We start from the raw sequence: 72,089 nt of genomic DNA, 5'->3' as shown, positions 1-72,089 counted from the left end.
TGAAGCATCGAAATGTATAACTAGTGTCACACTAATGGTTCAAAACAAAGTCAGTAGGAATAGTCAGTCTTCTTGTACTTAAGTCGGCATTGTACCTTTTGTATTTAATTCCGATGCAATTTCTGTGTTTCTTCGTCAATAAGAAGGTCCAAAGAATACAGTAAACCTGAAGTAAAACATCGTAATCTATAACGAGTGCCACAGAAATGGTTCAAAACATAGACAGTAGGATAAATCAGTCTTCTTGTACTTAAGTCGGCATTGTGACTTTTGTATTTAATTCCGATTCAATTTCTGTGTTTCATCGTCAATAACAAGGTCCAAGGGATACAGTAAACCTGGAGTGTAGCATCGGAATCCATAACTAGTGTCACAGGAATGGTTCAAATCATAGACAGTAAGAAGAGCCAATCTTAGTGTACTTAAGTCAGCATTTTGCCTTTTGTATTTAATTCCGATGCAATTTCTGTGTTTCATCGTCAATAAGAAGGTCCAAGGGATACAGTAAACCTGAAGTGAAGCATCGTAATCTATAACGAGTGTCACAGGAATGGTTCAAAACATAGACAGTAGAAGAGTCAGTCTTCGTGTACTTAATTCGGCATTGTGCCTTTTGTATTTAATTCCGATGCAATTTCTGTGTTTCATCGTCAATAAGAAGGTCCAAGTGATACAGTAAACCTGAAGTGAGGCATCGTAATCTATAACGAGTGTCACAGGAATGGTTCAAAACATAGACAGTAGGAAGAGTCAGTCTTCTTGTACTTAAGTCGGCATTGTGCCTTTTGTATTTAATTCCGATTCAATTTCTGTGTTTCAGCGTCAATAAGAAGGTCCAAGGGGTACTTTAAACCTGAAGTGAAGCATCGGAATCTATAACTAGTGTCACAGGAATGGTTCAAAACAAAGTCAGTAAGAAGACTCAATCTTCTTGTCCTTAAGTAGGCGTTGTGCCTTTTGTATTTAATTCCGATGCAATTTCTGTGTTTCATCGTCAATAAGAAGGTCCAAGGGATACAGTAAACCTGCAGTGAAGCATCGTAATCTATAACGAGTGTCACAGGAATGGTTCAATACATGGACAGTAGGAAGAGTCAGTCTTCGTGTACTTAAGTCGGCATTTTGCCTTTTGTATTTCATTCCGTTGCAATTTCTGTGTTTCATCGTCAAGAAGAAGGTCCAAGGGATACAGTAAACCTGAAGTGAAGCATCGTAATCTATAACGAGTGTCACAGGAAGGGTTCAAAACATAGACAGTGGGAAGAGTCAGTCTTCTTGTACTTAAGTCGGCATTGTGCCTTTTGTATTTAATTCCGATTACATTTCTGTGTTTCGGCGTCAATAAGAAGGTCCAAGGGATACGGTAAACCTGAAGTGAAGCATCGGAATCTATAACGAGTGTCACAGGAATGGATCAAAACATAGACAGTTGGAAGAGTCGGTCTTCATGTCCTTAAGTCGGCATTGTGCCTTTTGTATTTAGTTCCGACGCAATTTCTGTGTTTAATCGTCAATAAGAAGGTCCAAAGGATACAGTAAACCTGGAGTGTAGCATCGGAATCTATAACTAGTGTCATTGGAATGGTTCAAAACATAGACAGTAAGAAGAGTCAATCTTCTTGTACTTAAGTCGGCATTGTGCATTTTGTATTTAATTCCGATGCAATTTCTGTGTTTCAGCGTCAATAAGAAGGTCCAAGAGGTACTTTAAACCTGAAGTGAAGCATCGGAATCTATAACTAGTGTCACAGGAATGGTTCAAAACAAAGTCAGTAAGAAGACTCAATCTTCTTGTCCTTAAGTAGACATTGTGCCTTTTGTATTTAGTTCCGATGCAATTTCTGTGTTTCGTCGTCAATAAGAAGGTCCAAGGGATACTGTAAACCTGGAGTGTAGCATCGGAATCTATAACTAGTGTCACAGGAATGGTTCAAATCATAGACAGTAAGAAGAGTCAGTTTTCGTGTACTTAAGTCGGCATTTTGCCTTTTGTATTTAATATCGATGCAATTTCTTTGTTTCATCGTCAATAAGAAGGTCCAAGGGATGCAGTAAACCTGAAGTGAAGCATCGGAATCTATAACTAGTGTCACAGGAATGGTACAAAACATAGTCAGTAAGAAGAGTCAGTCTTCTTGTACTTAAGTCGGCATTGTGCCTTTTCTATTTAATTCCGATGCAATTTCTGTGTTTCATCGTCAATAAATAGGTCCAAGGGAAACAGTAAACCTGGAGTGAAGCATCGGAATCTATAACTAGTGTCAATGGAATGGTTCAAAACATAGACAGTAAGAAGAGACAGTCTTCTTGTACTTAAGTTAGCATTGTGCCTTTTGCATTTAATTCCGATGCAATTTCTGTGTTTCATCGTCAATAAGAAGTTCCAAGGGATACAGTAAGCCTCAAGTGAAGCATCGGAATCTATAACTAGTGTCACAGGAATGGTTCAAAACATATTCAGTAGGAAGAGTCAGTCTTCATGTACTTAAGTCGGCATTGTGCATTTTGTATTTAATTCCGATGCAATTTCTGTGTTTCATCGTCAACAAGAAGGTCCAAGGGATCCAGTAAACATGAAGTGAAGCATCGGAATCTATAACTAGTGTCACAGGAATGGTACAAAGCATAGTCAGTAAGAAGAGTCAGTCTTCTTGTACTTAATTCGGCATTGTGCCTTTTCTATTTAATTCCGATGCAATTTCTGTGTTTCATCGACAATAACAAGGTCCAAGGGATCCAGTAAACCTGTAGTGAAGCATCGGAATCAATAACTAGTATCACAGGAATGGTTCAAAACATAGACAGTAGGAAGAGTCTGCCTTCTTGTACTTAAGTCGGCATTGTGCCTTTTGTATTTAATTCCGATTCAATTTCTGTGTTTCTTCGTCAATAAGAAGGTCCAAGGGATATAGTGAACCTGAAGTGAAGCATCGAAATGTATAACTAGTGTCACACTAATGGTTCAAAACAAAGTCAGTAGGAATAGTCAGTCTTCTTGTACTTAAGTCGGCATTGTACCTTTTGTATTTAATTCCGATGCAATTTCTGTGTTTCTTCGTCAATAAGAAGGTCCAAAGAATACAGTAAACCTGAAGTAAAACATCGTAATCTATAACGAGTGCCACAGAAATGGTTCAAAACATAGACAGTAGGATAAATCAGTCTTCTTGTACTTAAGTCGGCATTGTGACTTTTGTATTTAATTCCGATTCAATTTCTGTGTTTCATCGTCAATAACAAGGTCCAAGGGATACAGTAAACCTGGAGTGTAGCATCGGAATCCATAACTAGTGTCACAGGAATGGTTCAAATCATAGACAGTAAGAAGAGCCAATCTTAGTGTACTTAAGTCAGCATTTTGCCTTTTGTATTTAATTCCGATGCAATTTCTGTGTTTCATCGTCAATAAGAAGGTCCAAGGGATACAGTAAACCTGAAGTGAAGCATCGTAATCTATAACGAGTGTCACAGGAATGGTTCAAAACATAGACAGTAGAAGAGTCAGTCTTCGTGTACTTAATTCGGCATTGTGCCTTTTGTATTTAATTCCGATGCAATTTCTGTGTTTCATCGTCAATAAGAAGGTCCAAGTGATACAGTAAACCTGAAGTGAGGCATCGTAATCTATAACGAGTGTCACAGGAATGGTTCAAAACATAGACAGTAGGAAGAGTCAGTCTTCTTGTACTTAAGTCGGCATTGTGCCTTTTGTATTTAATTCCAATTCAATTTCTGTGTTTCAGCGTCAATAAGAAGGTCCAAGGGGTACTTTAAACCTGAAGTGAAGCATCGGAATCTATAACTAGTGTCACAGGAATGGTTCAAAACAAAGTCAGTAAGAAGACTCAATCTTCTTGTCCTTAAGTAGGCGTTGTGCCTTTTGTATTTAATTCCGATGCAATTTCTGTGTTTCATCGTCAATAAGAAGGTCCAAGGGATACAGTAAACCTGCAGTGAAGCATCGTAATCTATAACGAGTGTCACAGGAATGGTTCAATACATGGACAGTAGGAAGAGTCAGTCTTCGTGTACTTAAGTCGGCATTTTGCCTTTTGTATTTCATTCCGTTGCAATTTCTGTGTTTCATCGTCAAGAAGAAGGTCCAAGGGATACAGTAAACCTGAAGTGAAGCATCGTAATCTATAACGAGTGTCACAGGAAGGGTTCAAAACATAGACAGTGGGAAGAGTCAGTCTTCTTGTACTTAAGTCGGCATTGTGCCTTTTGTATTCAATTCCGATTACATTTCTGTGTTTCGGCGTCAATAAGAAGGTCCAAGGGATACAGTAAACCTGAAGTGAAGCATCGGAATCTATAACGAGTGTCACAGGAATGGATCAAAACATAGACAGTTGGAAGAGTCGGTCTTCATGTCCTTAAGTCGGCATTGTGCCTTTTGTATTTAGTTCCGACGCAATTTCTGTGTTTAATCGTCAATAAGAAGGTCCAAAGGATACAGTAAACCTGGAGTGTAGCATCGGAATCTCCAACTAGTGTCATTGGAATGGTTCAAAACATAGACAGTAAGAAGAGTCAATCTTCTTGTACTTAAGTCGGCATTGTGCATTTTGTATTTAATTCCGATGCAATTTCTGTGTTTCAGCGTCAATAAGAAGGTCCAAGAGGTACTTTAAACCTGAAGTGAAGCATCGGAATCTATAACTAGTGTCACAGGAATGGTTCAAAACAAAGTCAGTAAGAAGACTCAATCTTCTTGTCCTTAAGTAGGCATTGTGCCTTTTGTATTTAGTTCCGATGCAATTTCTGTGTTTCGTCGTCAATAAGAAGGTCCAAGGGATACTGTAAACCTGGAGTGTAGCATCGGAATCTATAACTAGTGTCACAGGAATGGTTCAAATCATAGACAGTAAGAAGAGTCAGTTTTCGTGTACTTAAGTCGGCATTTTGCCTTTTGTATTTAATATCGATGCAATTTCTTTGTTTCATCGTCAATAAGAAGGTCCAAGGGATGCAGTAAACCTGAAGTGAAGCATCGGAATCTATAACTAGTGTCACAGGAATGGTACAAAACATAGTCAGTAAGAAGAGTCAGTCTTCTTGTACTTAAGTCGGCATTGTGCCTTTTCTATTTAATTCCGATGCAATTTCTGTGTTTCATCGTCAATAAATAGGTCCAAGGGAAACAGTAAACCTGGAGTGAAGCATCGGAATCTATAACTAGTGTCAATGGAATGGTTCAAAACATAGACAGTAAGAGGAGTCAGTCTTCTTGTACTTAAGTCGGCATTGTGCCTTTTGCATTTAATTCCGATGCAATTTCTGTGTTTCATCGTCAATAAGAAGTTCCAAGGGATACAGTAAGCCTCAAGTGAAGCATCGGAATCTATAACTAGTGTCACAGGAATGGTTCAAAACATATTCAGTAGGAAGAGTCAGTCTTCATGTACTTAAGTCGGCATTGTGCCTTTTGTATTTAATTCCGATGCAATTTCTGTGTTTCATCGTCAACAAGAAGGTCCAAGGGATCCAGTAAACATGAAGTGAAGCATCGGAATCTATAACTAGTGTCACAGGAATGGTACAAAGCATAGTCAGTAAGAAGAGTCAGTCTTCTTGTACTTAATTCGGCATTGTGCCTTTTCTATTTAATTCCGATGCAATTTCTGTGTTTCATCGACAATAACAAGGTCCAAGGGATCCAGTAAACCTGTAGTGAAGCATCGGAATCAATAACTAGTGTCACAGGAATGGTTCAAAGCATAGACAGTAGGAAGAGTCTGCCTTCTTGTACTTAAGTCGGCATTGTGCCTTTTGTATTTAATTCCGATTCAATTTCTGTGTTTCTTCGTCAATAAGAAGGTCCAAGGGATATAGTGAACCTGAAGTGAAGCATCGAAATGTATAACTAGTGTCACACTAATGGTTCAAAACAAAGTCAGTAGGAATAGTCAGTCTTCTTGTACTTAAGTCGGCATTGTACCTTTTGTATTTAATTCCGATGCAATTTCTGTTTTTCTTCGTCAATAAGAAGGTCCAAGGAATACAGTAAACCTGAAGTAAAACATCGTAATCTATAACGAGTGTCACAGAAATGGTTCAAAACATAGACAGTAGGATAAATCAGTCTTCTTGTACTTAAGTCGGCATTGTGACTTTTGTATTTAATTCCGATTCAATTTCTGTGTTTCATCGTCAATAACAAGGTCCAAGGGATACAGTAAACCTGGAGTGTAGCATCGGAATCTATAACTAGTGTCACAGGAATGGTTCAAATCATAGACAGTAAGAAGAGCCAATCTTAGTGTACTTAAGTCAGCATTTTGCCTTTTGTATTTAATTCCGATGCAATTTCTGTGTTTCATCGTCAATAAGAAGGTCCAAGGGATACAGTAAACCTGAAGTGAAGCATCGTAATCTATAACGAGTGTCACAGGAATGGTTCAAAACATAGACAGTTGGAAGAGTCGGTCTTCTTGTCCTTAAGTCGGCATTGTGCCTTTTGTATTTAGTTCCGATGCAATTTCTGTGTTTAATCGTCAATAAGAAGGTCCAAAGGATACAGTAAACCTGGAGTGTAGCATCGGAATCTATAACTAGTGTCATTGGAATGGTTCAAAACATAGACAGTAAGAAGAGTCAATCATCTTGTACTTAAGTCGGCATTGTGCATTTTGTATTTAATTCCGATGCAATTTCTGTGTTACAGCGTCAATAAGAAGGTCCAAGAGGTACTTTAAACCTGAAGTGAAGCATCGGAATCTATAACTAGTGTCACAGGAATGGTTCAAAACAAAGTCAGTAAGAAGACTCAATCTTCTTGCCCTTAAGTAGGCATTGTGCCTTTTGTATTTAATTCCGATGCAATTTCTGTGTTTCATCGTCAACAAGAAGGTCCAAGGGAAGCAGTAAACCTGAAGTGAAGCATCGGAATCAATAACTAGTGTCACAGGAATGGTACATAGCGTAGTCAGTAAGAAGAGTCAGTCTCCTTGTACTTAAGTCGGCATTGTGCCTTTTCTATTTAATTCCGATGCAATTTCTGTGTTTCATCGCCTATAACAAGGTCCAAGGGATCCAGTAATCTGAAGTGAAGCATCGGAATCTAAAACTAGTGTCAATGGAATGGTTCAAAACATAGACAGTAAGCAGAGTCTGTCTTCTTGTACTTAAGTCGGCATTGTGCCTTTTGTATTTAATTCCGATGCAGTTTCTGTGTTTCGTCGTCAATAAGAAGGTCCAAGGATACAGTAAACCTGAAGTGAAGCATCGTAATCTATATCGAGTGTCACAGGAATGGTTGAAAACATAGACAGTAGGAAGAGTCAGTCTTCGTGTACTTAAGTCGGCATTTTGCCTTTTGTATTTAATTCCGATGCAATTTCTGTGTCTCATCGTCAATAAGAAGATCCAAGGGATACAGTAAACCTGAAGTGAAGCATCGTAATCTATAACTAGTGTCACAGGAATGGTTCAAAACATAGACAGTAGGAAGAGTCAGTCCTCTTGTACTTAAGTCGGCATTGTGCCTTTTGTATTTAATTCCGATTCAATTTCTGTGTTTCAGCGTCAATAAGATGGTCCAAGGGATACTTTAAACCTGAAGTGAAGCATCGGAATCTATAACTAGTGTCACAGGAATGGTTCAAAACAAAGTCAGTAAGAAGACTCAATCTTCTTGTCCTTAAGTCGGCATTGTGCCTTTTGTATTTAATTCCGATGCAATTTCTGTGTTTCATCGTCAATAAGAAGGTCCAAGGGATACAGTAAACCTGGAGTGTAGCATCGGAATCAATAACAGGTGTCACAGGAATGGTTCAAATCATAGACAGTAAGAAGAGTCAGTCTTCGTGTACTTAAGTCGGCATTTTGCCTTTTGTATTTAATTCCGATGCAATTTCTGTGTTTCATCGTCAATAAGAAGGTCCAAGGGATACAGTAAACCTGAAGTGAAGCAACGTAATCTATAACGAGTGTCACAGGAATGATTCAAAACATAGACAGTAAGAAAAGTCAGTCTTCGTGTACTTAAGTCGGCATTTTGCCTTTTGTATTTAATTCCGATGCAATTTCTGTGTTTCATCGTCAATAAGAAGGTCCAAGGGATACAGTAAACCTGAAGTGAAGCATCGTAATCTATAACGAGTGTCACAGGAATGGTTCAAAGCATAGACAGTAGGAAGAGTCAGTCTTCATGTACTTAAGTCGGCATTGTGCCTTTTGTATTTAATTCCGATTAAATGTCTTAGTTTCAGCGTCAATAAGAAGGTCCAAGGGATACAGTAAACCTGGAGTGTAGCATCGGAATCTGTAACTAGTGTCACAGGAATGGTTCAAATCATAGACAGTAAGAAGAGTCAGTCTTCGTGTACTTAAGTCGGCATTTTGCCTTTTGTATTTAATTCCGATTAAACTTCTGTGTTTCATCGTCAATAAGAAGGGTCAAGGGATACAGTAAACCTGAAGTGAAGCATCGGAATCTATAACTAGTGTCACAGGAATGGTACAAAAATTAGTCAGTAAGAAGAGTCAGTCTTCTTGTACTTAAGTCGGCATTGTGCCTTTTCTATTTAATTCAGATTCAATTTCTGTGTTTCATCGTCAATAACAAGGCCCAAGGGGAACAGTAAACCTGGAGTGAAGCATCGGAATGTATAGCTAGTGTCAATGTAATGGTTCAAAACATAGACAGTAAGAAGAGTCAGTCTTCTTGTACTTAAGTCGGCATTGTGCCTTTTGTATTTAATGCCGATGCAATTTCTGTGTTTCATCGTCAATAAGAAGTTCCAAGGGATACAATAAGCCTCAAGTGAAGCATCGGAATCTATAACTAGTGTCACAGGAATGGTTCAAAACATAGTCAGTAGGAAGAGTCGGTCTTCATGTACTTAAGTCGGCATTGTGCCTTTTGTATTGAATACCGATACAATTTCTGTGTTTCATCTTCAATAAGAAGGTCCAAGGGATACAGTAAACCTGAAGTGAACCATAGGTATCAATAACTAGTGTCACAGGAATGGTTCAAAACATAGTCAGTAGGAAGAGTCAGTCATCATGTACTTAATTCGGCATTGTGCCTTTTGTATTTAATTCCGATGCAATTTCTGTGTTTCATCGTCAATAAGAAGGACCAAGGGATACAGTAAACCTCAAGTGAAGCATCGGAATCTATAACTAGTGTCACAGGAATGGTTCAAAACATAGACAGTAAGAAGAGTCAGTCCTCTTGTACTTAAGTTGGCATTGTGCCTTTTGTTTTTAATTCCGAAGCCATTTCTGTGTTTCATCGTCAATAAGAAAGTTAGAGGGATACACTAAACCTGAAGTGAGGCTTCGGAATCTTTAACTAGTGTCACAGGAATGGTTCAAAACATAGTCAGTAGGAAGAGTCGGTCTTTATGTAGTTAAGTCGGCATTGTGCCTTTTGTATTTAATTCCGATGCAATTTCTGTGTTTCTTCGTCAATAAGAAGGTCCAAGGGATACAGTAAACCTGAAGTAAAGCATCGTAATCTATAACGAGTGTCACAGGAATGGTTCTAATCATAGACAGTAGGAAGAGTCAGTCTTCTTGTCCTTAAGTCGGCATTGTGCCTTTTGTATTTAGTTCCGATGCAATTTCTGTGTTTCGTCGTCAATAAGAAGGTCCAAGGGATACAGTAAACCTGGAGTGTAGCATCGGAATCTATAACTAGTGTCACAGGAATGGTTCAAATCATAGACAGTAAGAAGAGTCAGTCTTCGTGTACTTAAGTCGGCATTTTGCCTTTTGTATTTAATATCGATGCAATTTCTATGTTTAATCGTCAATAAGAAGGTCCAAGGGATGCAGTAAACCTGAAGTGAAGCATCGGAATCTATAACTAGTGTCACAGGAATGGTACAAAACATAGTCAGTAAGAAGAGTCAGTCTTCTTGTACTTAAGTCGGCATTGTGCCTTTTCTATTTAATTCCGATGCAATTTCTGTGTTTCATCGTCAATAAATAGGTCCAAGGGAATCAGTAAACCTGGAGTGAAGCATCGGAATCTATAAGTAGTGTCAATGGAATGGTTCAAAACATAGACAGTAAGAAGAGTCAGTCTTCTTGTACTTAAGTCGGCATTCTGCCTTTTGCATTTAATTCCGATGCAATTTCTGTGTTTCATCGTCAATATGAAGTTCCAAGGGATACAGTAAGCCTCAAGTGAAGCATCGGAATCTATAACTAGTGTCACAGGAATGGTTCAAAACATATTCAGTAGGAAGAGTCAGTCTTCATGTACTTAAGTCGGCATTGTGCCTTTTGTATTTAATTCCGATGCAATTTCTGTGTTTCAGCGTCAATGAGAAGGCCCAAGGGATACAGTAAACCTGAAGTGAAGCATCGTAATCTATAACGCGTGTCACAGGAAGGGTTCAAAACATAGACAGTAGGAAGAGTCAGTCTTCTTGTACTTAAGTCGGCATTGTGCCTTTTGTATTTAATCTCGATTACATTTCTGTGTTTCAGCGTCAATATGAAAGTCCAAGGGATACAGTAAACCTGAAGTGAAGCATCGGAATCTATAACGAGTGTCACAGGAATGGTTCAAAACATAGACATTTGGAAGAGTCGGTCATCATGTCCTTAAGTCGGCATTGTGCCTTTTGTATTTAGTTCCGATGCAATTTCTGTGTTTAATCGTCAATAAGAAGGTCCAAAGGATACAGTAAACCTGGAGTGTAGCATCGGAATCTATAACTAGTGTCATTGGAATGGTTCAAAACATAGACAGTAAGAAGAGTCAATCTTCTTGTACTTAAGTCGGCATTGTGCATTTTGTATTTAATTCCGATGCAATTTCTGTGTTTCAGCGTCAATAAGAAGGTCCAAGAGGTACTTTAAACCTGAAGTGAAGCATCGGAATCTATAACTAGTGTCACAGGAATGGTTCAAAACAAAGTCAGTAAGAAGACTCAATCTTCTTGTCCTTAAGTAGGCATTGTGCCTTTTGTATTTAATTCCGATGCAATTTCTGTGTTTCATCGTCAACAAGAAGGTCCAAGGGAAGCAGTAAACCTGAAGTGAAGCATCGGAATCAATAACTAGTGTCACAGGAATGGTACATAGCGTAGTCAGTAAGAAGAGTCAGTCTTCTTGTACTTAAGTCGGCATTGTGCCTTTTCTATTTAATTCCGATGCAATTTCTGTGTTTCATCGCCTATAACAAGGTCCAAGGGATCCAGTAACCTGAAGTGAAGCATCGGAATCTAAAACTAGTGTCAATGGAATGGTTCAAAACATAGACCGTAAGCAGAGTCTGTCTTCTTGTACTTAAGTCGGCATTGTGCCTTTTGTATTTAATTCCGATGCAGTTTCTGTGTTTCTTCGTCAATACGAAGGTCCAAGGGATACAGTAAACCTGAAGTAAAGCATCGTAATCTATAACGAGTGTCACAGGAATGGTTCAAAACATAGACAGTAGGAAGAGTCAGTCTTCTTGTACTTAAGTCGGCATTGTGACTTTTGTATTTAATTCCGATTCAATTTCGGTGTTTCATCGTCAATAAGAAGGTCCAAGGGATACAGTAAACCTGGAGTGTAGCATCGGAATCTATAACTAGTGTCACAGGAATGGTTCAAATCATAGACTGTAAGAAGAGTCAGTCTTCGTGTACTTAAGTCGGCTTTTTGCCTTTTGTATTTAATTCCGATGCAATTTCTGTGTTTCGTCGTCAATAAGAAGGTCCAAGGATACAGTAAACCTGAAGTGAAGCATCGTAATCTATATCGAGTGTCACAGGAATGGTTGAAAACATAGACAGTAGGAAGAGTCAGTCTTCGTGTACTTAAGTCGGCATTTTGCCTTTTGTATTTAATTCCGATGCAATTTCTGTGTCTCATCGTCAATAAGAAGATCCAAGGGATACAGTAAACCTGAAGTGAAGCATCGGAATCTGTAACTAGTGTCACAGGAGTGGTTCAAAACATAGACAGTAGGAAGAGTCAGTCCTCTTGTACTTAAGTCGGCATTGTGCCTTTTGTATTTAATTCCGATTCAATTTCTGTGTTTCAGCGTCAATAAGATGGTCCAAGGGATACTTTAAACCTGAAGTGAAGCATCGGAATCTATAACCAGTGTCACAGGAATGGTTCAAAACAAAGTCAGTAAGAAGACTCTATCTTCTTGTCCTTAAGTCGGCATTGTGCATTTTGTATTTAATTCCGATGCAATTTCTGTGTTTCATCGTCAATAAGAAGGTCCAAGGGATACAGTAAACCTGGAGTGTAGCATCGGAATCAATAACTAATGTCACAGGAATGGTTCAAATCATAGACAGTAAGAAGAGTCAGTCTTCGTGTACTTAAGTCGGCATTTTGCCTTTTGTATTTAATTCCGATGCAATTTCTGTGTTTCATCGTCAATAAGAAGGTCCAAGGGATACAGTAAAATTGAAGTGAAGCAACGTAATCTATAACGAGTGTCACAGGAATGGTTCAAAACATAGACAGTAAGAAAAGTCAGTCTTCGTGTACTTAAGTCGGCATTTTGCCTTTTGTATTTAATTCCGATGCAATTTCTGTGTTTCATCGTCAATAAGAAGGTCCAAGGGATACAGTAAACCTGAAGTGAAGCATCGTAATCTATAACGAGTGTCACAGGAGTGGTTCAAAACATAGACAGTAGGAAGAGTCAGTCTTCTTGTACTTAAGTCGGCATTGTGCCTTTTGTATTTAATTCCGATTAAATTTCTTAGTTTCAGCGTCAATAAGAAGGTCCAAGGGATACAGTAAACCTGAAGTGAAGCATCGGAATCTATAACGAGTGTCACAGGAATGGTTCAAAACATAGACAGTAGGAAGAGTCAGTCTTCTTGTCCTTAAGTCGGCATTGTGCCTTTTGTATTTAGTTTCGATGCAATTTCTGTGTTTCATCGGCAATAAGAAGGTCCAAGGGATACAGTAAACCTGGAGTGTAGCATCGGAATCTATAACTAGTGTCACAGGAATGGTTCAAAACATAGACAGTGTGAAGAGTCAGTCTTCGTGTATTTAAGTCGGCATTTTGCCTTTTATATTTAATATCGATGCAATTTCTGTGTTTCATCGTCAATTAGAAGGTCCAAGGGATGCAGTAAACCTGAAGTGAAGCATCGGAATCTATAACTAGTGTCACAGGAGTGGTACAAAACATAGTCAGTAAGAAGAGTCAGTCTTCTTGTACTTAAGTCGGCATTGTGCATTTCTATTTAATTCCAATGCAATTTCTGTGTTTCATCGTCAATAACAAGGTCCAAGGGAAACAGTAAACCTAGAGTGAAGCATCGGAATCTATAACTAGTGTCAATGGAATGGTTCAAAACATAGACAGTAAGAAGAGTCGGTCTTCTTGTACTTAAGTCGGCATTGTGCCTTTTGCATTTATTTCCGATGCAATTTCTGTGTTTCATCGTCAAAAAGAAGTTCCAAGGGATACAGTAAGCCTCAACTGAAACATCGGAATCTATAACTAGTGTCACAGGAATGGTTCAAAACATAGTCAGTAGGAAGAGTCGGTCTTCATGTACTTAAGTCGGCATTGTGCCTATTGTATTTAATTCCGATGCAATTTCTGTGTTTCATCGTCAACAAGAAGGTCCAAGGGATCCAGTAAACCTGAAGTGAAGCATCGGAATCTATAACTAGTGTCACAGGAATGGTACAAAGCATAGTCAGTAAGAAGAGTCAGTCTTCTTGTACTTAAGTCGGCATTGTGCCTTTTCTATTTAATTCCGATGCAATTTCTGTGTTTCATCGTCAATAAGAAGGTCCAAGGGATACAGTAAACCTGAAGTGAAGCATCGTAATCTATAACGAGTGTCACAGGAATGGTTCAAAACATAGACAGTAGGAAGAGTCAGTCTTCGTGTACTTAAGTCGGCATTTTGCCTTTTGTATTTAATTCCGATGCCATTTCTGTGTTTCTTCGTCAATAAGAAGGTCCAAGGGATACAGTAAACCTGAAGTGAAGCATCGTAATCTATAACGAGTGTCACAGGAATGGTAAAAAACATAGACAGTAGGAAGAGTCAGTCTTCTTGTACATAAGTCGACATTGTGTCTTTTGTATTTAATTCCGATTCAATTTCTGTGTTTCAGCGTCAATAGGAAGGTCCAAGGGATACAGTAAACCTGGAGTGTAGCATCGGAATCTATAACTAGTGTCACAGGAATGGTTCAAATCAAAGACAGTAAGAAGAGTCAGTCTTCGTGTACTTAAGTCGGCATTTTGCCTTTTGTATTTAATTCCGATGCAATTTCTGTGTTTCAATGTCAATAAGAAAGTACAAGAGATACAGTAAACCTGAAGGGAAGCATCGAAATCTATAACTAGTGTCACAGGAATGGTACAAAACATAGTCAGTAAGAAGAGTCAGTCTTCTTGTACTTATGTCGGCATTGTGCCTTTTCTATTTAATTCCGATGCAATTTCTGTGCTTCATCATCAATAACAAGGTCCAAGGGGAACAGTAAACCTGGAGTGAATCATCGGAATCCTCAACTAGTGTCAATGCAATGGTTCAAAACATAGACAGTAAGAAAAGTCAGTCTTCTTGTACTTAAGTCGGCATTGTGCCTTTTCTATTTAATTCCGATGCAATTTCTGTGTTTCATCCTCAATAAGAAGATACAAGGGATACAATAAGCCTCAAGTGAAGCATCGGAATCTATTACTAGTGTCACAGGAATGGTTCAAAACATAGTCAGTAGGAAGAGTCGGCCTTCATGTACTTAAGTCGGCATTGTGTCTTTTGTATTTAATACCGATACAATTTCTGTGTTTCATCTTCAATTAGAAGGTCCAAGGGATACAGTAAACCTCAAGTGAAGCATCGGTATCAACAACTAGTGTCACAGGAATGGTTCAAAACATAGTCAGTAGGAAGAGTCAGTCATCATGTAGTTAAGTCGATATTGTGCCTTTTGCATTTAATTCCGATGCAATTTCTGTGTTTCATCGTCAATAAGAAGGACCAAGGGATACAGTAAACCTCAAGTGAAGCATCGGAATCTATAACTAGTGTCTTAGGAATGGTTCAAAACATAGACAGTAAGAAGAGTCAGTCCTCTTGTACTTTAGCCGGCATTCTGCCTTTGGTTTTTAATTCCGAAGCCATTTCTGTGTTTCATCGTCAATAAGAAAGACAGAGGGATACACTAAAGCTGAAGTGAGGCTTCGGAATCTATAACTAGTGTCACAGGAATGGTACAACTCATAGTCAGTAGGAAGAGTCAGTCATCATGTAGTTAAGTCAACATTGTGCCTTTTGTATTTAATTCCGATGCAATTTCTGTGTTTCATCGTCAATGAGAAGGCCCAAGGGATACAGTAAACCTCAAGTGAAGCATCGGAATCTATAACTAGTGTCACAGCAATGGTTCAAAACATAGACAGTAAGAAGAGTCAGTCCTCTTGTACTTAGGTCGGCATTGTGCCTTTTGTTTTTAATTCCGAAGCCATTTCTGTGTTTCATCGTCAATACGAAAGTCAGAGGGATACACTAAACCTGAAGTGAGGCTTCGGAATCTATAACTAGTGTCACAGGAATGGTTCAAAGCATAGTCAGTAGGAAGAGTCGGTCTTTATGTAGTTAAGTCGGCATTGTGCCTTTTGTATTTAATTCCGATGCAATTTCTGTGTTTCAGCGTCAATAAGAAGGTCCAAGAGGTACTTTAAACCTGAAGTGAAGCATCGGAATCTATAACTAGTGTCACAGGAATGGTTCAAAACAAAGTCAGTAAGAAGACTCAATCTTCTTGTCCTTAAGTAGGCATTGTGCCTTTTGTATTTAATTCCGATGCAATTTCTGTGTTTCATCGTCAACAAGAAGGTCCAAGGGAAGCAGTAAACCTGAAGTGAAGCATCGGAATCAATAACTAGTGTCACAGGAATGGTACATAGCGTAGTCAGTAAGAAGAGTCAGTCTTCTTGTACTTAAGTCGGCATTGTGCCTTTTGTATTTAATTCCGATGCAGTTTCTGTGTTTCTTCGTCAATACGAAGGTCCAAGGGATACAGTAAACCTGAAGTAAAGCATCGTAATCTATAACGAGTGTCACAGGAATGGTTCAAAACATAGACAGTAGGAAGAGTCAGTCTTCTTGTACTTAAGTCGGCATTGTGACTTTTGTATTTAATTCCGATTCAATTTCGGTGTTTCATCGTCAATAAGAAGGTCCAAGGGATACAGTAAACCTGGAGTGTAGCATCGGAATCTATAACTAGTGTCACAGGAATGGTTCAAATCATAGACTGTAAGAAGAGTCAGTCTTCGTGTACTTAAGTCGGCTTTTTGCCTTTTGTATTTAATTCCGATGCAATTTCTGTGTTTCGTCGTCAATAAGAAGGTCCAAGGATACAGTAAACCTGAAGTGAAGCATCGTAATCTATATCGAGTGTCACAGGAATGGTTGAAAACATAGACAGTAGGAAGAGTCAGTCTTCGTGTACTTAAGTCGGCATTTTGCCTTTTGTATTTAATTCCGATGCAATTTCTGTGTCTCATCGTCAATAAGAAGATCCAAGGGATACAGTAAACCTGAAGTGAAGCATCGTAATCTATAACTAGTGTCACAGGAATGGTTCAAAACATAGACAGTAGGAAGAGTCAGTCCTCTTGTACTTAAGTCGGCATTGTGCCTTTTGTATTTAATTCCGATTCAATTTCTGTGTTTCAGCGTCAATAAGATGGTCCAAGGGATACTTTAAACCTGAAGTGAAGCATCGGAATCTATGACCAGTGTCACAGGAATGGTTCAAAACAAAGTCAGTAAGAAGACTCTATCTTCTTGTCCTTAAGTCGGCATTGTGCCTTTTGTATTTAATTCCGATGCAATTTCTGTGTTTCATCGTCAATAAGAAGGTCCAAGGGATACAGTAAACCTGGAGTGTAGCATCGGAATCAATAACTAGTGTCACAGGAATGGTTCAAATCATAGACAGTAAGAAGAGTCAGTCTTCGTGTACTTAAGTCGGCATTTTGCCTTTTGTATTTAATTCCGATGCAATTTCTGTGTTTCATCGTCAATAAGAAGGTCCAAGGGATACAGTAAAATTGAAGTGAAGCAACGTAATCTATAACGAGTGTCACAGGAATGGTTCAAAACATAGACAGTAAGAAAAGTCAGTCTTCGTGTACTTAAGTCGGCATTTTGCCTTTTGTATTTAATTCCGATGCAATTTCTGTAATTCATCGTCAATAAGAAGGTCCAAGGGATACAGTAAACCTGAAGTGAAGCATCGTAATCTATAACGAGTGTCACAGGAATGGTTCAAAACATAGACAGTAGGAAGAGTCAGTCTTCTTGTACTTAAGTCGGCATTGTGCCTTTTGTATTTAATTCCGATTAAATTTCTTAGTTTCAGCGTCAATAAGAAGGTCCAAGGGATACAGTAAACCTGAAGTGAAGCATCGGAATCTATAACGAGTGTCACAGGAATGGTTCAAAACATAGACAGTAGGAAGAGTCAGTCTTCTTGTCCTTAAGTCGGCATTGTGCCTTTTGTATTTAGTTTCGATGCAATTTCTGTGTTTCATCGGCAATAAGAAGGTCCAAGGGATACAGTAAACCTGGAGTGTAGCATCGGAATCTATAACTAGTGTCACAGGAATGGTTCAAAACATAGACAGTGTGAAGAGTCAGTCTTCGTGTATTTAAGTCGGCATTTTGCCTTTTATATTTAATATCGATGCAATTTCTGTGTTTCATCGTCAATAAGAAGGTCCAAGGGATGCAGTAAACCTGAAGTGAAGCATCGGAATCTATAACTAGTGTCACAGGAGTGGTACAAAACATAGTCAGTAAGAAGAGTCAGTCTTCTTGTACTTAAGTCGGCATTGTGCATTTCTATTTATTTCCAATGCAATTTCTGTGTTTCATCGTCAATAACAAGGTCCAAGGGAAACAGTAAACCTAGAGTGAAGCATCGGAATCTATAACTAGTGTCAATGGAATGGTTCAAAACATAGACAGTAAGAAGAGTCGGTCTTCTTGTACTTAAGTCGGCATTGTGCCTTTTGCATTTATTTCCGATGCAATTTCTGTGTTTCATCGTCAAAAAGAAGTTCCAAGGGATACAGTAAGCCTCAACTGAAGCATCGGAATCTATAACTAGTGTCACAGGAATGGTTCAAAACATAGTCAGTAGGAAGAGTCGGTCTTCATGTACTTAAGTCGGCATTGTGCCTATTGTATTTAATTCCGATGCAATTTCTGTGTTTCATCGTCAACAAGAAGGTCCAAGGGATCCAGTAAACCTGAAGTGAAGCATCGGAATCTATAACTAGTGTCACAGGAATGGTACAAAGCATAGTCAGTAAGAAGAGTCAGTCTTCTTGTACTTAAGTCGGCATTGTGCCTTTTCTATTTAATTCCGATGCAATTTCTGTGTTTCATCGTCAATAAGAAGGTCCAAGGGATACAGTAAACCTGAAGTGAAGCATCGTAATCTATAACGAGTGTCACAGGAATGGTTCAAAACATAGACAGTAGGAAGAGTCAGTCTTCGTGTACTTAAGTCGGCATTTTGCCTTTTGTATTTAATTCCGATGCCATTTCTGTGTTTCTTCGTCAATAAGAAGGTCCAAGGGATACAGTAAACCTGAAGTGAAGCATCGTAATCTATAACGAGTGTCACAGGAATGGTAAAAAACATAGACAGTAGGAAGAGTCAGTCTTCTTGTACATAAGTCGACATTGTGTCTTTTGTATTTAATTCCGATTCAATTTCTGTGTTTCAGCGTCAATAGGAAGGTCCAAGGGATACAGTAAACCTGGAGTGTAGCATCGGAATCTATAACTAGTGTCACAGGAATGGTTCAAATCAAAGACAGTAAGAAGAGTCAGTCTTCGTGTACTTAAGTCGTCATTTTGCCTTTTGTATTTAATTCCGATGCAATTTCTGTGTTTCAATGTCAATAAGAAGGTACAAGAGATACAGTAAACCTGAAGGGAAGCATCGAAATCTATAACTAGTGTCACAGGAATGGTACAAAACATAGTCAGTAAGAAGAGTCAGTCTTCTTGTACTTATGTCGGCATTGTGCCTTTTCTATTTAATTCCGATGCAATTTCTGTGCTTCATCATCAATAACAAGGTCCAAGGGGAACAGTAAACCTGGAGTGAATCATCGGAATCCTCAACTAGTGTCAATGCAATGGTTCAAAACATAGACAGTAAGAAAAGTCAGTCTTCTTGTACTTAAGTCGGCATTGTGCCTTTTCTATTTAATTCCGATGCAATTTCTGTGTTTCATCCTCAATAAGAAGATACAAGGGATACAATAAGCCTCAAGTGAAGCATCGGAATCTATTACTAGTGTCACAGGAATGGTTCAAAACATAGTCAGTAGGAAGAGTCGGCCTTCATGTACTTAAGTCGGCATTGTGTCTTTTGTATTTAATACCGATACAATTTCTGTGTTTCATCTTCAATTAGAAGGTCCAAGGGATACAGTAAACCTCAAGTGAAGCATCGGTATCAACAACTAGTGTCACAGGAATGGTTCAAAACATAGTCAGTAGGAAGAGTCAGTCATCATGTAGTTAAGTCGATATTGTGCCTTTTGCATTTAATTCCGATGCAATTTCTGTGTTTCATCGTCAATAAGAAGGACCAAGGGATACAGTAAACCTCAAGTGAAGCATCGGAATCTATAACTAGTGTCTTAGGAATGGTTCAAAACATAGACAGTAAGAAGAGTCAGTCCTCTTGTACTTTAGCCGGCATTCTGCCTTTGGTTTTTAATTCCGAAGCCATTTCTGTGTTTCATCGTCAATAAGAAAGACAGAGGGATACACTAAAGCTGAAGTGAGGCTTCGGAATCTATAACTAGTGTCACAGGAATGGTACAACTCATAGTCAGTAGGAAGAGTCAGTCATCATGTAGTTAAGTCAACATTGTGCCTTCTGTATTTAATTCCGATGCAATTTCTGTGTTTCATCGTCAATGAGAAGGCCCAAGGGATACAGTAAACCTCAAGTGAAGCATCGGAATCTATAACTAGTGTCACAGCAATGGTTCAAAACATAGACAGTAAGAAGAGTCAGTCCTCTTGTACTTAGGTCGGCATTGTGCCTTTTGTTTTTAATTCCGAAGCCATTTCTGTGTTTCATCGTCAATACGAAAGTCAGAGGGATACACTAAACCTGAAGTGAGGCTTCGGAATCTATAACTAGTGTCACAGGAATGGTTCAAAGCATAGTCAGTAGGAAGAGTCGGTCTTTATGTAGTTAAGTCGGCATTGTGCCTTTTGTATTTAATTCCGATGCAATTTCTGTGTTTCAGCGTCAATAAGAAGGTCCAAGAGGTACTTTAAACCTGAAGTGAAGCATCGGAATCTATAACTAGTGTCACGGGAATGGTTCAAAACAAAGTCAGTAAGAAGACTCAATCTTCTTGTCCTTAAGTAGGCATTGTGCCTTTTGTATTTAATTCCGATGCAATTTCTGTGTTTCATCGTCAACAAGAAGGTCCAAGGGAAGCAGTAAACCTGAAGTGAAGCATCGGAATCAATAACTAGTGTCACAGGAATGGTACATAGCGTAGTCAGTAAGAAGAGTCAGTCTTCTTGTACTTAAGTCGGCATTGTGCCTTTTGTATTTAATTCCGATGCAGTTTCTGTGTTTCTTCGTCAATACGAAGGTCCAAGGGATACAGTAAACCTGAAGTAAAGCATCGTAATCTATAACGAGTGTCACAGGAATGGTTCAAAACATAGACAGTAGGAAGAGTCAGTCTTCTTGTACTTAAGTCGGCATTGTGACTTTTGTATTTAATTCCGATTCAATTTCGGTGTTTCATCGTCAATAAGAAGGTCCAAGGGATACAGTAAACCTGGAGTGTAGCATCGGAATCTATAACTAGTGTCACAGGAATGGTTCAAATCATAGGCTGTAAGAAGAGTCAGTCTTCGTGTACTTAAGTCGGCTTTTTGCCTTTTGTATTTAATTCCGATGCAATTTCTGTGTTTCGTCGTCAATAAGAAGGTCCAAGGATACAGTAAACCTGAAGTGAAGCATCGTAATCTATATCGAGTGTCACAGGAATGGTTGAAAACATAGACAGTAGGAAGAGTCAGTCTTCGTGTACTTAAGTCGGCATTTTGCCTTTTGTATTTAATTCCGATGCAATTTCTGTGTCTCATCGTCAATAAGAAGATCCAAGGGATACAGTAAACCTGAAGTGAAGCATCGTAATCTATAACTAGTGTCACAGGAATGGTTCAAAACATAGACAGTAGGAAGAGTCAGTCCTCTTGTACTTAAGTCGGCATTGTGCCTTTTGTATTTAATTCCGATTCAATTTCTGTGTTTCAGCGTCAATAAGATGGTCCAAGGGATACTTTAAACCTGAAGTGAAGCATCGGAATCTATAACCAGTGTCACAGGAATGGTTCAAAACAAAGTCAGTAAGAAGACTCTATCTTCTTGTCCTTAAGTCGGCATTGTGCCTTTTGTATTTAATTCCGATGCAATTTCTGTGTTTCATCGTCAATAAGAAGGTCCAAGGGATACAGTAAACCTGGAGTGTAGCATCGGAATCAATAACTAGTGTCACAGGAATGGTTCAAATCATAGACAGTAAGAAGAGTCAGTCTTCGTGTACTTAAGTCGGCATTTTGCCTTTTGTATTTAATTCCGATGCAATTTCTGTGTTTCATTGTCAATAAGAAGGTCCAAGGGATACAGTAAAATTGAAGTGAAGCAACGTAATCTATAACGAGTGTCACAGGAATGGTTCAAAACATAGACAGTAAGAAAAGTCAGTCTTCGTGTACTTAAGTCGGCATTTTGCCTTTTGTATTTAATTCCGATGCAATTTCTGTGTTTCATCGTCAATAAGAAGGTCCAAGGGATACAGTAAACCTGAAGTGAAGCATCGTAATCTATAACGAGTGTCACAGGAATGGTTCAAAACATAGACAGTAGGAAGAGTCAGTCTTCTTGTACTTAAGTCGGCATTGTGCCTTTTGTATTTAATTCCGATTAAATTTCTTAGTTTCAGCGTCAATAAGAAGGTCCAAGGGATACAGTAAACCTGAAGTGAAGCATCGGAATCTATAACGAGTGTCACAGGAATGGTTCAAAACATAGACAGTAGGAAGAGTCAGTCTTCTTGTCCTTAAGTCGGCATTGTGCCTTTTGTATTTAGTTTCGATGCAATTTCTGTGTTTCATCGGCAATAAGAAGGTCCAAGGGATACAGTAAACCTGGAGTGTAGCATCGGAATCTATAACTAGTGTCACAGGAATGGTTCAAAACATAGACAGTGTGAAGAGTCAGTCTTCGTGTATTTAAGTCGGCATTTTGCCTTTTATATTTAATATCGATGCAATTTCTGTGTTTCATCGTCAATAAGAAGGTCCAAGGGATGCAGTAAACCTGAAGTGAAGCATCGGAATCTATAACTAGTGTCACAGGAGTGGTACAAAACATAGTCAGTAAGAAGAGTCAGTCTTCTTGTACTTAAGTCGGCATTGTGCATTTCTATTTAATTCCAATGCAATTTCTGTGTTTCATCGTCAATAACAAGGTCCAAGGGAAACAGTAAACCTAGAGTGAAGCATCGGAATCTATAACTAGTGTCAATGGAATGGTTCAAAACATAGACAGTAAGAAGAGTCGGTCTTCTTGTACTTAAGTCGGCATTGTGCCTTTTGCATTTATTTCCGATGCAATTTCTGTGTTTCATCGTCAAAAAGAAGTTCCAAGGGATACAGTAAGCCTCAACTGAAGCATCGGAATCTATAACTAGTGTCACAGGAATGGTTCAAAACATAGTCAGTAGGAAGAGTCGGTCTTCATGTACTTAAGTCGGCATTGTGCCTATTGTATTTAATTCCGATGCAATTTCTGTGTTTCATCGTCAACAAGAAGGTCCAAGGGATCCAGTAAACCTGAAGTGAAGCATCGGAATCTATAACTAGTGTCACAGGAATGGTACAAAGCATAGTCAGTAAGAAGAGTCAGTCTTCTTGTACTTAAGTCGGCATTGTGCCTTTTCTATTTAATTCCGATGCAATTTCTGTGTTTCATCGTCAATAAGAAGGTCCAAGGGATACAGTAAACCTGAAGTGAAGCATCGTAATCTATAACGAGTGTCACAGGAATGGTTCAAAACATAGACAGTAGGAAGAGTCAGTCTTCGTGTACTTAAGTCGGCATTTTGCCTTTTGTATTTAATTCCGATGCCATTTCTGTGTTTCTTCGTCAATAAGAAGGTCCAAGGGATACAGTAAACCTGAAGTGAAGCATCGTAATCTATAACGAGTGTCACAGGAATGGTAAAAAACATAGACAGTAGGAAGAGTCAGTCTTCTTGTACATAAGTCGACATTGTGTCTTTTGTATTTAATTCCGATTCAATTTCTGTGTTTCAGCGTCAATAGGAAGGTCCAAGGGATACAGTAAACCTGGAGTGTAGCATCGGAATCTATAACTAGTGTCACAGGAATGGTTCAAATCAAAGACAGTAAGAAGAGTCAGTCTTCGTGTACTTAAGTCGGCATTTTGCCTTTTGTATTTAATTCCGATGCCATTTCTGTGTTTCTTCGTCAATAAGAAGGTCCAAGGGATACAGTAAACCTGAAGTGAAGCATCGTAATCTATAACGAGTGTCACAGGAATGGTAAAAAACATAGACAGTAGGAAGAGTCAGTCTTCTTGTACTTAAGTCGGCATTGTGCCTTTTCTATTTAATTCCGATGCAATTTCTGTGTTTCATCCTCAATAAGAAGATACAAGGGATACAATAAGCCTCAAGTGAAGCATCGGAATCTATTACTAGTGTCACAGGAATGGTTCAAAACATAGTCAGTAGGAAGAGTCGGCCTTCATGTACTTAAGTCGGCATTGTGTCTTTTGTATTTAATACCGATACAATTTCTGTGTTTCATCTTCAATTAGAAGGTCCAAGGGATACAGTAAACCTCAAGTGAAGCATCGGTATCAACAACTAGTGTCACAGGAATGGTTCAAAACATAGTCAGTAGGAAGAGTCAGTCATCATGTAGTTAAGTCGATATTGTGCCTTTTGCATTTAATTCCGATGCAATTTCTGTGTTTCATCGTCAATAAGAAGGACCAAGGGATACAGTAAACCTCAAGTGAAGCATCGGAATCTATAACTAGTGTCTTAGGAATGGTTCAAAACATAGACAGTAAGAAGAGTCAGTCCTCTTGTACTTTAGCCGGCATTCTGCCTTTGGTTTTTAATTCCGAAGCCATTTCTGTGTTTCATCGTCAATAAGAAAGACAGAGGGATACACTAAAGCTGAAGTGAGGCTTCGGAATCTATAACTAGTGTCACAGGAATGGTACAACTCATAGTCAGTAGGAAGAGTCAGTCATCATGTAGTTAAGTCAACATTGTGCCTTTTGTATTTAATTCCGATGCAATTTCTGTGTTTCATCGTCAATGAGAAGGCCCAAGGGATACAGTAAACCTCAAGTGAAGCATCGGAATCTATAACTAGTGTCACAGCAATGGTTCAAAACATAGACAGTAAGAAGAGTCAGTCCTCTTGTACTTAGGTCGGCATTGTGCCTTTTGTTTTTAATTCCGAAGCCATTTCTGTGTTTCATCGTCAATACGAAAGTCAGAGGGATACACTAAACCTGAAGTGAGGCTTCGGAATCTATAACTAGTGTCACCGGAATGGTTCAAAGCATAGTCAGTAGGAAGAGTCGGTCTTTATGTAGTTAAGTCGGCATTGTGCCTTTTGTATTTAATTCCGATGCAATTTCTGTGTTGCTTCGTCAATAGGAAGGTCCAAGGGATACAGTAAACCTGAAGTTAAGCATCGTAATCTATAACGAGTGTCACAGGAATGGTTCTAAACATAGACAGTAGGAAGAGTCAGTCTTCTTGTACTTAAGTCGGCATTGTGCCTTTTGTATTTAATTCCGATTCAATTTCTGTGTTTCAGCGTCAATAAGAAGGTCCAAGGGATACATTAAACCTGAAGTGAAGCATCGGAATCTATAACTAGTGTCACACAAATGGTTCAAAACAAAGTCAGTAAGAAGACTCAATCTTCTTGTCCTTAAGTCGGCATTGTGCCTTTTGTATTCAATGCCGATGCAATTTCTGTGTTTCATCGTCAATAAGAAGGTCCAAGGGATACAGTAAACCTGGAGTGTAGCATCGGAATCTATAACTAGTGTCACAGGAATGGTTCAAATCATTGACAGTAAGAAGAGTCAGTCTTCGTGTACTTAAGTCGGCATTTTGCCTTTTTATTTAATTCCGATGAATTTCTGTGTTTCACGTCAATAAGAAGGTCCAAGGGATGCAGTAAACCTGAAGTGAAGCATCGGAATCTATAACTAGTGTCACAGGAATGGTACAAAACATAGTCAGTAAGAAGAGTCAGTCTTCTTGTACTTAAGTCGGCATTGTGCCTTTTGTATTTAATTCCGATGCAATTTCTGTGTTTCATCGTCAATAAGAAGTTCCAAGGGATACAGTAAGCCTCAAGTGAAGCATCGGAATCTATAACTAGTGTCACAGGAATGGTTCAAAACATAGTCAGTAGGAAGAGTCGGTCTTCATGTACTTAAGTCGGCATTGTGCCTTTTGTATTTAAATCCGATGCAATTTCTGTGTTTCATCGTCAACAAGACGGTCCAAGGGATCCAGTAAACCTGAAGTGAAGCATCGGAATCTATAACTAGTGTCACAGGAATGGTTCAAAACATAGACAATAGGAAAAGTCAGCCTTCTTGTACTTAAGTCGGCATTGTGCCTTTTGTATTTAATTCCGATGCAATTTCTGTGTTTCATCGTCAATGAGAAGGTCCAAGGGATACAGTAAACGTGAAGTGAAGCATCGGAATCTATAACTAGTGTCACACTAATGGTTCAAAGCAAAGTCAGTAGGAATAGTCAGTCTTCTTGTCCTTAAGACGGCATTGTGCCTTTTGTATTTAATTCCGATGCAATTTCTGTGTTTCATCGTAAATAAGAAGGTCCAATGGATACAGTAAACCTGGAGTGTAGCATCGGAATCTGTAACTAGAGTCACAGGAGTGGTTCAAAACATAGACAGTAAGAAGAGTCAGTCTTCGTGTACTTAAGTCGGCATTTTGCCTTTTGTATTTAATTCCGACGCAATTTCTGTGTTTCATCGTCAATAAGAAGGTCCAAGGGATGCAGTAAACCTGAAGTGAAGCATCGGAATCTATAACTAGTGTCACAGGAATGGTACAAAACATAGTCAGTAAGAAGAGTCAGTCTTCTTGTACTTAAGTCGGCATTGTGCCTTTTCTATTTAATTCCGATCCAATTTCTGTGTTTCATCGTCAATAACAAGGTCCAAGGGAAACAGTAAACCTGGAGTGAAGCATAGGAATCTATAACTAGTGTCAATGGAATGGTTCAAAACATAGACAGTACGAAGAGTCAGTCTTCTTGTACTTAAGTCGGCATTGTGCCTTTTGTATTTAATTCCGATGCAATTTCTGTGTTTCATCGTCAATAAGAAGGTCCAAGGGATACAGTAAACCTGAAGTGAAGCATCGTAATCTATAACGAGTGTCACAGGAATGGTTCAAAACATAGACAGTAGGAAGAGTCAGTCTTCTTGTATTTAAGCTGGCATTGTGCCTTTTGTATTTAATTCCGATTGAATTTCTGTGTTTCAGCGTCAATAAGAAGGTCGAAGGGATACAGTAAACCTGAAGTGAAGCATCGGAATCTATAACGAGTGTCTCAGGAATGGTTCAAAACATAGACAGTAGGAAGAGTCAGTCTTCTTGTCCTTAAGTCGGCATTGTGCCTTTTGTATTTAGTTCCGATGCAATTTTTGTGTTTCATCGTTAATAAGAAGGTCCAAGGTATACAGTAAACCGGGAGTGTAGCATCGGAATCTATAACTAGTGTCACAGGAATGGTTCAAATCATAGACAGTAAGAAGAGTCAGTCTTCGTGTACTTAAGTCGGCATGTTGCCTTTTGTATTTAATTCCGATGCAATTTCTGTGTTTCATCGTCAATAAGAAGGTCCAAGGGACACAGTAAACCTGAAGTGAAGCATCGGAATCTTATAACTAGTGTCACAAAAATGGTACAACACATAGTCAGTAGGAAGAGTCAGTCATCATGTAGTTAAGTCAACATTGTGCCTTTTGTATTTAATTCCGATGCAATTTCTGTGTTTCATCGTCAATGAGAAGGCCCAAGGGATACAGTAAACCTCAAGTGAAGCATCGGAATCTATAACTAGTGTCACACAAATGGTTCAAAACAAAGTCAGTAAGAAGACTCAATCTTCTTGTCCTTAAGTCGGCATTGTGCCTTTTGTATTCAATGCCGATGCAATTTCTGTGTTTCATCGTCAATAAGAAGGTCCAAGGGATACAGTAAACCTGGAGTGTAGCATCGGAATCTATAACTACTGTCACAGGAATGGTTCAAATCATTGACAGTAAGAAGAGTCAGTCTTCGTGTACTTAAGTCGGCATTTTGCCTTTTGTATTTAATTCCGATGAATTTCTGTGTTTCACGTCAATAAGAAGGTCCAAGGAATGCAGTAAACCTGAAGTGAAGCATCGGAATCTATAACTAGTGTCACAGGAATGGTACAAAACATAGTCAGTAAGAAGAGTCAGTCTTCTTGTACTTAAGTCGGCATTGTGCCTTTTGTATTTAATTCCGATGCAATTTCTGTGTTTCATCGTCAATAACAAGGTCCAAGGGAAACACAAAAACCTGGAGTGAAGCATCGGAATCTATAACTAGTGTCAATGGAATGAGTCAAAACATAGACAGTAAGAAGAGTCAGTCTTCTTGTACTTAAGTCGGCATTGTGCCTTTTGTATTTAATTCCGATGCAATTTCTGTGTTTCATCGTCAATAAGAAGTTCCAAGGGACACAGTAAGCCTCAAGTGAAGCATCGGAATCTATAACTAGTGTCACAGGAATGGTTCAAAACATAGTCAGTAGGAAGAGTCGGTCTTCATGTACTTAAGTCGGCATTGTGCCTTTTGTATTTAAATCCGATGCAATTTCTGTGTTTCATCGTCAACAAGACGGTCCAAGGGATCCAGTAAACCTGAAGTGAAGCATCGGAATCTATAACTAGTGTCACAGGAATGGTTCAAAACATAGACAATAGGAAGAGTCAGCCTTCTTGTACTTAAGTCGGCATTGTGCCTTTTGTATTTAATTCCGATGCAATTTCTGTGTTTCATCGTCAATAAGAAGGTCCAAGGGATACAGTAAACGTGAAGTGAAGCATCGGAATCTATAACTAGTGTCACACTAATGGTTCAAAGCAAAGTCAGTAGGAATAGTCAGTCTTCTTGTCCTTAAGTCGGCATTGTGCCTTTTGTATTTAATTCCGATGCAATTTCTGTGTTTCATCGTAAATAAGAAGGTCCAATGGATACAGTAAACCTGGAGTGTAGCATCGGAATCTGTAACTAGTGTCACAGGAGTGGTTCAAAACATGGACAGTAAGAGGAGTCAGTCTTCGTGTACTTAAGTCGGCATTTTGCCTTTTGTATTTAATTCCGATGCAATTTCTATGATTCATCATCAATAAGAAGGTCCTAGGGGTACAGTAAACCTGAAGTGAAGCATCGGAATCTATAACTAGTGTCACAGGAATGGTTCAAAACATAGTCAGTAAGAAGAGTCAGTCTTCTTGTACTTAAGTCGGCATTGTGCCTTTTCTATTTAATTCCAATGCAATTTCTGTGTTTCATCGTCAATAACAAGGTCCAAGGGATACAGTAAACCTGGAGTGAAGCATCGGAATCAATAACTAGTGTCAATGGAATGGTTCAAAACATAGACAGTAAGAAGAGTCAGTCTTCTTGTACTTAAGTCGGCATTGTGCCTTTTGTATTTAATTCCGATGCAATTTCTGTGTTTCATCGTCACTAAGAAGGTCCAAGGGATACAGTAAACCTCAAGTGAAGCATCGGAATCTATAAGTAGTGTCACAGGAATGGTTCAAAACATAGACAGTAAGAATAGGCAGTCCTCTTGTACTTAAGTCGGCATTGTGCCTTTTGTTTTTAATTCCGAAGCCATTTCTGTGTTTCATCGTCAATAAGAAAGTCAGAGGGATACACTAAACCTGAAGTGAGGCTTCGGAATCTATAACTAGTGTCACAGGAATGGTTCAAAACATAGTCAGTAGGAAGAGTCGGTCTTTATTTAGTTAAGTCGGCATTGTGCCTTTTGTATTTAATTCCGATGCAATTTCTGTGTTTCTTCGTCAATAAGAAGGTCCATGGGATACAGTAAACCAAAATAAAGCATCGTAATCTATAACGAGTGTCACAGGAATGCTTCTAAACATAGACAGTAGGAAGAGTCAGTCTTCTTGTACTAAAGTAGGCATTGTGCCTTTTGTATTTAATTCCGATTCAATTTCTGTGTTTCAGCGTCAATAAGAAGGTCCAAGGGATACATTAAACCTGAAGTGAAGCATCGGAATCTATAACTAGTGTCACAGGAATGGTTCAAAACAAAGTCAGTAAGACGACTCAATCCTCTTGTCCTTAAGTCGGCATTGTGCCTTTTGTATTTAATTCCGATGCAATTTCTGTGTTTCATCGTCAATAAGAAGGTCCAAGGGATACAGTAAACCTGGAATGTAGCATCGGAATCTATAACTAGTGTGACAGGAATGGTTCAAATCATAGACAGTCAGAAGAGTCAGTCTTCGTGTACTTAATTCGGCATTTTGCCTTTTGTATTTAATTCCGATGCAATTTCTGTGTTTCATCGTCAATAAGAAGGTCCAAGGGATGCAGTAAACCTGAAGTGAAGCATCGGAATCTATAACTAGTGTCACAGGAATGGTACAAAACATAGTCAGTAAGATGAGTCAGTCTTCTTGTACTTAAGTCGTCATTGTGCCTTTTCTATTTAATTCCGATCCAATTTCTGTGTTTCATCGTCAATAACAAGGTCCAGGGGAAATAGTAAACCTGGAGTGAAGCATCGGAATCTATAACTAGTGTCAATGGAATGGTTCAAAACATAGACAGTAAGAAGAGACAGTCTTCTTGTACTTAAGTCGGCATTGTGCCTTTTGTATTTAATTCCGATGCAATTTCTGTGTTTCATCGTCAATAAGAAGGTCCAAGGGATACAGTAAACCTGAAGTGAAGCATCGTAATCTATAATGAGTGTCACAGGAATGGTTCAAAACATAGACAGTAGGAAGAGTCAGTCTTCTTGTACTTAAGTCGGCATTGTGCCTTTTGTATTTAATTCCGATTGAATTTCTGTGTTTCAGCGTCAATAAGAAGGTCCAAGGGATACAGTAAACCTGAAGTGAAGCATCGGAATCTATAACGCGTGTCTCAGGAATGGTTCAAAACATAGACAGTAGGAAGAGTCAGTCTTCTTGTCCTTAAGTCGGCATTGTGCCTTTTGTATTTAGTTCCGATGCAATTTTTGTGTTTCATCGTTAATAAGAAGGTCCAAGGGATACAGTAAACCTGGAGTGTAGCATCGGAATCTATAACTAGTGTCACAGGAATGGTTCAAATCATAGACAGTAAGAAGAGTCAGTCTTCGTGTAATTAAGTCGGCAAGTTGCCTTTTGTATTTAATTCCGATGCAATTTCTGTGTTTCATCGTCAATAAGAAGGTCCAAGGGATACAGTAAACCTCAAGTGAAGCATCGGAATCTTATAACTAGTGTCACAGGAATGGTACAAAACATAGTCAGTGGGAAGAGTCAGTCATCATGTAGATAAGTCAACATTGTGCCTTTTGTATTTAATTCCGATGCAATTTCTGTGTTTCATCGTCAATGAGAAGGTCCAAGGGATACAGTAAACCTCAAGTGAAGCATCGGAATCTATAACTAGTGTCACAGGAATGGTTCAAAACATAGTCAGTAAGAAGAGTCAGTCCTCTTGTACTTAAGTCGGCATTGTGCCTTTTATTTTTAATTCCGAAGCCATTTCTGTGTTTCATCGTCAATAAGAAAGTCAGAGGGATACACTAAACCGGAAGTGAGGCTTCGGAATCTATAACTAGTGTCACAGGAATGGTTCAAAACATAGTCAGTAGGAAGAGTCGGTCTTTATGTAGTTATGTCGGCATTGTGCCTTTTGTATTTAATTCCGATGCAATTTCTGTGTTTCATCGTCAATAAGAAGGTCCAAGGGATACAGTAAACCTGAAGTGAAGCATCGGAATCTATAACTAGTGTCACACTAATGGTTCAAAGCAAAGTCAGTAGGAATAGTCAGTCTTCTTGTCCTTAAGTCGGCATTGTGCCTTTTGTATTTAATTCCGATGCAATTTCTGTGTTTCATCGTAAATAAGAAGGTCCAAGGGATACAGTAAACCTGGAGTGAAGCATCGGAATCTATAACTAGTGTCAATGGAATGGTTCAAAACATAGACAGTAAGAAGAGTCAGTCATCTTGTACTTAAGTCGGCATTGTGCCTTTTGTATTTAATTCCGATGCAATTTCTATGTTTCATCATCAATAAGAAGGTCCAAGGGGTACAGTAAACCTGAAGTGAAGCATCGGAATCTATAACTAGTGTCACAGGAATGGTTCAAAACATAGTCAGTAAGAAGAGTCAGTCTTCTTGTACTTAAGTCGGCATTGTGCCTTTTCTATTTCATTCCGATCCAATTTCTGTGTTTCATCGTCAATAACAAGGTCCAAGGGAAACAGTAAACCTGGAGTGAAGCATCGGAATCTATAACTAGTGTCAATGGAATGGTTCAAAACATAGACAGTAAGAAGAGTCAGTCTTCTTGTACTTAAGTCGGCATTGTGCCTTTTGTTTTAATTCCGATGCCATTTCTGTGTTTCATCGTCAATAAGAAGGTCCAAGGGATACAGTAAACCTGGAGTGTAGCATCGGAATCTATAACTAGTGTCACAGGAATGGTTCAAAACATAGTCAGTAGGAAGAGTCGGTCTTTATGTAGTTAAGTCGGCATTGTGCCTTTTGTATTTAATTCCGATGCAATTTCTGTGTTTCTTCGTCAATAGGAAGGTCCAAGGGATACAGTAAACCTGAAGTTTAGCATCGTAATCTATAACGGGTGTCACAGGAATGGTTCAAATCATTGACAGTAAGAAGAGTCAGCCTTCGTGTACTTAAGTCGGCATTTTGCCTTTTGTATATAATTCCGATGAATTTCTGTGTTTCACCGTCAATAAGAAGGTCCAAGGGATGCAGTAAACCTGAAGTGAAGCATCGGAATCTATAACTAGTGTCACAGGAATGGTACAAAACATAGTCAGTAAGAAGAGTCAGTCTTCTTGTACTTAAGTCGGCATTGTGCCTTTTCTATTTAATTCCGATGCAATTTCTGTGTTTCATCGTCAATATCAAGGTCCAAGGGAAACAGTAAACCTGGAGTGAAGTATCGGAATCTATAACTAGTGTCAATGGAATGGTTCAAAACATAGACAGTAAGAAGAGTCAGTCTTCTTGTACTTAAGTCGGCATTGTGCCTTTTGTATTTAATTCCGATGCAATTTCTGTGTTTTATCGTCAATAAGAACATCCAAGGGATACGGTAAACCTGGAGTGAAGCATCGGAATCTATAACTGGTGTCACAGGAATGGTTCAAAACGTAGACAGTAAGAAGAGTCAGTCTTGTTGTACTTAAGTCGGCATTGTGCCTTTTGTATTTAATTCCGATGCAATTTCTGTGTTTCATCGTCAATAAGAAGTTCCAAGGGATACAGTAAGCCTTAAGTGAAGCATCGGAATCTATAACTAGTGTCACAGGAATGGTTCAAAACATAGTCAGTGGAAGAGTCGGTCTTCATGTACTTAAGTCGGCATTGTGCCTTTTGTATTTAATTCCGATGCAATTTCTGTGTTTCATCGTCAAAAAGGCGGTCCAAGGGATCCAGTAAACCTGAAACGAAGCATCGGAATCTATAACTAGTGTCACAGGAATGGTTCAAAACATAGACAGTAGGAAGAGTCAGCCTTCTTATACTTAAGTCGGCATTGTGCCTTTTGTATTTAATTCCGATGCAATTTCTGTGTTTCATCGTCAATAAGAAGGTCCAAGGGATACAGTAAACCTGAAGTGAAGCATCGGAATCTATAACTAGTGTCACACTAATGGTTCAAAGCAAAGTCAGTAGGAATAGTCAGTCTTCTTGTCCTTAAGTCGGCATTGTGCCTTTTGTATTTAATTCCGATGCAATTTCTGTGTTTCATCGTAAATAAGAAGGTGCAATGGATACAGTAAACCTGGAGTGTAGCATCGGCATCTGTAACTAGTGTCACAGGAATGGTTCAAAACATAGACAGTAAGAAGAGTCAGTCTTCGTGTACTTAAGTCGGCATTTTGCCTTTTGCATTTAATTTCGATGCAATTTCTATGTTTCATCATCAATAAGAAGGACCAAGGGGTACAGTAAACCTGAAGTGAAGCATCGGAATCTATAACTGGTGTCACAGGAATGGTTCAAAACATAGTCAGTAAGAAGAGTCAGTCTTCTTGTACTTCAGTCGGCATTGTGCCTTTTCTATTTAATTCCAATGCAATTTCTGTGTTTCATCGTCAATAACAAGGTCCAAGGGATACAGTAAACCTGGAGTGAAGCATCGGAATTTATAAGTAGTGTCAATGGAGTGGTTCAAACATAGACAGTAAGAAGAGCCAGTCATCTTGTACTTAAGTCGGCATTGTGCCTATTATATTTAATTCCGATGCAATTTCTGTGTTTCATCGTCAACAAGAAGGTCAGAGAGATATAGCAAACCTGAAGTGAAGCATCGGAATCTATAGCTAGTGTCACAGGAATGGTTCGAACATAGTCAATAAGAAGAGTCAGTCTTCTTGTACTTAAGTCGGCATTGTGCTTTTTGTATTTAATTCCGATGCAATTTCTGTGTTTCATTGTCAATAAGAAGGACCAAGGGATACAGTAAACCTGAAGTGAAGTGTCGTAATCTATAACGAGTGTCACAGGAATGGTTCAAATCTTAGACAGTAGGAAGAGTCAGACTTCTTGTACTTACGTCGGCATTGTGCCTTTTGCATTTAATTCCGATTAAATTTCTGTGTTTCAGCGTCAATAAGAAGGTCCAAGGGATACAGTAAACCTGAAGTGAAGCATCGGAATCTATAACGAGTGTCACAGGAATGGTACAAAACATAGTCAATAAAAAGAGTCAGTCTTCTTGTACTTAAGTCGGCATTGTGCCTTTTCTATTTAATTCCGATCCAATTTCTGTGTTTCATCGTCAATAACAAAGTCCAAGGGAAACAGTAAACCTGGAGTGAAGCATCGGAATCTATAACTAGTGTCAATGGAATGGTTCAAAACATAGACAGTAAGAAGAGTCAGTCTTCTTGTACTTAAGTCGGCATTGTGCCTTTTGTATTTAATTCCGATGCAATTTCTGTGTTTCATCGTTAATAAGAAGGCCCAAGGGATACAGTAAACCTGGAGTGTAGCATCGGAATCTATAACTAGTGTCACAGGAATGGTTCAAATCATAGATAGTAAGAAGAGTCAGTCTTCGTGTACTTAAGTCGGCATTTTGCCTTTTGTATTTAATTCCGATGCAATTTCTGTGTTTCATCGTCAATAAGAAGGTCCAAGGGATACAGTAAACCTGAAGTGAAGAATCGGAATCTATAACTAGTGTCACAGGAATGGTACAAAACATAGTCAGTAAGAAGAGTCAGTCTTCTTGTACTTAAGTCGGCATTGTGCCTTTTGTATTTTGTTCCGACGCAATTTCTGTGTTTCATCGTTAATAAGAAGGTCCAAGGGATACAGTAAACCTGGAGTGTAGCATCGGAATCTAAAACTAGTGTCACAGGAATGGTTCAAATCATAGATAGTAAGAAGAGTCAGTCTTCGTGTACTTAAGTCGGCATTTTGCCTTTTGTATTTAATTCCGATGCAATTTCTGTGTTTCATCGTCAATAAGAAGGTCCAAGGGATACAGTAAACCTGAAGTGAAGCATCGGAATCTTTAACTAGTGTTACAGGAATGGTTCAAAACTTAGTCAGTAAGAAGAGTCAGTCTCCTTGTACTTAAGTCGGCATTGTGCCTTTTCTATTTAATTCCGATGCAATTTCTGTGTTTCATCGTCAATAACAAGGTCCAAGGGATACAGTAAACTTGGAGTGAAGCATAGGAATCTATAACTAATGCCAATGGAATGGTTCGAAACATAGACAGTAAGAAGAGTCAGTCTTCTTGTACTTAAGTCGGCAATGTGCCTTTAGTATTTAATTCTGATGCAATTTCTGTGTTTCATCGTCAATAAGAAGCTCCAAGGGATACAGTAAACCTCAAGTGAAGGATCGGTATCAATAACTAGTGTCACAGGAATGGTTCAAAACATAGTAAGTAGGAAGAGTCGGTCTTCATGTACATAAGTCGGCATTGTGCCTTTTGTATTTAATTGCGATGCAATTTCTGTGATTCATCGTAAATAAGAAGGTCCAAGGGATACAGTAAACCTCAAGTGAAGCATCGGAATCTATAACCGGTGTCACAGGAATGGTTCTAAACATAGACAGTAAGAAGAGTCAGTCCTCTTGTACTTATGTCGGCATTCTGCCTTTGGTTTTAAATTCCGAAGCCATTTCTGTGTTTCATCGTCAATAAGAAAGTCAGAGGGATACACTAAACCTGAAGTGAGGCTTCGGAATCTATAACTAGTGTCTCAGGAATGGTTCAAAACATAGTCAGTAGGAAGAGTCAGTCATCATGTAGTTAAGTCGGCATTGGCCTTTTGTATTTAATTCCGATGCAATTTCTGTGTTTCTTCGTCAATAGGAAGGTCCAAGGGATACAGTAAACCTGAAGTAAAGCATCGTAATCTATAACGAGTGTCACAGGAATGGTTCTAAACATAGACAGTAGGAAGAGTCAGTCTTCTTGTACTTAAGTCGGCATTGTACCTTTTGTATTTAATTCCGATTCAATTTCTGTGTTTCAGCGTCAATAAGAAGGTCCAAGGGATACATTAAACCTGAAGTGAAACATTGGAATCTATAACTAGTGTCACAGGAATGGTTCAAAACAAAGTCAGTAAGAAGACTCAATTTTCTTGTCCTTAAGTCGGCATTGTGCCTTTTGTATTTAATTCCGATGCAATTTCTGTGTTTCATCGTCAATAAGAAGGTCCAAGGGATACAGTAAACCTGGAGTGTAGCATCGGAATCTATAACAAGTGTCACAGGAATGGTTCAAATCATAGACAGTAAGAAGAGTCAGTGTTCGTGTACTTAATTCGGCATTTTGCCTTTTGTGTTTAATTCCGATGCAATCTCTGTGTTTCATCGTCAATAAGAAGGTCCAAGGGATGCAGTAAACCTGATGTGAAGCATCGGAATCTATAACTAGTGTCACAGGAATGGTTCAAAACATAGACAGTAGGAAGAGTCAGTCTTCTTGTCCTTAAGTCGGCATTGTGCCTTTTGTATTTGGTTCCGATGCAATTTCTGTGTTTCATCGTTAATAAGAAGGTCCAAGGGATACAGTAAACCTGGAGTGTAGTATCGGAATCTATAACTAGTGTCACAGGAATGGTTCAAATCATAGATAGTAAGAAGAGTCAGTCTTCATGTACTTAAGTCGGCATTTTGCCTTATGTATTTAATTCCGATGCAATTTCTGTGTTTCATCGTCAATAAGAAGGTCCAAGGGATACAGTAAACCTGAAGTGAAGAATCGGAATCTATAACTAGTGTCACAGGAATGGTACAAAACATAGTCAGTAAGAAGAGTCAGTCTTCTTGTACTTATGTCGGCATTGTGCCTTTGCTATTTAATTCCGATGCAATTTCTGTGTTTCATCGTCAATAAGAAGGTCCAACGGATACAGTAAACCGCAAGTGAAGCATCGGTATCAATAACTAGTGTCACAGGAATGGTTCAAAACATAGTCAGTAGGAAGAGTCAGTCATCATGTAGTTAAGTCGGCATTGGCCTTTTGTATTTAATTCCGATGCAATTTCTGTGTTTCTTCGTCAATAGGAAGGTCCAAGGGATACAGTAAACCTGAAGTAAAGCATCGTAATCTATAACGAGTGTCACAGGAATGGTTCCAAACATAGACAGTAGGAAGAGTCAGTCTTCTTGTACTTAAGTCGGCATTGTGCCTTTTGTATTTAATTCCGATTCAATTTCTGTGTTTCAGCGTCAATAAGAAGGTCCAAGGGATACATTAAACCTGAAGTGAAGCATCGGAATCTATAACTAGTGTCACAGGAATGGTTCAAACCAAAGTCAGTAAGAAGACTCAATCTTCTTGTCCTTAAGTCGGCATTGTGCCTTTTGTATTTAATGCCGATGCAATTTCTGTGTTTCATCGTCAATAAGAAGGTCCAAGGGATACAGTAAACCTGGAGTGTAGCATCGGAATCTATAACTAGTGTCACAGGAGTGGTTCAAATCATTGACAGTAAGAAGAGTCAGTCTTCGTGTACTTAAGTCGGCAATTTGCCTTTTGTATTTAATTCCGATGAATTTCTGTGTTTCATCGTCAATAAGAAGGTCCAAGGGATGCAGTATACCTGAAGTGAAGCATCGGAATCTATAACTAGTGTCACAGGAATGGTACAAAACATAGTCAGTAAGAAGAGTCAGTCTTCTTGTACATAAGTCGGCATTGTGCTTTTCTATTTAATTCCGATGCAATTTCTGTGTTTCATCGTCAATAACAAGGTCCAAGGCAAACAGTAAACCTGGAGTGAAGCATCGGAATCTATAACTAGTGTCAATGGAATGGTTCAAAACATAGACAATAAGAAGAGTCAGTCTTCTTGTACTTATGTCGGCATCGTGCCTTTTGTATTTAATTCCGATGCAATTTCTGTGTTTCATCGTCAATACGAACATCCAAGGGATACGGTAAACCTGGAGTGAAGCATCGGAATCTATAACTGGTGTCACAGGAATGGGTCAAAACATAGACAGTAAGAAGAGTCAGTCTTGTTGTACTTAAGTCGGCATTGTGCCTTTTGTATTTAATTCCGATGCAATTTCTGTGTTTCATCGTCAATAAGAAGGTCCAAGGGATACAGTTAACCTCAAGTGAAACATCGGAATCTACAACTAGTGTCACAGGAATGGTTCAAAACATAGTCAGTAGGAAGAGTCGGTCTTCATGCACTTAAGTCGGCATTGTGCCTTTTGTATTTAATACCGATACAATTTTTGTGTTTCATCGTCAATAAGAAGGTCTAAGGGATACAGTAAACCTCAAGTGAAGCATCGGTACCAATAACTAGTGTCACAGGAATGGTACTAAACATAGTCAGTAGGAAGAGTCGGTCTTCATGTACATAAGTCGGCATTGTGCCTTTTGTATTTAATTCCGATGTAATTTCTGTGTTTCATCGTCAATAAGAAGGTCCAAGGGATACAGTAAACCTGGAGTGTAGCATCGGAATCTATAACTAGTGTCACACTAATGGTTCAAAACAAAGTCAGTAAGAAGAGTCAATCTTCCTGCCCTTAAGTCGGCATTGTGCCTTTTGTATTTAATTCCGATGCAATTTCTGTGTTTCATCGTCAATAAGATGGTCCAAGGGATACAGTAAACCTGGAGTGTAGCATCGGAATCTATAACTAGTGTCACACTAAAGGTTCAAAACAAAGTCAGTAGGAATAGTCAGTCTTCTGGTCCTTAAGTCGGCATTGTGCCTTTTGTATTTAATTCCGATGCAATTTCTGTGTTTCATCGTCAATAAGAAGGTCCAAGGGATACAGTACACCTGGAGTGTAGCATCGGAATCTGTAACTAGTGTCACAGGAATGGTACAAAACATAGACAGTAAGAAGAGTCAGTCTTCGTGTACTTAAGTCGTCATTTTGCCTTTTGTATTTAATTCCGATGCAATTTCTATGTTTCATCATCAATAAGAAGGTTCAAGGGGTACAGTAAACCTGAAGGGAAGCATCGAAATCTATAACTAGTGTCACAGGAATGGTTCAAAACATAGTCAGTAAGAAGAGTCAGTCTTCTTGTACTTAAGTCGGCATTGTGCCTTTTCTATTTAATTCCGCTGCAATTTCTGTGTTTCATCGTCAATAACAAGGTCCAAGGGATACAGTAAACCTGAAGTGAAGCATCGGAATCTATAACTAGTGTGACAGGAATGGTTCAAATCATAGTCAATAAGAAGAGTCAGTCTTCTTGTACTTAAGTCAGCATTGTGCCTTTTCTATTTAATTCAGATGCTATTTCTGTGTTTCATCGTCAATAACAACGTCCAAGGGATACAGTAAACCTGGAGTGAAGCATCGGAATCTATAACTAGTGTCAATGGAATGGTTCATAACATAGACAGTAAGAAGAGTCAGTCCTCTTGTACTTATGTCGGCATTCTGCCTTTGGTTTTTAATTTCGAAGCCATTTCTGTGTTTCATCGTCAATAAGAAAGTCAGAGGGATACACTAAACCTGAAGTGAGGCTTCGGAATCTATAACTAGTGTCTCAGGAATGGTTCAAAACATAGTCAGTAGGAAGAGTCAGTCATCATGTAGTTAAGTCGATATTGTGCCTTTTGTATTTAATTCCGTTGCAATTTCTGTGTTTCATCGTCAATAAGAAGGTCCAAGGGATACAGTAAACCTCAAGTGAAGCATCGGTACCAATAACTAGTGTCACAGGAATGGTTCAAAACATAGTCAGTAGGAAGAGTCGGTCTTCATGTACATAAGTCGGCATTGTGCCTTTTGTATTTAATTCCGATACAATTTCTGTGTTTCATCTTCAATTAGAAGGTCCACGGGATACAGTAAACCGCAAGTGAAGCATCGGTATCAATAACTAGTGTCACAGGAATGGTTCAAAACATAGTCAGTAGGAAGAGTCGGTCTTAATGTTTTTAAGTCGGCATTGTGCCTTTTGTATTTAATTCCGATGCAATTTCTGTGTTTCTTCGTCAATAAGATGGTCCAAGGGATACAGTAAACCTGAAGTAAAGCATCGAAATCTATAACGAGTGTCACAGGAATGGTTCTAAACATAGACAGTAGGAAGAGTCAGTCTTCTTGTACTTAAGTCAGCATTGTACCTTTTGTACTTAATTCCGATTCAATTTCTGTGTTTCAGCGTCAATAAGAAGGTCCAAGGGATACATTAAACCTGAAGTGAAACATTGGAATCTATAACTAGTGTCACAGGAATGGTTCAAAACAAAGTCAGTAAGAAGACTCAATCTTCTTGTCCTTAAGTCGGCATTGTGCCTTTTGTATTTAATTCCGATGCAATTTCTGTGTTTCATCGTCAATAAGAAGGTCCAAGGGATACAGTAAACCTGGAGTGTAGCATCGGAATCTATAACAAGTGTCACAGGAATGGTTCAAATCATAGACAGTAAGAAGAGTCAGTCTTCGTGTACTTAATTCGGCATTTTGCCTTTTGTATTTAATTCCGATGCAATCTCTGTGTTTCATCGTCAATAAGAAGGTCCAAGGGATGCAGTAAACCTGATGTGAAGCATCGGAATCTATAACTAGTGTCACAGGAATGGTTCAAAACATAGACAGTAGGAAGAGTCAGTCTTCTTGTCCTTAAGTCGGCATTGTGCCTTTTGTATTTAGTTCCGATGCAATTTCTGTGTTTCATCGTTAATAAGAAGGTCCAAGGGATACAGTAAACCTGGAGTGTAGCATCGGAATCTATAACTAGTGTCACAGGAATGGTTCAAATCATAGATAGTAAGAAGAGTCAGTCTTCATGTACTTAAGTCGGCATTTTGCCTTATGTATTTATTTCCGATGCAATTTCTGTGTTTCATCGTCAATAAGAAGGTCCAAGGGAAACAGTAAACCTGAAGTGAAGAATCGGAATCCATAACTAGTGTCACAGGAATGGTACAAAACATAGTCAGTAAGAAGAGTCAGTCTTCTTGTACTTATGTCGGCATTGTGCCTTTGCTATTTAATTCCGATGCAATTTCTGTGTTTCATCGTCTATAAGAAGGTCCAACGGATACAGTAAATCGCAAGTGAAGCATCGGTATCAATAACTAGTGTCACAGGAATGGTTCAAAACATAGTCAGTAGGAAGAGTCAGTCATCATGTAGTTAAGTCGGCATTGTGCCTTTTGTATTTAATTCCGATGCAATTTCTGTGTTTCTTCGTCAATAGGAAGGTCCAAGGGATACAGTAAATCTGAAGTAAAGCATCGTAATCTATAACGAGTGTCACAGGAATGGTTCTAAACATAGACAGTAGGAAGAGTCAGTCTTCTTGTACTTAAGTCGGCATTGTGCCTTTTGTATTTAATTCCGATTCAATTTCTGTGTTTCAGCGTCAATAAGAAGGTCCAAGGGATACATTAAACCTGAAGTGAAGCATCGGAATCTATATCTAGTGTCACAGGAATGGTTCAAACCAAAGTCAGTAAGAAGACTCAATCTTCTTGTCCTTAAGTCGGCATTGTGCCTTTTGTATTTAATGCCGATGCAATTTCTGTGTTTCATCGTCAATAAGAAGGTCCAAGGGATACAGTAAACCTGAAGTGAAGCATCGGAATCTATAACTAGTGTCACAGGAGTGGTTCAAATCATTGACAGTAAGAAGAGTCAGTCTTCGTGCACTTAAGTCGGCAATTTGCCTTTTGTATTTAATTCCGATGAATTTCTGTGTTTCATCGTCATTAAGAAGGTCCAAGGGATGCAGTAAACCTGAAGTGAAGCATCGGAATCTATAACTAGTGTCACAGGAATGGTACAAAACATAGTCAGTAAGAAGAGTCAGTCTTCTTGTACTTATGTCGGCATTGTGCTTTTCTATTTAATTCCGATGCAATTTCTGTGTTTCATCGTCAATAACAAGGTCCAAGGCACACAGTAAACCTGGAGAGAAGCATCGGAATCTATAACTAGTGTCAATGGAATGGTTCAAAACATAGACAATTAGAAGAGTCAGTCTTCTTGTACTTATGTCGGCATCGTGCCTTTTGTATTTAATTCCGATGCAATTTCTGTGTTTCATCGTCAATAAGAAGGTCCAAGGGATACAGTAAACCTGAAGTGAAGCATCGGAATCTTTAACTAGTGTTACAGGAATGGTTCAAAACTTAGTCAGTAAGAAGAGTCAGTCTCCTTGTACTTAAGTCGGCATTGTGCCTTTTCTATTTAATTCCGATGCAATTTCTGTGTTTCATCGTCAATAACAAGGTCCAAGGGATACAGTAAACTTGGAGTGAAGCATAGGAATCTATAACTAATGCCAATGGAATGGTTCGAAACATAGACAGTAAGAAGAGTCAGTCTTCTTGTACTTAAGTCGGCAATGTGCCTTTAGTATTTAATTCTGATGCAATTTCTGTGTTTCATCGTCAATAAGAAGCTCCAAGGGATACAGTAAACCTCAAGTGAAGCATCGGTATCAATAACTAGTGTCACAGGAATGGTTCAAAACATAGTAAGTAGGAAGAGTCGGTCTTCATGTACATAAGTCGGCATTGTTCCTTTTGTATTTAATTGCGATGCAATTTCTGTGTTTCATCGTCAATAAGAAGGTCCAAGGGATACAGTAAACCTGAAGTGAAGAATCGGAATCCATAACTAGTGTCACAGGAATGGTTCTAAACATAGACAGTAAGAAGAGTCAGTCCTCTTGTACTTATGTCGGCATTCTGCCTTTGGTTTTAAATTCCGAAGCCATTTCTGTGTTTCATCGTCAATAAGAAAGTCAGAGGGATACACTAAACCTGAAGTGAGGCTTCGGAATCTATAACTAGTGTCTCAGGAATGGTTCAAAACATAGTCAGTAGGAAGAGTCAGTCATCATGTAGTTAAGTCGGCATTGGCCTTTTGTATTTAATTCCGATGCAATTTCTGTGTTTCTTCGTCAATAGGAAGGTCCAAGGGATACAGTAAACCTGAAGTAAAGCATCGTAATCTATAACGAGTGTCACAGGAATGGTTCTAAACATAGACAGTAGGAAGAGTCAGTCTTCTTGTACTTAAGTCGGCATTGTACCTTTTGTATTTAATTCCGATTCAATTTCTGTGTTTCAGCGTCAATAAGAAGGTCCAAGGGATACATTAAACCTGAAGTGAAACATTGGAATCTATAACTAGTGTCACAGGAATGGTTCAAAACAAAGTCAGTAAGAAGACTCAATTTTCTTGTCCTTAAGTCGGCATTGTGCCTTTTGTATTTAATTCCGATGCAATTTCTGTGTTTCATCGTCAATAAGAAGGTCCAAGGGATACAGTAAACCTGGAGTGTAGCATCGGAATCTATAACAAGTGTCACAGGAATGGTTCAAATCATAGACAGTAAGAAGAGTCAGTCTTCGTGTACTTAATTCGGCATTTTGCCTTTTGTGTTTAATTCCGATGCAATCTCTGTGTTTCATCGTCAATAAGAAGGTCCAAGGGATGCAGTAAACCTGATGTGAAGCATCGGAATCTATAACTAGTGTCACAGGAATGGTTCAAAACATAGACAGTAGGAAGAGTCAGTCTTCTTGTCCTTAAGTCGGCATTGTGCCTTTTGTATTTAGTTCCGATGCAATTTCTGTGTTTCATCGTTAATAAGAAGGTCCAAGGGATACAGTAAACCTGGAGTGTAGTATCGGAATCTATAACTAGTGTCACAGGAATGGTTCAAATCATAGATAGTAAGAAGAGTCAGTCTTCATGTACTTAAGTCGGCATTTTGCCTTATGTATTTAATTCCGATGCAATTTCTGTGTTTCATCGTCAATAAGAAGGTCCAAGGGATACAGTAAACCTGAAGTGAAGAATCGGAATCTATAACTAGTGTCACAGGAATGGTACAAAACATAGTCAGTAAGAAGAGTCAGTCTTCTTGTACTTATGTCGGCATTGTGCCTTTGCTATTTAATTCCGATGCAATTTCTGTGTTTCATCGTCAATAAGAAGGTCCAACGGATACAGTAAACCGCAAGTGAAGCATCGGTATCAATAACTAGTGTCACAGGAATGGTTCAAAACATAGTCAGTAGGAAGAGTCAGTCATCATGTAGTTAAGTCGGCATTGGCCTTTTGTATTTAATTCCGATGCAATTTCTGTGTTTCTTCGTCAATAGGAAGGTCCAAGGGATACAGTAAACCTGAAGTAAAGCATCGTAATCTATAACGAGTGTCACAGGAATGGTTCCAAACATAGACAGTAGGAAGAGTCAGTCTTCTTGTACTTAAGTCGGCATTGTGCCTTTTGTATTTAATTCCGATTCAATTTCTGTGTTTCAGCGTCATTAAGAAGGTCCAAGGGATACATTAAACCTGAAGTGAAGCATCGGAATCTATAACTAGTGTCACAGGAATGGTTCAAACCAAAGTCAGTGAGAAGACTCAATCTTCTTGTCCTTAAGTCGGCATTGTGCCTTTTGTATTTAATGCCGATGCAATTTCTGTGTTTCATCGTCAATAAGAAGGTCCAAGGGATACAGTAAACCTGGAGTGTAGCATCGGAATCTATAACTAGTGTCACAGGAGTGGTTCAAATCATTGACAGTAAGAAGAGTCAGTCTTCGTGTACTTAAGTCGGCAATTTGCCTTTTGTATTTAATTCCGATGAATTTCTGTGTTTCATCGTCAATAAGAAGGTCCAAGGGATGCAGTATACCTGAAGTGAAGCATCGGAATCTATAACTAGTGTCACAGGAATGGTACAAAACATAGTCAGTAAGAAGAGTCAGTCTTCTTGTACATAAGTCGGCATTGTGCTTTTCTATTTAATTCCGATGCAATTTCTGTGTTTCATCGTCAATAACAAGGTCCAAGGCAAACAGTAAACCTGGAGTGAAGCATCGGAATCTATAACTAGTGTCAATGGAATGGTTCAAAACATAGACAATAAGAAGAGTCAGTCTTCTTGTACTTATGTCGGCATCGTGCCTTTTGTATTTAATTCCGATGCAATTTCTGTGTTTCATCGTCAATACGAACATCCAAGGGATACGGTAAACCTGGAGTGAAGCATCGGAATCTATAACTGGTGTCACAGGAATGGGTCAAAACATAGACAGTAAGAAGAGTCAGTCTTGTTGTACTTAAGTCGGCATTGTGCCTTTTGTATTTAATTCCGATGCAATTTCTGTGTTTCATCGTCAATAAGAAGGTCCAAGGGATACAGTTAACCTCAAGTGAAACATCGGAATCTACAACTAGTGTCACAGGAATGGTTCAAAACATAGTCAGTAGGAAGAGTCGGTCTTCATGTACTTAAGTCGGCATTGTGCCTTTTGTATTTAATACCGATACAATTTTTGTGTTTCATCGTCAATAAGAAGGTCTAAGGGATACAGTAAACCTCAAGTGAAGCATCGGTACCAATAACTAGTGTCACAGGAATGGTACTAAACATAGTCAGTAGGAAGAGTCGGTCTTCATGTACATAAGTCGGCATTGTGCCTTTTGTATTTAATTCCGATGTAATTTCTGTGTTTCATCGTCAATAAGAAGGTCCAAGGGATACAGTAAACCTGGAGTGTAGCATCGGAATCTATAACTAGTGTCACACTAATGGTTCAAAACAAAGTCAGTAAGAAGAGTCAATCTTCCTGCCCTTAAGTCGGCATTGTGCCTTTTGTATTTAATTCCGATGCAATTTCTGTGTTTCATCGTCAATAAGATGGTCCAAGGGATACAGTAAACCTGGAGTGTAGCATCGGAATCTATAACTAGTGTCACACTAAAGGTTCAAAACAAAGTCAGTAGGAATAGTCAGTCTTCTGGTCCTTAAGTCGGCATTGTGCCTTTTGTATTTAATTCCGATGCAATTTCTGTGTTTCATCGTCAATAAGAAGGTCCAAGGGATACAGTACACCTGGAGTGTAGCATCGGAATCTGTAACTAGTGTCACAGGAATGGTACAAAACATAGACAGTAAGAAGAGTCAGTCTTCGTGTACTTAAGTCGTCATTTTGCCTTTTGTATTTAATTCCGATGCAATTTCTATGTTTCATCATCAATAAGAAGGTTCAAGGGGTACAGTAAACCTGAAGGGAAGCATCGAAATCTATAACTAGTGTCACAGGAATGGTTCAAACATAGTCAGTAAGAAGAGTCAGTCTTCTTGTACTTAAGTCGGCATTGTGCCTTTTCTATTTAATTCCGCTGCAATTTCTGTGTTTCATCGTCAATAACAAGGTCCAAGGGATACAGTAAACCTGAAGTGAAGCATCGGAATCTATAACTAGTGTGACAGGAATGGTTCAAATCATAGTCAATAAGAAGAGTCAGTCTTCTTGTACTTAAGTCAGCATTGTGCCTTTTCTATTTAATTCAGATGCTATTTCTGTGTTTCATCGTCAATAACAACGTCCAAGGGATACAGTAAACCTGGAGTGAAGCATCGGAATCTATAACTAGTGTCAATGGAATGGTTCATAACATAGACAGTAAGAAGAGTCAGTCCTCTTGTACTTATGTCGGCATTCTGCCTTTGGTTTTTAATTCCGAAGCCATTTCTGTGTTTCATCGTCAATAAGAAAGTCAGAGGGATACACTAAACCTGAAGTGAGGCTTCGGAATCTATAACTAGTGTCTCAGGAATGGTTCAAAACATAGTCAGTAGGAAGAGTCAGTCATCATGTAGTTAAGTCGATATTGTGCCTTTTGTATTTAATTCCGTTGCAATTTCTGTGTTTCATCGTCAATAAGAAGGTCCAAGGGATACAGTAAACCTCAAGTGAAGCATCGGTACCAATAACTAGTGTCACAGGAATGGTTCAAAACATAGTCAGTAGGAAGAGTCGGTCTTCATGTACATAAGTCGGCATTGTGCCTTTTGTATTTAATTCCGATACAATTTCTGTGTTTCATCTTCAATTAGAAGGTCCACGGGATACAGTAAACCGCAAGTGAAGCATCGGTATCAATAACTAGTGTCACAGGAATGGTTCAAAACATAGTCAGTAGGAAGAGTCGGTCTTAATGTTTTTAAGTCGGCATTGTGCCTTTTGTATTTAATTCCGATGCAATTTCTGTGTTTCTTCGTCAATAAGATGGTCCAAGGGATACAGTAAACCTGAAGTAAAGCATCGAAATCTATAACGAGTGTCACAGGAATGGTTCTAAACATAGACAGTAGGAAGAGTCAGTCTTCTTGTACTTAAGTCAGCATTGTACCTTTTGTACTTAATTCCGATTCAATTTCTGTGTTTCAGCGTCAATAAGAAGGTCCAAGGGATACATTAAACCTGAAGTGAAACATTGGAATCTATAACTAGTGTCACAGGAATGGTTCAAAACAAAGTCAGTAAGAAGACTCAATCTTCTTGTCCTTAAGTCGGCATTGTGCCTTTTGTATTTAATTCCGATGCAATTTCTGTGTTTCATCGTCAATAAGAAGGTCCAAGGGATACAGTAAACCTGGAGTGTAGCATCGGAATCTATAACAAGTGTCACAGGAATGGTTCAAATCATAGACAGTAAGAAGAGTCAGTCTTCGTGTACTTAATTCGGCATTTTGCCTTTTGTATTTAATTCCGATGCAATCTCTGTGTTTCATCGTCAATAAGAAGGTCCAAGGGATGCAGTAAACCTGATGTGAAGCATCGGAATCTATAACTAGTGTCACAGGAATGGTTCAAAACATAGACAGTAGGAAGAGTCAGTCTTCTTGTCCTTAAGTCGGCATTGTGCCTTTTGTATTTAGTTCCGATGCAATTTCTGTGTTTCATCGTTAATAAGAAGGTCCAAGGGATACAGTAAACCTGGAGTGTAGCATCGGAATCTATAACTAGTGTCACAGGAATGGTTCAAATCATAGATAGTAAGAAGAGTCAGTCTTCATGTACTTAAGTCGGCATTTTGCCTTATGTATTTATTTCCGATGCAATTTCTGTGTTTCATCGTCAATAAGAAGGTCCAAGGGAAACAGTAAACCTGAAGTGAAGAATCGGAATCTATAACTAGTGTCACAGGAATGGTACAAAACATAGTCAGTAAGAAGAGTCAGTCTTCTTGTACTTATGTCGGCATTGTGCCTTTGCTATTTAATTCCGATGCAATTTCTGTGTTTCATCGTCTATAAGAAGGTCCAACGGATACAGTAAACCGCAAGTGAAGCATCGGTATCAATAACTAGTGTCACAGGAATGGTTCAAAACATAGTCAGTAGGAAGAGTCAGTCATCATGTAGTTAAGTCGGCATTGTGCCTTTTGTATTTAATTCCGATGCAATTTCTGTGTTTCTTCGTCAATAGGAAGGTCCAAGGGATACAGTAAATCTGAAGTAAAGCATCGTAATCTATAACGAGTGTCACAGGAATGGTTCTAAACATAGACAGTAGGAAGAGTCAGTCTTCTTGTACTTAAGTCGGCATTGTGCCTTTTGTATTTAATTCCGATTCAATTTCTGTGTTTCAGCGTCAATAAGAAGGTCCAAGGGATACATTAAACCTGAAGTGAAGCATCGGAATCTATATCTAGTGTCACAGGAATGGTTCAAACCAAAGTCAGTAAGAAGACTCAATCTTCTTGTCCTTAAGTCGGCATTGTGCCTTTTGTATTTAATGCCGATGCAATTTCTGTGTTTCATCGTCAATAAGAAGGTCCAAGGGATACAGTAAACCTGAAGTGAAGCATCGGAATCTATAACTAGTGTCACAGGAGTGGTTCAAATCATTGACAGTAAGAAGAGTCAGTCTTCGTGCACTTAAGTCGGCAATTTGCCTTTTGTATTTAATTCCGATGAATTTCTGTGTTTCATCGTCATTAAGAAGGTCCAAGGGATGCAGTAAACCTGAAGTGAAGCATCGGAATCTATAACTAGTGTCACAGGAATGGTACAAAACATAGTCAGTAAGAAGAGTCAGTCTTCTTGTACGTAAGTCGGCATTGTGCTTTTCTATTTAATTCCGATGCAATTTCTGTGTTTCATCGTCAATAACAAGGTCCAAGGCACACAGTAAACCTGGAGAGAAGCATCGGAATCTATAACTAGTGTCAATGGAATGGTTCAAAACATAGACAATTAGAAGAGTCAGTCTTCTTGTACTTATGTCGGCATCGTGCCTTTTGTATTTAATTCCGATGCAATTTCTGTGTTTCATCGTCAATACGAACATCCAAGGGATACGGTAAACCTGGAGTGAAGCATCGGAATCTATAACTGGTGTCACAGGAATGGTTCAAAACATAGACAGTAAGAAGAGTCAGTCTTGTTGTACTTAAGTCGGCATTGTGCCTTTTGTATTTAATTCCGATGCAATTTCTGTGTTTCTTCGTCAATAAGAAGGTCCAAGGGATACAGTAAACCTGAAGTGAAGCATCGGAATCTATAACTAGTGTCACACTAATGGTTCAAAACAAAGTTAGTAGGAATAGTCAGTCCTCTTGTCCTTAAGTCGGCATTGTACCTTATGTATTTAATTCCGATGCAATTTCTGTGTCTCTTCGTCAATAAGAAGGTCCAAGGGATACAGTAAACCTGAAGTGAAGCATCGGAATCTATAACTAGAGTCACAGGAATGGTTCAAAACAAAGTCAGTAAGAAGAGTCAATCTTCCTGTCCTTAAGTCGGCATTGTGCCTTTTGTATTTAATTCCGATGCAATTTTTCTGTTTCATCGTCAATAAGATGGTCCAAGGGATACAGTAAACCTGGAGTGTAGCATCGGAATCTATAACTAGTGTCACACTAATGGTTCAAAACAAAGTCAGTAGGAATAGTCAGTCTTCTGGTCCTTAAGTCGGCATTGTGCCTTTTGTATATAATTCCGATGCATTTTCTGTGTTTCATCGTCAATAAGAAGGTCCAAGGGATACAGTAAACCTGGAGTGTAGCTTCGGAATCTGTAACTAGTGTCACAGGAATGGTTCAAATCATAGACAGTAAGAAGAGTCAGTCTTCGTGTACTTAAGTCGGCATTTAGCCTTTTGTATTTAATTCCGATGCAATTTCTATGTTTCATCATCAATAAGAAGGTTCAAGGGGTACAGTAAACCTGAAGGGAAGCATCGAAATCTATAACTAGTGTCACAGGAATGGTTCAAAACATAGTCGGTAAGAAGAGTCAGTCTTCTTGTACTTAAGTCGGCATTGTGCCTTTTCTATTTAATTCCGATGCAATTTCTGTGTTTCATCGTCAATAACAAGGTCCAAGGGATACAGTAAACCTGAAGTGAAGCATCGAAATCTATATCTAGTGTCACAGGAATGGTTCAAATCATAGTCAGTAGGAAGAGTCGGTCTTCATGTACTTAAGTCGGCATTGTGCCTTTTGTATTTAATTCCGATGCAATTTCTGTGTTTCATCGTCAATACGAAGGTCCAAGGGATCCAGTAAACCTGAAGTGAAGCATCGGAATCTATAGCTAGTGTCACAGGAATGGTTCAAACATAGTAAGTAAGAAAAGTCAGTCTTCTTGTACTTAAGTCGGCATTGTGCCTTTTGTATTTAATTCCGATACAATTTCTGTGTTTCATCGTCAATAAGAAGGTCCAAGAGATACAGTTAACCTCAAGTGAAACATCAGAATCTATAACTAGTGTCACAGGAATGGTTCAAAACATAGTCAGTAGGAAGAGTCGGTCTTCATGTACTTAAGTCGGCATTGTGCCTTTTGTATTTAATTCCGATGCAATTTCTGTGTTTCATCGTCAATCCGAAGGTCCAAGGGATCCAGTAAACCTGAAGTGAAGCATCGGAATCGATAACTAGTGTCACAGGAATGGTTCAAAACATAGGCAGTAGGAAGAGTCAGTCGTCTTGTACTGAAGTCGGCATTGTGCCTTTTGTATTTAATTCCGATGCAATTTCTGTGTTTCATCGTCAACAAGAAGGTCCAAGGGATACAGAAAACCTGAAGTGAAGCATCGGAATCTATAACTAGTGTCACACTAATGGTTCAAAACAAAGTCAGTAGGAATAGTCAGTCTTCTGGTCCTTAAGTCAGCATTGTGCCTTTTGTATTTAATTCCGATGCAATTTCTGTGTTTCATCGTCAATAAGAAGGTCCAAGGGATATAGTAAACCTGGAGTGTAGCATCAGAATCTGTAACTAGTGTCACAGGAATGGTTCAAAACATAGACAGTAAGAAGAGTCAGTCTTCGTGTACTTAAGTCGGCTTTTTGCCTTTTGTATTTAATTCCGATGCAATTTCTGTGTTTCATCATCAATAAGAAGGTTCAAGGGGTACAGTCAACCTGAAGGGAAGCATCGAAATCTATAACTAGTGTCACAGGAATGGTTCAAAACATAGTCAGTAAGAAGACTCAGTCTTCTTGTACTTAAGTCGGCATTGTGCCTTTTCTATTTAATTCCGCTGCAATTTCTGTGTTTCATCGTCAATAACAAGGTCCAAGGGAGACAGTAAACCTGGAGTGAAGCTTCGGAATCTATAACTAGTGTCAATGGAATGGTTCAAAACATAGACAGTAAGAAGAGTCAGTCTTCTTGTACTTAAGTCGGCAATGTGCCTATTGTATTTAATTCCGATGCAATTTCTGTGCTTCATCGTCAACAAGAAGGTCAGAGGGTTACAGTAAACCTGAAGTGAAGCATCGGAATCTATAGCTAGTGTCACAGGAATGGTTCAAACATAGTCAGTAAGAAGAGTCAGTCTTCTTGTACTTAAGTCGGCATTGTGCTTTTTGTGTTTAATTCCGATGCAATTTCTGTGTTTCATTGTTAATAAGAAGGTCCAAGGGATCCAGTAAACCTCAAACGAAGCATCGGAATCTATAACTAGTGTCACAGGAATGGATCAAAGCATAGACAGTAAGAAGAGTAAGTCTTCTTATACTTAAGTCGGCATTGTGCCTCTAGTATTTAATTCCGATGCAATTTCTGTGTTTCATCGTCAATAACAAGGTCCAAGGGATACAGTTAACCTCAAGTGAAACATCGGAATCTATAACTAGTGTCACAGGAATGGTTCAAAACATAGTCAGTTGGAAGAGTCGGTCTTCATGTACTTAAGTGGGCATTGTGCCTTTTGTATTTAATACCGATACAATTTTTGTGTTTCATCGTCAATAAGAAGGTCCAAGGGATACAGTAAACCTCAAGTGAAGCATCGGTATCAATAACTAGTGTCACAGGAATGGTTCAAAGTATAGTCAGTAGGAAGAGTCGGTCTTCATGTACTTAAGTCGGCATTGTGCCTTTTGTATTTAATTACGATGCAATTTCTGTGTTTCATCGTCAATAAGAAGGTCCAAGGGATACAGTAAACCTCAAGTGAAGCATCGGTATCTATAACCAGTGTCACAGGAATGGTTCTAAACATAGACAATAAGCAGAGTCAGTCCTCTTGTACTTAAGTCGGCATAGTGCCTTTTGTATTTAATTCCGAAGCCATTTCTGCTTTCATCGTCAATAAGAAAGTCAGAGCGATACAGTAAACCTGGAGTGTAGCATCGGAATCTGTAACTAGTGTCACAGGAATGGTTCAAAACATAGTCAGTAAGAAGAGTCAGTCTTCGTGTACTTAAGTCGGCATTTTGCCTTTTGTATTTAATTCCGATGCAATTTCTATGTTTCATCGTCGATAAGATGGTCCAAGGGGTACAGTAAACCTGAAGAGAAAGAATCGGAATCTATAACTAGTGTCACAGGAATGGTTCAAAACATAGTCAGTAAGACGAGTCAGTCTTCTTGTACTTAAGTCGGCATTGTGCCTTTTCTATTTAATTCCGATGCTATTTCTGTGTTTCATCGTCAATAACAAGGTCCAAGGGATACAGTTAACCTCAAGTGAAACATCGGAATCTATAACTAGTGTCACAGGAATGGTTCAAAACATAGTCAGTAGGAAGAGTCGGTCTTAATGTACTTAAGTCGGCATTGTGCCTTTTGTATTTAATTCCGAAGCCATTTCTGTTTTTCATCGTCAATAAGAAAGTCAGAGGGATACACTAAACCTGAAGTGAAGCATCGGAATCTATAGCTAGTGTCACAGGAATGGTTCAAACATAGACAGTAAGAAGAGTCAGTCTTCTCGTACTTAATTCGGCATTGTGCCTTTTGTATTTAATTCCGATGCAATTTCTGTGATTAATCGTCAATAAGATAGTCCAAGGGATACAGTAAACCTGAGGTGAGGCATCGGAATCTATAAATAGTGTCACAGGAATGGTTCAAAACATAATCAGTAGGAAGAGTCGGTCTTCATGTACTTAAGTCGGCATTGTGCCTTTTGTATTTAATTCCGATGCAATTTCTGTGTTTCATCGTCAATAAGAAGGTCCAAGGGATACAGTAAACCAGAAGTAAAGCATCGTAATCTATAACGAGTGTCACAGGAATGGTTCAAATCATAGACAGTAGGAAGAGTCAGTCTTCTTGTACTTAAGTCGGCATTGTGCCTTTTGATTTTATTCCGATTCAACTTCTGTGTTTCAGCGTCAATAAGAAGGTCCAAGGGATACAGTAAACCTGAAGTGAAGCATTGGAATCTATAACTAGTGTCACAGGAATGGTTCAAAACAAAGTCAGTAAGAAGAGTCAATCTTCTTGGCCTTATGTCGGCATTGTGCCTTTTGTAATTAATTCCGATGCAATTTCTGTGTTTTTTTCCGTCAATAAGATGGTCCAAGGGATACAGTAAACCTGGAGTGTAGCATCGGAATCTATAACTAGTGTCAGAGGAATGGTTCAAATCATAGACAGTAAGAAGAGTCAGTCTTCGTGTACTTAAGTCGCATTTTCCCTTTTGTATTTAATTCCGATGCAATTTCTGTGTTTCATTGTCAATAAGAAGGTCCAAGGGATACAGTAAACCTGAAGTGAAGCATCGGTATCTATAACTAGTGTTACAGGAATGGTTCAAATCATAGACAGTAGGAAGAGTCAGTCTTCTTGTACTTAAGTCGGCATTGTGCCTTTTGATTTTATTCCGATTCAACTTCTGTGTTTCATCGTCAATAAGAAGGTCCATGGGATACAGTAAACCTGGAGTGTTGCATCGGAATATGTAACTAAAGTCACAGGAATGGTTCAAAACATAGTCAGTAAGAAGACTCAGTCTTCGTGTACTTAAGTCGGCATTTTGCCTTTTGTATTTAATTCCGATGCAATTTCTATGATTCATCGTCAATAAGAAGGTCCAACGGGTACAGTAAACCTGAAGAGAAAGAATCGGAATCTATAACTAGTGTCACAGGAATGGTTCAAAACATAGTCAGTAAGAAGAGTCAGTCTTCTTGTACTTTAGTCGGCATTGTGCCTTTTGTATTTAATTCCGATTCAATTTCTGTGTTTCAGCGTCAATCAGAAGGTCCAAGGGATACAGTAAACCTGAAGTGAAGCATCGGAAACTATAACTAGTGTCACAGGAATGGTTCAAAACAAAGTCAGTAAGAAGAGTCAATCTTCTTGTCCTTAAGTCGGCATTGTGCCTATTGTATTTAATTCCGATGCAATTTCTGTGTTTCATCGTCAATAAGAAGGTCCAAGAGATACAGTAAACCTGGAGTGTAGCATCGGAATGTATAACTAGTGTCACAGGAATGGTTCAAATCATAGTCAGTAAGAAGAGTCAGTCTTCGTGTACTTAAGTCGGCATTTTGCCTTTTGTATTTAATTCCGATGCAATTTCTATGTTTCATCGTCAATAAGAAGGTCCAAGGGGTACAGTAAACCTGAAGAGAAAGAATCTGAATGTATAACTAGTGTCACAGGAATGGTTCAAAACATAGTCAGTAGGAAAAGTCGGTCTTAATGTACTTAAGTCGGCATTGTGCCTTTTGTATTTAATACCGATACAATTTTTGTGTTTCATCGTCAATAAGAAGGTCCAAGGGATACAGTAAACCTCAAGTGAAGCACCGGTATCAATAACTAGTGTCACAGGAATGGTTCAAAACATAGCCAGTAGGAAGAGTCGGTCTTCATGTACTTAAGTGGGCATTGTGCCTTTTGTATTTAATTACGATGCAATTTCTGTGTTTCATCGTCAATAAGAAGGTGCAAGGGATACAGTAAACCTCAAGTGAAGCATCGGAATCTATAACCAGTGACACAGGAATGGTTCTAAACATAGACAGTAAGAAGAGTCAGTCCTCTTGTACTTAAGTCGGCATTGTGCCTTTTGTATTTAATTCCGAAGCCATTTCTGTTTTTCATCGTCAATGAGAAAGTCAGAGGGATACACTAAACCTGAAGTGAAGCATCGGACTCTATAGCTAGTGACACAGGAGTGGTTCAAAGCATAGACAGTAAGAAGAGTCAGTCTTTCGTACTTAATTCGGCATTGTGCCTTTTGTATTTAATTGCGATGCAATTTCTATGATTAATCGTCAATAAGATAGTCCAAGGGATACAGTAAACCTGAAGTGAGGCATCGGAATCAATAACAAGTGTCACAGGAATGCTTCAAAACATAATCAGTAGGAAGAGTCGGTCTTCATGTACTTCAGTCGGCATTGTGCCTTTTGTATTTAATTCCGATGCAATTTCTGTGTTTCATCGTCAATAAGATGGTCCAAGGGATACAGTACACCTGAAGTGAAGCATCGGAATCTATAACTAGTGTTACAGGAATGGATCAAATAATAGTCAGTAAGGAGAGTCAGTCTTCTTGTACTTAATTCGGCATTGTGCCTTTTGTATTTAATTCCGATGCAATTTCTTTGATTAATCGTCAATAAGATAGTCCAAGGGATTCAGTAAACCTGAAGTGAGGCATCGGAATCTATAACTAGTGTCACAGGAATGGTTCAAAACATAATCAGTAGGAAGAGTCGGTCTTCATGTACTTAAGTCGGCATTGTGCCTTTAGTATTTAATTCCGATGCAATTTCTGTGTTTCATCGTCAATAAAAAGGTCCAAGGGATACTGTAAACCGGAAGTAAAGCATCGTAATCTATAACGAGTGTCACAGGAATGGTTCTAAACATAGAGAGTAGGAAGAGTCAGTCTTCTTGTACTTAAGTCGGCATTGTGCCTTTTGTATTTAATTCCGAGTCAACTTCTGTGTTTCAGCGTCAATAAGAAGGTCCAAGGGATACAGTAAACCTGAAGTGAAGCATCGGAATCTATAACTAGTGTCACAGGAATGGTTCAAATAAAGTCAGTAAGAAGAGTCAATCTTCTTGTCCTTAAGTCTGCATTGTGCCTTTTGTATTTAATTCCGATGCAATTTCTGTGTTTCATCGTCAATAAGAAGCTCCAAGGCATACAGTAAACCTGGCGTGAAGCTTCGGAATCTATAACTAGTGTCAATGGAATGGTTCAAAACATAGACAGTAATAAGAGTCAGTCTTCTTGTACTTAAGTCGGCATTGTGCCTATTGTATTTAATTCCGATGCAATTTCTGTGCTTCATCGTCAACAAGAAGGTCAGAGGGATACAGTAAACCTGAAGTGAAGCATCGGAATCTATAGCTAGTGTCACAGGAATGGTTCAAACATAGTCAGTAAGAAGAGTCAGTCTTCTTGTACTTAAGTCGGCATTGTGCCTTTTGTATTTAATTCCGATGCAATTTCTGTGTTTCATTGTCAATAAGAAGGTCCAAGGGATACAGTAAACCTGGAGCGAAGCATCGGAATCTATAACTAGTGTCACAGGAATGGTTCAAAACATAGACAGTAAGAAGAATCAGTCTTCTATTACTTAAGTCGGCATTGTGCCTTTAGTATTTAATTCCGATGCAATTTTTGTGTTTCATCGTCAATAAGAAGGTCCAAGGGATACAGTAAACCTCAAGTGAAGCATCGGTATCAATGACTAGTGTCACAGGAATGGTTCAAATCATTGTCAGTAGGAAGAGTCGGTCTTCATGTACTTAAGTCGGCATTGTGCATTTTGTATTTAATTCCGATGCCATTTCTGTGTTTCATCGTCAATAAGAAGGTCCAAGGGATACAGTAAACCTCAAGTATAGCATCGGAATCTATAACCAGTGTCACAGGAATGGTTCTAAACATAGACAGTAAGAAGAGTCAGTCTCCTTGTACTTAAGTCGGCATTGTGCCTTTTGTATTTAATTCCGATGCAATTTCTGTGTTTCATTGGTAATAAGAAGGTCCAAGGGATACAGTTATCCTCAAGTGAAACATCGGAATCTATAACTAGTGTCACAGGAATGGTTCAAAACATAGTCAGTAGGAAGAGTCGGTCTTCATGTACTTAAGTCGGCATTGTGCGTTTTGTATTTAATTCCGATGCAATTTCTGTGTTTCATCGTCAATAAGAAGGTCCAAGGGATACAGTAAACCTGAAGTGAGGCATCGGAATCTATAACTAGTGTCACAGGAATGGTTCAAAACATAATCAGTATTAAGAGTCGGTCTTCATGTACTTAAGTCGGCATTGTGCCTTTTGTATTTAATTCCGATGCAATTTCTGTGTTTCATCGTCAATAAGAAGATCCAAGGGATATGGTAAACCTGAAGTAAAGCATCGTAATCTATAACGACTGTCACAGGAATGGTTCAAAACATAGACGGTAGGAAGAGTCAGTCTTCTTGTACTTAAGTCGGCATTGGGCCTTTTCTATTTAATTCCGATTCAATTTCTGTGTTTCAGCGTCAATAAGAAGGTCCAAGGGATACAGTAAACCTGAAGTGAAGCATCGGAATCTATAACTAGTGTCACAGGAATGGTTCCAAACAAAGTCAGTAAGAAGAGTCAATCTTCTTGTCCTTAAGTCGGCATTGTGCCTTTTGTATTTAATTCCGATGCAATTTCTGTGTTTCATCGTCAATAAGATGGTCCAAGGGATACAGTAAACCTGGAGTGTAGCAACGGAATCTATAACTAGTGTCACAGGAATGTTTGAAATTATAGACAGTAAGAAGAGTCAGTCTTCGTGTACTTAAGTCGGCATTTTGCCTTTTGTATGTAATTCCGATGCAATTTCTGTGTTTCATCGTCAATGAGAAGCTCCAAGGGATACAGTAAACCTGAAGTGAAGCATCGGAATCTATAACTAGTGTTACAGGAATGGTTCAAATCATAGTCAGTAAGAAGAGTCAGTCCTCTTGTACTTAAGTCGGCATTGTGCCTTTTGTAATTAATTCCGATGCAATTTCTGTGTTTCATCGTCAATGAGAAGCTCCAAGGGATACAGTAAACCTCAAGTGAAGCATCGGTATCAATAACTAGTGTCACAGGAATGGTTCATAGTATAGTCAGTAGGAAGAGTCGGTCTTCATGTACTTAAGTCGGCATTGTGCCTTTTGTATTTAATTACGATGCAATTTCTGTGTTTCATCGTCAATAAGAAGGTCCAAGGGATACAGTAAACCTCAAGTGAAGCATCGGAATCTATAACCAGTGTCACAGGAATGGTTCTAAACATAGACAGTAAGAAGAGTCAGTCCTCTTGTACTTAAATCGGCATTGTGCCTTTTGTATTTAATTCCGAAGCCATTTCTGTTTTTCATCGTCAATAAGAAAGTCAGAGGGATACACTAAACCTGAAGTGAATCATCGGAATCTATAGCTAGTGTCACAGGAATGGTTCAAAACATAGACAGTAAGAAGAGTCAGTCTTCTCGTACTTAATTCGGCATTGTGCCTTTTGTATTTAATTCCGATGCAATTTTTGTGTTTCATCGTCAATAAGAAGGTCCAAGGGATACAGTAAACCTCAAGTGAAGCATCGGTATCAATAACTACTGTCACAGGAATGGTTCAAAACATAGTCAGTAGGAAGAGTCGGTCTTCATGTACTTAAGTCGGCATTCTGCATTTTGTATTTAATTCCGATGCAATTTCTGTGTTTCATCGTCAATAAGAAGGTCCAAGGGATACAGTAAACCTCAAGTATAGCATCGGAATATATAACCAGTGTCACAGGAATGGTTCTAAACATAGACAGTAAGAAGAGTCAGTCCTCTTGTACTTAAGTCGGCATTGTGCCTTTTGTATTTAATTCCGATGCAATTTCTGTGTTTCATTGTCAATAAGAAGGTCCAAGGGATACAGTTAACCTCAAGGGAAACATCGGAATCTATAACTAGTGTCACAGGAATGGTTCAAAACATAGTCAGTAGGAAGAGTCGGTCTTCATGTACTTAAGTCGGCATTGTGCATTTTGTATTTAATTCCGATGCAATTTCTGTGTTTCATCGTCAATAAGAAGGTCCAAGGGATACAGTAAACCTGAAGTGAGGCATCGGAATCTATAACTTGTGTCACAGGAATGGTTCAAAACATAATCAGTTTTAAGAGTCGGTCTTCATGTACTTAAGTCGGCATTGTGCCTTTTGTATTTAATTCCGATGCAATTTCTGTGTTTCATCGTCAATAAGAAGGTCCAAGGGATACAGTTAATTTGAAGTAAAGCATCGTAATCTATAACGACTGTCACAGGAATGGTTCAAAACATAGACAGTAGGAAGAGTCAGTCTTCTTGTACTTAAGTCGGCATTGTGCCTTTTGTATTTAATTCCGATTCAATTTCTGTGTTTCAGCGTCAATAAGAAGGTCCAAGGGATACAGTAAACCTGAAGTGAAGCATCGGAATCTATAACTAGTGTCACAGGAATGGTTCAAAACAAAGTCAGTAGGAAGAGTCAATCTTCTTGTCCTTAAGTCGGCATTGTGCCTTTTGTATTTAATTCCGATGCAATTTCTGTGTTTCATCGTCAATAAGATGGTCCAAGGGATACAGTAAACCTGGAGTGTAGCTTCGGAATCTATAACTAGTGTCACAGGAATCTTTGAAATCATAGACAGTAAGAAGAGTCAGTCTTCGTGTACTTAAGTCGCCATTTTGCCTTTTGTATTTAATTCCGATACAATTTCTGTGTTTCATCGTCAATAAGAAGCTCCAAGGGATACAGTAAACCTGAAGTGAAGCATCGGAATCTATAACTAGTGTTACAGGAATGGGTCAAATCATAGTCAGTAAAAAGAGTCAGTCCTCTTGTACTTAAGTCGGCATTGTGCCTTTTCTATTTAATTCCGATGCAATTTCTGTGTTTCATCGTCAATAAGAAGGTCCAAGGGATACAGTAAACCTGGAGTGTAGCATCGGAATCTGTAACTAGTGTCACAGGAATGGTTCAAAACATAGACATTAAGAAGAGTCAGTCTTCGTGTACTTAAGTCGGCATTTTGCCTTTTGTATTTAATTCCGATTCATTTTCTATGTTTCATCGTCAATAAGAAGGTCCAAGGGGTACAGTAAACCTGAAGTGAAGCATCGGAATCTATAACTAGAGTCACAGGAATGGTTCAAACATAGTCAGTAAGAAGAGTCAGTCTTCTTGTACTTAAGTCGGCATTGTGCCTTTTCTATTTTATTCCGATGCTATTTCTGCGTTTCATCGTCAATAACAAGGTCCAAGGGATACAGTAAACCTGGAGTGAAGCATCGGAATCTATAACTAGTGTCAATGGAATGGTTCGAAACATAGACAGTAAGAAGAGTAAGTCTTCTTGTACTTAAGTCGGCATTGTGCCTATTGTATTTATTTCCGATGCAATTTCTGTGTTTCATCGTCAACAAGAAGGTCAGAGGGATACAGTAAACCTGAAGTGAGGCATCGGAATCTATAGCTAGTGTCACAGGAATGGTTCAAAGTATAGTCAGTAGGAAGAGTCGGTCTTCATGTACTTAAGTCGGCATTGTGCCTTTTGTATTTAATTACGATGCAATTTCTGTGTTTCATCGTCAATAAGAAGGTCCAAGGGATACAGTAAACCTCAAGTGAAGCATCGGAATCTATAACCAGTGTCACAGGAATGGTTCTAAACATAGACAGTAAGAAGAGTCAGTCCTCTTGTACTTAAGTCGGCATAGTGCCTTTTGTATTTAATTCCGACGCCATTTCTGCTTTCATTGTCAATAAGAAAGTCAGAGGTATACACTAAAACTGAAGTGAAGCATCGGAATCTATAGCTAGTGTCACAGGAATGGTTCAAAACATAGACAGTAAGAAGAGTCAGTCATCTTGTACTTAATTCGGCATTGTGCCTTTTGTATTTGATTCCGATGCAATTTCTGTGATTAATCGTCAATAAGATAGTCCAAGGGATTCAGTAAACCTGAAGTGAGGCATCGGAATCTATAACTAGTGTCACAGGAATGGTTCAAAACATAATCAGTAGGAAGAGTCGGTCTTCATGTACTTAAGTCGGCATTGTGCCTTTTGTATTTAATTCCGATGCAATTTCTGTGTTTCATCGTCAATAAGAAGGTCCAAGGGATACAGTAAACCTGAAGTAAGGTATCGTAATCTTTAACGAGTGTCACAGGAATGGTTCAAAACATAGACAGTAGGAAGAGTCAGTCTTCTTGTACTTAAGTCGGCATTGTGCCTTTTGATTGTATTCCGATTCAACTTCTGTGTTTCAGCGTCAATAAGAAGGTCCAAGGGATACGGTAAACCTGAAGTGAAGCATCGGAATCTATAACTAGTGTCACAGGAATGGTTCAAAACAAGGTCAGTAGGAAGAGTCAATCTTCTTGTCCATAAAACGGCATTGTGCCTTTTGTATGTAATTCCGATGCAATTTCTGTGTTTCATCGTCAATAAGATGGTCCAAGGGATACAGTAAACCTGGAGTGTAGCTTCGGAATCTATAACTAGTGTCACAGGAATGGTTCAAATCATAGACAGTAAGAAGAGTCAGTCTTCGTAAACTTAAGTCGTATTTTCCCTTTTGTATTTAATTCCGATGCAATTCCTGTGTTTCATCGTCAATAAGAAGGTCCATGGGATACAGCAAACCTGAAGTGAAGCATCGGAATCTATAACTAGTGTTACAGGAATGGATCAAATAATAGTCAGTTAGAAGAGTCAGTCCTCTTGTACTTAAGTCGGCATTGTGCCTTTTCTATTTAATTCCGATGCAATTACTGTGTTTCATCGTCAATAAGAAGGTCCGAGGGATACAGTAAACCTGGAGTGTAGCATCGGAATCTGTAACTAGTGTCACAGGAATGGTTCAAAACATAGTCAGTAGGAAGAGTCGGTCTTAATGTACTTAAGTCGGCATTGTGCCTTTTGTATTTAATTCCGAAGCCATTTCTGTTTTTCATCGTCAATAAGAAAGTCAGAGGGATACACTAAACCTGAAGTGAAGCATCGGAATCTATAGCTAGTGTCACAGGAATGGTTCAAACATAATCAGTAGGAAGAGTCGGTCTTCATGTTCTTAAGTCGGCATTGTGCATTTTGTATTTAATTCCGATGCAATTTCTGTGTTTCATCGTCAATAAGAAGGTCCAAGGGATACAGTAAACCTCAAGTAAAGCATCGTAATCTATAACGAGTGTCACAGGAATGGTTCAAATCATAGACAGTAGGAGGAGTCAGTCTTCTTTTACTTAAGTCGGCATTGTGCCTTTTGATTTTATTCCGATTCAACTTCTGTGTTTCAGCGTCAATACGAAGGTCCAAGGGATACAGTAAACCTGAAGTGAAGCATCGGAATCTATAACTAGTGTCACAGGAATGGTTCAAAACAAAGTCAGTAAGAAGAGTCAATCTTCTTGTCCTTAAGTCGGCATTGTGCCTTTTGTAATTAATTCCGATGCAATTTCTGTGTTTTTTATCGTCAATAAGATGGTCCAAGGGATATAGCAAACCTGGAGTGTAGCATCGGAATCTATAACTAGTGTCACAGGAATGGTTCAAATCATAGACAGTAAGAAGAGTCAGTCTTCGTGTACTTAAGTCGTATTTTCCCTTTTGTATTTAATTCCGATGCAATTTCTGTGTTTCAGTGTCAATAAGAAGGTCCAAGGGATACAGTAAACCTGAAGTGAAGCATCGCAATCTATAACTAGTGTTACAGGAATGGATCAAATAATAGTCAGTAAGAAGAGTCAGTCCTCTTGTACTTAAGTCGGCAATGTGCCTTTTCTATTTAATTCCGTTGCAATTTCTGTGTTTCATCGTCAATAAGAAGGTCCAAGGGATACAGTAAACCTGGAGTGTAGCATCGGAATCTGTAACTAAAGTCACAGGAATGGTTCAAAACATAGTCAGTAAGAAGACTCAGTCTTCGTGTACTTAAGTCGGCATTTTGCCTTTTGTATTTAATTCCGATGCAATTTCTATGTTTCATCGTCAATAAGAAGGTCCAAGGGGTACAGTAAACCTGAAGAGAAAGAATCGGAATCTATAACTAGTGTCACAGGAATGGTTCAAAACATAGTCAGTAAGAAGAGACAGTCTTCTTATACTTAAGTCGGCATTGTGCCTTTTGTATTTAATTCCGATTCAATTTCTGTGTTTCAGCGTCAATCAGAAGGTCCAAGCGATACAGTAAACCTGAAGTGATGCATCGGAATCTATAACTAGTGTCACAGGAATGGTTCATAACAAAGTCAGTAAGAAGAGTCAATCTTCTTGTCCTTAAGTCGGCATTGTGCCTTTTGTATTTAATTCCGATGCAATTTCTGTGTTTCATCGTCAATAAGAAGGTCCAAGGGATACAGTAAACCTGGAGTATAGCATCGGAATGTATAACTAGTGTCACAGGAATGGTTCAAATCATAGACAGTAAGAACAGTCAGTCTTCAGGTACTTAAGTCGGCATTTTGCCTTTTGTATTAAATTCCGATGCAATTTCTATGTTTCATCGTCAATAAGAAGGTCCAAGGGGTACAGTAAACCTGAAGAGAAAGAATCGGAATCTATAACTAGTGTCACAGGAATGGTTCAAAACATTGTCACTAAGAAGAGTCAGTCCTCTTGTACTTAAGTCGGCATTGTGCCTTTTGATTTTATTCCGATTCAACTTATGTGTTTCAGCGACAATAAGAAGGACCAAGGGATACAGTAAACCTGAAGTGAAGCATCGGAATCTATAACTAGTGTCACAGGAATGGTTCAAAGCAAAGTCAGTAAGAAGAGTCAATCTTCTTGTCCTTAAGTCGGCATTGTGCCTTTTGTATTTAATTCCGATGCAATTTCTATGTTTCATCGTCCATAAGATGGTCCAAGGGATACAGTAAACCTGGAGTGTAGCATCGGAATCTATAACTAGTGTCACAGGAATGGTTCAAATCATAGACAGTAAGAAGAGTCAGTCTTCGTGTACTTAAGTCGTATTTTCCCTTTTGTATTTAATTCCGATGCAATTTCTGTGTTTCATTGTCAATAAGAAGGTCCAAGGGATACAGTAAACCTGAAGTGAAGCATCGGAATCTATAACTAGTGTTACAGGAATGGATCTAATAATAGTCAGTAAGAAGAGTCAGTCTTCTTTTACTTAATTCGGCACTGTGACTTTTGTATTTAATTCCGATGCAATTTCTGTGATTAATCGTCAATAAGATAGTCCAAGGGATACAGTAAACCTGAAGTGAGGCATCGGAATCTATAACTAGTGTCACAGGAATGGTTCAAAACATAATCAGTAGGAAGAGTCAGTCTTCATGTACTTAAGTCGGCATTGTGCCTTTAGTATTTAATTCCGATGCAATTTCTGTGTTTCATCGTCAATAAAAAGGTCCAAGGGATACTGTAAACCGGAACTAAAGCATCGTAATCTATAACGAGTGTCACAGGAATGGTTCAAAACATAGACAGTAGGAAGAGTCAGTCTTCTTGTACTTAAGTCGGCATTGTGCCCTTTGTATTTAATTCCGATTCAACTTCTGTGTTTCAGCGTCAATAAGAAGGTCCAAGGGATACAGTAAACCTGAAGTGAAGCATCGGAATCTATAACTAGTGTCACAGGAATGGTTCAAAACAAAGTCAGTAAGAAGAGTCAATCTTCTTGCCCTTAAGTCGGCATTGTGCCTTTTGTATTTAATTCCGATGCAATTTCTGTGTTTCATCGTCAATAACAAGGTCCAAGGGATACAGTAAACCTGGAGTGAAGCTTCGGAATCTATAACTAGTCTCAATGGAATGGTTCAAAACATAGACAGTAAGAAGAGTCAGTCTTCTTGTACTTAAGTCGGCATTGTGCCTATTGTATTTAATTCCGATGCAATTTCTGTGCTTCATCGTCAACAAGAAGGTCAGAGGGATACAGTAAACCTGAAGTGAAGCATCGGAATCTATAGCTAGTGTCACAGGAATGGTTCAAACATAGTCAGTAAGAAGAGTCAATCTTCTTGTACTTAAGTCGGCATTGTGCTTTTTGTATTTAATTCCGATGCAATTTCTGTGTTTCATTGTCAATAAGCAGGTCCAAGGGATACAGTAAAACTGGAGCGAAGCATCGGAATCTATAACTAGTGTCACAGGAATGGTTCAAAACATAGACAGTAAGAAGAGTCAGTCTTCTTGTACTTAAGTCGGCATTGTGCCTTTAGTATTTAATTCCGATGCAATTTTTGTGTTTCATCGTCAATAAGAAGGTCCAAGGGATACAGTAAACCTCAAGTGAAGCATCGGTATCAATAACTACTGTCACAGGAATGGTTCATATCATAGTCAGTAGGAAGAGTCGGTCTTCATGTACTTAAGTCGGCATTCTGCATTTTGTATTTAATTCCGATGCAATTTCTGTGTTTCATCGTCAATAGGAAGGTCCAAGGGATACAGTAAACCTCAAGTATAGCATCGGAATCTATAACCAGTGTCACAGGAATGGTTCTAAACATAGACAGTAAGAAGAGTCAGTCCTCTTGTACTTAAGTCGGCATTGTGCCTTTTGTATTTAATTCCGATGCTATTTCTGTGTTTCATCGTCAATAAGAAGGTCCAAGGGATACAGTAAATTTGAAGTGAAGCATCGTAATCCATAACGACTGTCACAGGAATGGTTCAAAACATAGACAGTAGGAAGAGTCAGTCTTCGTGTACTTAAGTCGTATTTTCCCTTTTGTATTTAATTCCGATGCAATTTCTGTGTTTCATTGTCAATAAGAAGGTCCAAGGGATACAGTAAACCTGGAGCGAAGCATCGGAATCTATAACTAGTGTCACAGGAATGGTTCAAAGCATAGACAGTAAGAAGAGTCAGTCTTCGTGTACTTAAGTCGTATTTTCCCTTTTGTATTTAATTCCGATGCAATTTCTGTGTTTCATTGTCAATAAGAAGGTCCAAGGGATACAGTAAACCTGGAGTGTAGCATCGGAATCTATAACTAGTGTCACAGGAATGTTTGAAATCATAGACAGTAAGAAGAGTCAGTCTTCGTGTACTTAAGTCGCCATTTTGCCTTTTGTATTTAATTCCGATGCAATTTCTGTGTTTCATCGTCAATAAGAAGCTCCAAGGGATACAGTAAACATGAAGTGAAGCATCGGAATCTATAACTAGTGTTACAGGAATGGTTCAAATCATAGTCAGTAAGAAGAGTCAGTCCTCTTGTACTTAAGTCGGCATTGTGCCTTTTCTATTTAATTCCGATGCAATTTCTGTGTTTCATCGTCAATAAGAAGGTCCAAGGGATACAGTAAACCTGGAGTGTAGCATCGGAATCTGTAACTAGTGTCACAGGAATGGTTCAAAACATAGACAGTAAGAAGAGTCAGTCTTCGTGTACTTAAGTCGGCATTTTGCCTTTTGTATTTAATTCCGATTCATTTCCTATGTTTCATCGTCAATAAGAAGGTCCAAGGGGTACAGTAAACCTGGAGGGAAGCATCGGAATCTATAACTAGTGTCACAGGAATGGTTCAAAGCATAGACAGTAAGAAGAGTAAGTCTTCTTATACTTAAGTCGGCATTGTGCCTTTAGTATTTTATTCCGATGCAATTTCTGTGTTTCATCGTCAATAACAAGGTCCAAGGGATACAGTTAACCTCAAGTGAAACATCGGAAACTATAACTAGTGTCACAGGAATGGTGCAAAACATAGTCAGTTGGAAGAGTCTGTCTTCATGTACTTAAGTCGGCATTGTGCCTTTTGTATTTAATACCGATACAATTTTTGTGTTTCATCGTCAATAAGAAGGTCCAAGGGATACAGTAAACCTCAAGTGAAGCATCGGTATCAATAACTAGTGTCACAGGAATGGTTCAAAGTATAGTCAGTAAGAAGAGTCGGTCTTCATGTACTTAAGTCGGCATTGTGCCTTTTGTATTTAATTACGATGCAATTTCTGTGTTTCATCGTCAATAAGAAGGTCCAAGGGATACAGTAAACCTCAAGTGAAGCATCGGAATCTATAACCAGTGTCACAGGAATGGTTCTAAACATAGACAGTAAGAAGAGTCGGTCCTCTTGTACTTAAGTCGGCACAGTGCCTTTTGTATTTAATTCCGACGCCATTTCTGCTTTCATCGTCAATAAGAATGTCAGAGGTATACACTAAACCTGAAGTGAAGCATCGGAATCTATAGCTAGTGTCACAGGAATGGTTCAAAACATAGACAGTAAGAAGAGTCAGTCTTCTTGTACTTAATTCGGCATTGTGCCTTTTGTATTTGATTCCGATGCAATTTCTGTGATTAATCGTCAATAAGATAGTCCAAGGGATACAGTAAACCTGAAGTGAGGCATCGGAATCTATAACTAGTGTCACAGGAATGGTTCAAAACATAATCAGTAGGAAGAGTCGGTCTCCATGTACTTAAGTCGGCATTGTGCCTTTTGTATTTAATTCCGATGCAATTTCTGTGTTTCATCGTCAATAAGAAGGTCCAAGGGATACAGTAAACCTGAAGTAAAGCATCGTAATCTTTAACGAGTGTCACAGGAATGGTTCAAAGCATAGACAGTAGGAAGAGTCAGTCTTCTTGTACTTAAGTCGGCATTGTGCCTTTTGATTGTATTCCGATTCAACTTCTGTGTTTCAGCGTCAATAAGAAGGTCCAAGGGATACGGTAAACCTGAAGTGAAGCATCGGAATCTATAACTAGTGTCACAGGAATGGTTCAAAACAAAGTCAGTAGGAAGAGTCAATCTTCTTGTCCTTAAATCGGCATTGTGCCTTTTGTATGTAATTCCGATGCAATTTCTGTGTTTCATCGTCAATTAGATGGTCCAAGGGATACAGTAAACCTGGAGTGTAGCATCGGAATCTATAACTAGTGTCACAGGAATGGTTCAAATCATAGACAGTAAGAAGAGTCAGTCTTCGTAAACTTAAGTCGTATTTTCCCTTTTGTATTTAATTCCGATGCAATTTCTGTGTTTCATCGTCAATAAGAAGGTCCATGGGATACAGTAAACCTGAAGTGAAGCATCGGAATCTATAACTAGTGTTACAGGAATGGATCAAATAATAGTCAGTTAGAAGAGTCAGTCCTCTTGTACTTAAGTCGGCATTGTGCCTTTTCTATTTAATTCCGATGCAATTTCTGTGTTTCATCGTCAATAAGAAGGTCCAAGGGATACAGTAAACCTGAAGTAAAGCATCGTAATCTTTATCGAGTGTCACAGGAATGGTTCAAAGCATAGACAGTAGGAAGAGTCAGTCTTCTTGTACTTAAGTCGGCATTGTGCCTTTTGATTTTATTCCGATTCAACTTCTGTATTTCAGCGTCAATAAGAAGGTCCAAGGGATACAGTAAACCTGAAGTGAAGCATCGGAATCTATAACTAGTGTCACAGGAATGGTTCAAAACAAAGTCAGTAAGAAGAGTCAATCTTCTTGTCCTTAAGTCGGCATTGTGCCTTTTGTAATTAATTCCGATGCAATTTCTGTGTTTTTTATCGTCAACAAGATGGTCCAAGGGATATAGTAAACCTGGAGTGTAGCATCGGAATCTATAACTAGTGTCACAGGAATGGTTCAAATCATAGACAGTAAGAAGAGTCAGTCTTCGTGTACTTAAGTCGTATTTTCCCTTTTGTATTTAATTCCGATGCAATTTCTGTGTTTCAGTGTCAATAAGAAGGTCCAAGGGATACAGTAAACCTGAAGTGAAGCATCGGAATCTATAACTAGTGTTACAGGAATGGATCAAATAATAGTCAGTAAGAAGAGTCAGTCCTCTTGTACTTAAGTCGGCAATGTGCCTTTTCTATTTAATTCCGTTGCAATTTCTGTGTTTCATCGTCAATAAGAAGGTCCAAGGGATACAGTAAACCTGGAGTGTAGCATCGGAATCTGTAACTAAAGTCACAGGAATGGTTCAAAACATAGTCAGTAAGAAGACTCAGTCTTCGTGTACTTAAGTCGGCATTTTGCCTTTTGTATTTAATTCCGATGCAATTTCTATGTTTCATCGTCAATAAGAAGGTCCAAGGGGTACAGTAAACCTGAAGAGAAAGAATCGGAATCTATAACTAGTGTCACAGGAATGGTTCAAAACATAGTCAGTAAGAAGAGTCAATCTTCTTGTCCTTAAGTCGGCATTGTGCCTTTTGTATTTAATTCCGATGCTATTTCTGTGTTTCATCGTCAATAACAAGGTCCAAGGGATACAGTTAACCTCAAGTGAAACATCGGAATCTATAACTAGTGTCGCAGGAATGGTTCAAAACATAGTCAGTAGGAAGAGTCGGTCTTAATGTACTTAAGTCGGCATTGTGCTTTTTGTATTTAATACCGATACAATTTTTGTGTTTCACCGTCAATAAGAAGGTCCAAGGGATACAGTAAACCTCAAGTGAAACATCGGTATCAATAACTAGTGTCACAGGAATGGTTAAAACATAGTCAGTAGGAAGAGTCGGTCTTCATGTACTTAAGTCGGCATTGTGCCTTTTGTATTTAATTCCGATGCAATTTCTGAGTTTCATCGTCAATAAGAAAGTCAGAGGGATACACTAAACCTGAAGTGAAGCATCGGAATCTATAGCTAGTGTCACAGGAATGGTTCAAATCATAGACAGTAAGAAGAGTCAGTCTTCTCGTACTTAATTCGGCATTGTGCCTTTTGTATTTAATTCCGATGCAATTTCTGTGATTAATCGTCAATAAGATAGTCCAAGGGATACAGTAAACCTGAAGTGAGGCATCGGAATCTATAACAAGTGTCACAGGAATGCTTCAAAACATAATCAGTAGGAAGAGTCGGTCTTCATGTACTTAAGTCGGCATTGTGCCTTTTGTATTTAATTCCGATGCAATTTCTGTGTTTCATCGTCAATATGTAGGTCCAAGGGATACAGTAAATCCTGAAGTAAATCATCGTAATCTATAACGAGTGTCACAGGAATGGTTCAAATCAAAGACAGTAGGAAGAGTCAGTCTTCTTGTACTTAAGTCGGCATTGTGCCTTTTGATTTTATTCCGATTCAACTTCTGTGTTTCAGCGTCAATAAGAAGGTCCAAGGGATACAGTAAACCTGAAGTGAAGCATCGGAATCTATAACTAGTGTCACAGGAATGGTTCAAAGCAAAGTCAGTAAGAAGAGTCAATCTTCTTGTCCTTAAGTCGGCATTGTGCCTTTTGTATTTAATTCCGATGCAATTTCTGTGTTTCATCGTCAATAAGATGGTGCAAGGGGTACAGTAAACCTGGAGTGTAGCATCGGAATCTATAACTAGTGTCACAGGAATGGTTCAAATCATAGACAGTAAGAAGAGTCAGTCTTCGTGTACTTAAGTTGTATTTTCCCTTTTGTATTTAATTCCGATGCAATTTCTGTGTTTCATTGTCAATAAGAAGGTCCAAGGGATACAGTAAACCTGAAGTGAAGCATCATAATCTATAACTAGTGGTACAGGAATGGATCAAATAATAGTCAGTAAGAAGAGTCAGTCTTCTTGTACTTAATTCGGCATTGTGCCTTTTGTATTTAATTCCGATGCAATTTCTGTGTTTCATCGTCAATAAAAAGGTCCAAGGGATACTGTAAACCGGAAGTAAAGCATCGTAATCTATAACGAGTGTCACAGGAATGGTTCAAAACATAGACAGTAGGAAGAGTCAGTCTTCTTGTACTTAAGTCGGCATCGTGCCTTTTGTATTTAATACCGATTCAACTTCTGTGTTTCAGCGTCAATAAGAAGGTCCAAGGGATACAGTAAACCTGAAGTGAAGCATCGGAATCTATAACTAGTGTCACAGGAATGGTTCAAAACAAAATCAGTAAGAAGAGTCAATCTTCTTGTCCTTAAGTTGGCATTGTGCCTTTTGTATTTAATTCCGATGCAATTTCTGTGTTTCATCGTCAATAAGATGGTCCAAGGGATACAGTAAACCTGGAGTGTAGCATCGGAATCTATAAGTAGTGTCACAGGAATGGGTCAAAACATAGTCAGTAAGAAGAGTCAATCTTCGTGTACTTAAGTCGGCATTTTGCTTTTTGTATTTAATTCCGATGCAATTTCTATGTTTCATCGTCAATAAGAAGGTCCAAGGGGTACAGTAAACCTGAAGTGAAGCATCGGAAACTATAACTAGTGTCATCGGAATGGTTCAAAACATAGTCAGTTAGATGAGTCAGTGTTCTTGTACTTAAGTCGGCATTGTGCCTTTTCTATTTAATTCCGATGCAATTTCTGTGTTTCATTGTCAATAACAAGGTCCTAGGGATACAGTAAACCTGGAGTGAAGCATCGGAATCTATAACTAGTGTTACAGGAATGGTTCAAAACATAGTCAGTAAGAAGAGTCAGTCTTCTTGTACTTAAGTCGGCATTGTGCCTTTTCTATTTAATTCCGATGCTATTTCTGTGTTTCATCGTCAATAACAATGTCCAAGGGATACAGTTAACCTCAAGTGAAACATCGGAATCTATAACTAGTGTCACAGGAATGGTTCAAAACATAGTCAGTAGGAAGAGTCGGTCTCAATGTACTTAAGTCGGCATTGTGCCTTTTGTATTTAATACCGATACAATTTTTGTGTTTCATCGTCAATAAGAAGGTCCAAGGGATACAGTAAACCTCAAGTGAAGCATCGGTATCAATAACTAGTGGCACAGGAATGGTTCAAAACATAGTCAGTAGGAAGAGTCGGTCTTCATGTACTTAAGTCGGCATTGTGCCTTTTGTATTTAATTACGATGCAATTTCTGTGTTTCATCGTCAATAAGAAGGTGCAAGGGATACAGTAAACCTCAAGTGAAGCATCGGAACCTATAACCAGTGACACAGGAATGGTTCTAAACATAGACAGTAAGAAGAGTCAGTCCTCTTGTACTTAAGTCGGCATTGTGCCTTTTGTATTTAATTCCGAAGCCATTTCTGTTTTTCATCGTCAATAAGAAAGTCAGAGGGATACACTAAACCTGAAGTGAAGCATCGGAATCTATAGCTAGTGTCACAGGAATGGTTCAAAACATAGACAGTAAGAAGAGTCAGTCTTCTCGTACTTAATTCGGCATTGTGCCTTTTGTATTTAATTCCGATGCAATTTCTGTGATTAATCGTCAATAAGATAGTCCAAGAGATACAGTAAACCTGAAGTGAGGCATCGGAATCTATAACAAGTGTCACAGGAATGCTTCAAATCATAATCAGTAGGAAGAGTCGGTCT

This window comes from Schistocerca serialis, unplaced genomic scaffold (genome assembly GCF_023864345.2).
Source record: "Schistocerca serialis cubense isolate TAMUIC-IGC-003099 unplaced genomic scaffold, iqSchSeri2.2 HiC_scaffold_1370, whole genome shotgun sequence".
NCBI lineage: Eukaryota > Metazoa > Arthropoda > Insecta > Orthoptera > Acrididae > Schistocerca > Schistocerca serialis.
Note: the sequence above shows the minus strand (reverse complement) of the source record.